Source organism: Hibiscus syriacus, unplaced genomic scaffold, assembly GCF_006381635.1.
Source record: "Hibiscus syriacus cultivar Baekdansim isolate YM2019G1 unplaced genomic scaffold, ASM638163v2 tig00111311_pilon, whole genome shotgun sequence".
In the NCBI taxonomy this organism is placed as follows: Eukaryota; Viridiplantae; Streptophyta; class Magnoliopsida; order Malvales; family Malvaceae; genus Hibiscus; species Hibiscus syriacus.
This window is the reverse complement of record NW_024063054.1, coordinates 1820241-1892329: the sequence shown is the minus strand read 5'-3', so window position 1 is coordinate 1892329 and position 72089 is coordinate 1820241. Positions and strand designations below refer to the sequence as shown.

The window sequence follows — 72089 nt, the reverse complement described above, 5'->3', positions numbered from 1 at the left end:
TACCTTGAGACGATCCTCGAAGAAGCTCTACTAATTCCCGACACAACCGAGAAGATGACTTCCACCTCCGGCTTGTTCCACATGGAAGACTCCCTACCAACGGACAAGCCTCCATACTTCAATGGAGTCAACTATCATCATTGGAAGAAATTAATGAAGGTATTCATACAATCCAATGATCTTGATGGATGAGAGATAATCGAGAACGAATACTCTTCTCCAAAGAAGAAGGAGAAGAAGTGGAGTAACAAAGAACGGAAGAAAACTCAACTTAATGCTAAGGCCATGCACATGGTGTTGTGTGCATTTGGTCCTGAAATCTATGAAGGAGTTTCTTCATGTTCAAGTGCCAAGGAGATTTGGAATAAGCTCGAGGAAATCCATGGAAGCAAGAAAGAAGAACCAACAAAGGTGGTGTCTCTAATAGCTTGTGAAGAGCCCGAGGTATCTTCTAACTCAATTGAATTTAATTCATATACGTTTGATGAGTTACAAGATGCTTTTAATATGTTATATTCGGAGTTTCAGACCATGAACTCCAAATATAAGAAAATGATTTCAAAATTTAAAATCGAAAATGATTTTCTTTTGAAAACAAAAATAGATTTTGAAAGCCAAAATGAAATTTTGAAAAAGGATTTAGAGCTTTCAAAAATAAAAATTGAAAGTTTTGAAAAAGAAAATTTTGATTTAAAAGTTAATCTTGAATGCTTAACAAAAGAAAAAGAAATCATTTTTAAATAATTCATTTAGTTCAATAATGACAATATGCTCACATTGTCATTATCATGGTCACAAGGAACATACTTGTCCTTTGAAGAAAGAAAAACATTTTAAAATTAGGCAAGTATGGGTTCCAAAAGGAACAAGGGGCATTTAAACTAACGTTCAAGGATCCAAAGCAATTTGGATACCAAAAGCTACTTAAATGTCTCTTGTAGGTGTGTGGGAGCAATGGTGATGAAAGTGATGATATTCAAGATGCTCTAGACACACGTGAAAAAGGAATGTGTAACCTCTAAGCTTAATGCTTTTAATTTTGGTTATTTGGTTGCTCATTTATTTTTAAGCATGCATGAGTTTTGGATTTAAATGATTATGTTTTGTTTTAATCTCATGTATGTTAAAAACAATTGGTATGATAAACATTTTAATGATTTAATGATTTTACATAATTCTTAGTTCATCATAATGAAATTTTGGCCAAAATGGGTTTTAATGCAAATGATATCTCTCTAACAATTGATATCAATTTTTCAAAAATTTTGATTTTACTAATTTTAAATTTTTGACCTAAATTTAAATGTTTATGCATGTGATTTAAATGAAAATGACATCTCTCTAACAATTGATATCAAATTTTCAAATGCATAACATTTTTGGAAAACTTTATGCATATGCACTTAATTTCAATAATTAATATTGTATAAAGTATTTTTGACTTGGATGTATTGAATTTCATGAACTACTAACATGTTTGTTATTCTTTGTTGAAATTCAATTTTGTTTAAGTGTCAAGTTCTTAAAGCTAAATTTTGTTTGGAAAGCATTTATTGAGGGGGAGCTTTGATTTTTCAAATTATTTTTTAAAATGTCAAATTTAGTACTTACTCTCCAAAGTTATTTTGAACTTCAAAGATTGAATTATTTTTTATATAACAAAAAGGGGGAGAAGTTTGGTTTAAAAATTCAATTTCTTAATGAAAAATGGGAGGCTTAACATTTTCATATATTTTCAAACAATTGGTAACAATTGATATCATTTTGTTAACAATTTGTATCTTTTTCATTAAACATTTTATTAAGGGGGAGTTTTGCCAAAAACAATTTTTCAAATATTTTGTTATATCAAAAAGGGGGAGATTGTTGAATTATTTTTCGATATAACAAATTTAAGGCAAAATGTTTTTGGACTTGAATTGAATTTATTCAAAGTTTTAAAAAGGTTTCAAAAATAATTCAAAGTCCATTAAAATTCATATTTGAGCAAAAATGCTAAAGGGTGTCAAAGTGCATCCATGCACCCCTGCAGTGCATCCATGCACCCCTACAATGCATCCATGCACCTGCACTAGTGCATCGATGCACCATGCAGTGCATCCATGCACTCCATTTCGAATGCACTTAGTGCATCGATGCATCCTGATGTGCATCGATGCATCCTGTTGTGCATCCATGCACGAAGGCTGCAACTGCTAGTAACGGCTAGTTTATTTGAATTTAATGAAGGGGTATCGATGCACCATGATAGGGCACCGATGCACCATGTTATGGGAAGCCTTTTTGAGTAGAAAAATCATCCCCAAACGGCTCCAAAACATCCCCAATGGCTATATACAACATCAAACACATTCCAAGCTATAAATACAAGCTAATGACACTTGAAGAAGTAAGAGAACAACTATCCAAGCAATCAAACCCAAGAGAAGAGTTTTTCATTCTTATTTCATCTTTCTCTTGTACATATTTTGTTCTTGTGAGCTCAATCTTGTAAACACCTACCTTAGAGAGGTTTTCTTGTTTACATCTTTTATCCTTTTGTAAAGGGGAAAGGTTCTAGCTTATCCCGTGTAAAAGCTAGGGAAAGGTTCTAGTTTAGCCCGAAAAAACTAGGGAGTTGTAAGGTTATCTCTTTGTCCTCAAAAGAAAGAACAAATTAGTGAATTTGTTGGAAAATCCTTGGTGAGGAGCTAAGGTAATGGATGTAGACTTTGGTTGAGAAAGTCGAACCACTCTAAATCGTTGTGCAATTTTCTATCTTTCAATCTTCTTACTCCCTAAACACAAAATCATTCCGACCCCTCTTTGCAAACCGTTCCGGTTGTCGATTCGAGCTTCCGAAAATCCCAACATATATGTTATGAAATAAGTGATCATATGTGTACATGTGAAATATGAGATGTGGTTATATGAGGAATGATAGAAGAGATATGAAAATATAGAACGTATCAATATTTAAGCCCATGTTATGTGATATGAGAGCTGTAGGTATAATTGGTATGCCAAGAGTCGAGGGTTCTAAGTGGTCCTTCGGGATATATATGTAATCCTTTGGAACATATATGCAGTTCTTTGGGACATATATTTTGTCTTTTGGAATATATATGTGATCCTTAAGGAGTGGTCCTTCGGGACATTTATATGGTCCTTCGAGACAAAGTCTATGTGCCCCTAGTGGGAATTTATACGAGCTGTGGTGACAACATATGTGCACAACCTCAATGTACTCACGTACCTCAGGTTCTCAGTAATGTACATGGGCATACAAAAGATAAACCGAATTAAACACTTCATAAGATGATATGTATTATTTGTACATTCCATGATTTTGTATGTTACGGTGAGTAAGTATATGGATATTGTAATTTCATGTGGAATTATAGGATCGCATGTTTCATGAATTCATTATTGCATGTTATATTATGCCTCACTAAGTCTGTGACTTAGCGTGTGAGTTTTCACATGTAGGTACCAAGAAACAGGAAGACTAGAGTTGAAGTCTAGGAAGGCAGTATCTCTTTTAAAGACTATCAGATCAGAAGTGATTTAAAACAGTATGTCTCATTTTGTTATAGTAATTATGTTGGCATGTAATTACAGTTTAAATCATATATGCTCTGATCGATTTTTTAATTATTTTGATGGTATTTATGTAAATTATTTCACTGTTGTTTTATTAAAAGTTTAAATTTTATGAGATTTTGTAAAAGTAAACGTTTTAAAAGGTCAATGTGACACCTCAGATTCGTATCCGCGTCGGGTACGAGTTGGGGTGTTACAATAAGAATTGATCTAGTGCAGCTATCGACATCTGTAATGAGAGTTCCTTTGGCTTATGTTGAAGAGTATGGTACAAGGGTAATTAGGGGGCATGTAGGTCACATTTGATTATTTCATACTGAGTCTAAAACTTGTATGATTTTAATTCTGTTTGTAATACATGAATGATTTTCTGAACTTGTATATTAATTATAATTTGTTTTATGATTTTATGCGCTTTAACAAAAAAAATATTTTTTATGAATTTTTATTTTGGGTCGCTCCGATGGCCCTAATGTGACACCTCGAATCAGATCGGGTCACCTGCATCGATCTAAGGGTGTTACATTTTCCCAAAATTGTGTCTTCCACAATGGAATCTGATAAGTGAGATTTCGAGTAAGTGTTTACATCATTATTGTTGAACCCAATGCCTATATTGCATTTGTGGGTAAAAGTGTAATTGAGCAAACATTGAATAAAATAATACCTGAGGGTTCACGGGCGGCTGAATATTTATTCCATAAGGGTTTATTCGATCCAATCGAACCACGTAATCCTTTAAAAGGTGTTCTGAGTGAGTTAGTTTAGCTCCACGGGGTTTTTCCTTTGAATCAAAATTCAATCAAGTAGAGTCTTAAGTTAAATTATTTTCTTTGTAGTGAAAAGGCAATTAGTTAATTTATCAGAATCAAAGTCAAAGCCCGCGAACATAGGTCAAGCTCCACATGTTTAAGTTTGGCATGATGAACAGGATTGGCTGAGTGAGCAATCGCGTTGGTATTATCACACCAAATGATCGGTGTTGAGACAAGCTGGATGTTCAGTTCTGTTAACAGAGACTTGATCCACATGGCGTCACACATTACATATTTCCGAACTACGAAATTCAGCTTCAATGGAGGACCAAGATACAACACCTTGTTTCTTCGAACTCTAGGCAGCCTAATTCCCTCCAAAAAAACATACAACGTCTTGCTTTCAATCTTCTATCTTCAGAATTAGTACCCCAATCTAAATCTGAATTCTGAATATCCAACTAGAGTTGTATGAGCAGAATTCGAACTAAAGAATAAACCATGATCTAATGTCCCCTTTAGTTAACGAGCAATTCTTTTAACAACTTTCCAATGCTTATCAAGTGGAGATTACATAAATTGACTTACACAATTGACAGCAAATTGAATGTCTGATCTAGTGGTGCAGACATGTTGAAGAGTCCCCACAACTTGTCTATATAGCGTTGGATCATCGTTGGTATAATACAATAAAATAAACCTAACGCTTGACAGTAGTGTCAAATATACCCTTATCATTTTTTTGATATATTCGTCCACTCAATATTTAATTTTTGGTCAAAAATTACCCTCAGTGGATGAAAACCGTCAGCCAACCTACGGTCAACGCCTGATGGTGACCAAGCATATACACATGGATATGGATGCCAACGTGACATGTATGTTAGAGCTCATAATGATGTTGATACTAAAACTCGATATTTTAGAGAAAACAATATTCTTTCAACTATTAAAGCCACTTAATAGATATATAACTAAAATAATAATTAAATGACTTAAACATATTTTATCCTATATTTTAATGTCATGCCATGCTAGGATTTTTTTTCATTTCCATTATCGAGCGAGTCGGACGCGAATTGGGTAGTGCTCGACTAGTGCTCGTTAAAAAAATTTGCTGCTCGACTCATTGCTCATTAAACTCGTTAAAATTGTGCTAGACTCGTGCGTGTTAAAAAAATTTGCTACTCGACTCGACTCGTTGCTCGTAAGCTCACTAAAAAATTTACCTTATTTTTTTAACTAAAAATAAAATTTACTACTACTATATGAGGATATTAGGGTTGGTGTTTTTTGTATTAAAATAATATTATTAATTAATAATATTTTATTATTTATTAAAAATAATGGATTAGTTAATTTATTGTTTTTTATAATTTATTAATAAATTATTATTATTATTTAGATTTATTTTTTGAATGAAATAGTTTTGAAGTAATTACTAAAAATATATTTTAAAAATTAACGAGTTGTTCGCGAACTTATCGAGTCGAGTTAGACTTTGCTAGGCTAAGCTCGTTAAGGTCTCGACTCGAGTTCGAATTCAAGTCGAGTCAACTCGAGTTGAGCGTTTATCGAGTTTTGACCGAGTCGAGTTCGAACTGCTCAAGAGCTGCTCAACTCGTTAATCACCCCTATTTACATTTATTTCATGATTTTAAGTTATTATATATTGAAAAATTATGCTGAGACCTTGAGATGAATGGAGTCATAAAGTTGATTGCATTTCTTTGGGAATCAAATTTCTATCGTACTAAAATTGTAATAGAAATATAAAATATTATTTCTTCTTTAAATACGATCAAATAATTTTTATTTTCCTTTTTTATTAAATAGTTTTAATATGATCCGTTTTATAAGTAGACCTCCATATAAGTCTTTTTACAATCATTGGTTTGTGATATATTTAATAGATAAAATAAATTATGCCAATTAACTAAATTAAAGACTTTTATGAGTATGCAATAACGATTAAGACTTTTTTTAAATTATATAAGCCTAAAGTAAACCGACTGCCGATCTTAATATAATTTATTTGTTAATAAAAAATAATATTGTCCTTACGACTTAATGAGCAAAGAATCTTGAAAAATAATAATTTAAAGATTTTATTCATATGCGTTACAATTTTGTGAAAATTTTACCTTTAATTAATCAGATCGTTGTTCAAGGATTAGGAAATCCAAACAGAAAATTATAATGATTCAAAACAAGAAGCACGTGTCTAAATATTTATATTTAAAAATTCATTATTTATAGCAATTATAAATGATTCTAACGCGATGAGACATTAGTTTATTTTAAATAAAATTAAAATTTTATCATATAAATAAAAAATAATTCTAATAATATTTTTAATAATATTTAATTTAAATTAATAACTAATAAATTAAATATATATAATTAAACTAAAAATCTGGAATTAGATTTGACTTTTCTTTGATTGAGAATTCATCAACTTCCTTCCCATTTTTTTATTATCTTTTAATATCTAAAAATGATTTTAAGTAATGTGACCATTAATATAGTGGGTAGGTGCACCTAGTTTGGTGTAATGTCTGAGCGCTAACGTGACTCTTTTACCATTATTGATAACGTGCCCCTAAAATTAGTTAATTATTATATCTTCAAAATAATCGTTGAATTTGATATTTTAAAAGGTTATTATATGCTTAGATTAAAATTTGAGCACATGTGAAACAAATGTTTTTAAATAATAAAAGATGAAATGTTCCAATAATATAATGATGAAGTATCATTTTCGTTGTTTGTCTTCGCCCTTGATGGAAATTTGTCACGTAATTAGAGTCGTAAACGAGTCGAGTCTAGGGCAAAACCAAGGAAAGGAAAGGGAGCCTTGGTCTCCGTCAGTTATATTTTTAATTATTAATTAATATAGAAAAATATATATTTTTAAAAAATAAATAAAGAAAAATTTATCAGACTACCTCGATTAAAAGAAATTGTATTTATGAAAAAAAAAATATTTTAGCCCCCGCGATAATAAATTCCTAGTTTCGCTCCTAGCCGAGTCGAGCTCGAGTATTGCTGAGTTCGAGTCGACTCGAAAACTTTGAAACTAAGCTAGAATTGACTCGAAAACTTACGAGCCTAAAATTTTCAAGCTCGGCACGAACTCGAAATCATGAACTGAAGCTCATAAAAACTCGAAAATGCTCGAAATGAAAAAAATCTTGAACTGAACTCGATTAAAGCCTCAAAATCAAACTCGGATCTAAACCTTAAATACATGAAAATCTTATATTGTATTTTCTTGAAAAAATCAACACATAAATGTTAATATTATTAATAAATTATTTAAAAAATAAAATCTTAATATATTATATTTTCAAGCTGCTCACGAGCTTTTCGAGTCGTGTATCAAGTAGTTCATTTTGACTCGTTAAGAAATGAAGTCGAGCTTGAGTCAAATACATTTGAATTGAGCATTTATTAAGCTTTAACGTAGTCAATCTCGAGTAACTCATAAAATGTCTATTCTTATTTATAGCTCTACCCATAACTTATTAATATCTCTAAATTTGTGGCCCAAAACCCCAAGGTAGTAGGCCCCTTCTTTTATTCTTACCTGTTGGTCTTGGGTTTGAGATCGGAAGTGAGTTGGCTCAGTCATGTCATGAATGCTATGAGCTTTGTTTTTGTAATATTCCGCACTGTTCTGTTCCGAGGGTTAACAATAAGATTTTTTTTTATTAATTTGAGATAAGTACAAAGTAATATTTATTTAAATATAATTCTTAACTTTTTGATATTGAACATTTATACCCCTAAAATTTATGGTGCTCGAACTCGGGTCCTCAAGAAATAACAACAATTAATTTACCACGGAGTCCACTTAATTCGTGTTGAGTTAATGAATTTAAATTAATTGAGTTGATTAGTATATTTTAAGATTTAAATTTTATTTGAATTTTTTATCAAATCAAGTTTATAAAATTTAAGTAAAGTAGAGTTTTTAAATTTAAGTTCAAATTTACTTATAAAAATTAATTATAGTATAGTGTGGATTGATTCAATTTAAGGTCTCTCTAATTATAAAATATATTTATGATTTTACTTTTAAAAGAAAGTATTTTGTTCATATAAAATATTGATGAGAGTTTAAAATAATCAAAAAATAATTAACGAGAGAAAAAATTGCAAAACAATTACAATACAAAATAAAATACAAAATTTAGAGATTAAATTACAAAAAAATATATATTGTTAAAATAATAACTGAAATTACATATATATTCTATATCGTTAGATGTGATTTGAATTTGATAAAAAAATAGACGAATAGTGATAGAGAAATTAAGTATAGAAAGAATTAAAGATAAGTGTTCGAGTCAGTCGAGTTGAATATAATTAAAAAAATATCAATCAAACTTCATGTTTTTAATTGAATCAAATATATAAAATTTGAATTGAATTAAATCTATTTTTTTAATTGAATCGAGTTTTACTCATATTACATATTAGATTTTATTAAATTGCCTTGGAGTACTACCATGCATGCACCCAATAGAGGGAGTTATTACTTAGTGCCTTTCTCCCTCACATTTGATTAAGGGAACTCTATTTTTTAATGCTTTCCTTATGTTCAAAAATAGATACCGTTTACATTATTGTAGTGCAAGAAGCTTCTATTGACTGCAAGAACCAATTAGCAGTCAGTTTGGAATTGTTGATCATCAATTTATCAACGCAATTTGTGGTTATTGAGCAAAACCACTGTTCCATTTTCAGTTTCAAATGGACTCCGATGAGGATAATTAAGAGAAATCACATTGACTCCATCTTCTAAACACTTTGGTAACTTCGGTTCCCCCCCCCCCCTCTTTTGTCAGCACTCAGCACACCATTTGCAGAAAAGAAATATATAAATTTTGCGTCAAATTTCCACCACTTCTGCTTTCAATTCATCAGTGAAAAACAGTTAACGCATGTCACGATCCTCTACCAGCTACCAAATTGGTTTTCCTTGGCTTTGTGAAGACTAAAATTCTTCCTGCTTCACCTAACTCAGTACAGATTGCACAAGCAAACAAAAGTTCCTTTGCAAAGCCGTTTGTCATAAGAACAGGATGCAAAAGCTTGTAATTGGTTTCAAAGAGGCTCATCAATTGACACTTGGGATTTGGTTGGTTCAGTGGAAAGCAGATAGAAAAGATGGAAATATGAGAAGTAGAATATATATTATATTTATTGGTGGGTTTGGTAGTAATTACCCAAGTTTTCAATGAAATTTTGGGTTAATAGTAGGCTTGAGATTTTTTCTGGTACTCCAGTTACAAGGTTTCGTTTAAATTAATCTAGATTGACCTAGATAGTACATCTAATTTTAATGGGTGAATATTCCAACGGGGATTTTCTACGTACATGTTTTCAATGAAAGTTTTAATCTTATATGAGTTTTAATTCAAATTTTGTTAATTGTGATGTCAGATGCAACACTTTCAAAATGATAACTTCATCGAGAAAATGATTGATACTTTGAATTTTGAATTTGTGAAAACTCCTTTAAAATTGTATTTTTAAAGTTTTTAAAGTTATTTTTAACATATTTTACAAAATGATTCCTAAATTTTAAATTCGAAATTAAGCACGAATCCTAACACAAATCAAGCTAAGTTTTTTTAAGTATGATTGTTAATGGTTTTAATTTCATGACCGAGCTGAAAATTTAAAAAATGTGTCGACATCGTTTTCCGCCCGGGTGGGGAGAAAAACCAGTGCGACGATGGAGTTTTTCTTTTAAAAGGTTTTGAAAAGGTTTTATGAAATGTAGGCAGTCACCACTAATCATTTTAAGGTGCAATTGGAAGATCATAAAAATCGGATGATTTTAATAAAATATTTTTATTTTATCAAAATACCAAGTTTGAGGTATGCGAAAACCATAAAATAGGTTTGAGAGTTAGTTACGCGTGGTGAATGATTAACACGCCCATAGAGCCCATAAATTGGTACATAGTTGATTACCCTATATTTAAGAATTTGAAAATTTGGAGTTCAAAGTTTTATTTAATTTAGAAATCACTATGGATGCAAAGTTGAAAAAGGTGATCGTTTATTAATGCCAATAATATTCACCCCTAGCATGAATGTGGGAGATCAATTATTGTACCCAATAAACGGTCATCGCCTTGAGATTTTAAAGAAATGAAGGGTTTTAAAAAGGATGTACATCTACTTCGGGAATTACCAACGGTCACTCCCTGAGCATAATGCGGAGGATACGCTATTAACTCATTGGTAAATCAATATTGCCTTGTTATTTTAAATCCAAATGCAATCAAACAACTTTTTATTATACCTAATTATGCTAGATGAGTTGATTAAGGCTTTCCCTAACCTAAAGTGTCCAATTATGTAATTTAAAGAATCTAATGGACTAATGAAGTCTCTAATATTAATCTTACAGATTTTAGTCAATTATGAAATTGAATAATCGATTTGAGCAATCGAGCATCTTAATGTGAAAGCCGAAATCGAATTATTCTCTAATGTAAGGGACTAAGGTGAAATTAAACCTAGTATCAAGGCTCTAATTGAGGACCTAATTAATTATGTCAACTGGAAAGCCTAATTAAAGTCTAAGGACTAAAATGTGAAAAGATCTAACGTCAATGATCTAATTAATAACCCTAATTAATTTTAACCAATTATTGGATCGAATAATTGAAAATGGTCCCTTAGGCATTTAGGCAAGGGCCATTTTGAATTATTACCTAAATTAGAGACTAAAGTGAAAGGGTTTTAAAGTTTAGGGACTTGATATAAAAAAGTCTAAACCTAATAGGTTCAATCTAGGACTAGATAATAAAAAAAATGTAAAACAAGAGGCAAGATGTAATAGTTACAATGAGATGCATACAATGAACGTAAAAGACCAAAATTAAGAAAAATAAGATTCAAAGGACCAAATTTAATCATCGAACTAAAATGCAACAAAACAGCAGAGTGGGGATCAAATTTTAATTAGGACAGAAATACTTACTTAGTGACCAAATCAACATTAATCAAAATTAAACAACCAATTTTAAAAGTAAAAACATGGCATTAATGACTAAAATACCTAAACATATTGAACTGGCGAGGACTGGATCATAATATTCCATTTTTTTCAAAGTATAACACATGAATGGTCAAATCACCAAAGCATGCATCAAAATTGAATAAAAAAGTAAACAGACATTACAAGTGACTAAAATGTAAAAACATGGCTAATATTGAAGGAACTGAAAGGAAATAAACCAAAATATTAGTGTAAAAAATAAAATGAAAAATAACAATATAAGGACGAAAATTCAAATCAATTAAGTAATTAATGTGAAATCAGTGACCACATTGAGAAAAATAAAACTCGCAAGGACCGAGAAGAGGATTAGCCCCTCAAAACCTTAAACATGCAGTATTGGGGCAAAACGACATCGTCTGGTAAGCTATGTAAACCCTTATTTTCTTCATTTTTCTCATTTTTGCTTCTCCATTCTTTATCTTCCTTCTCAAATGCTCTCCACTCTCTCTATGAAAACCAGAGGCGGGTGGATGCACCGTTGCCGACCGCCGTGCAAGCCACCGTCAGTCGTCGTCACTGGTGGCCGTTCGGGTCCAAATTTCACCATTCGATTCATCTTAGCACCGTGAGCTTGAATTGGGGTTTTGTTTTACGAGAAAAGGCCCTCAACCCTATGAAACAAGGCCAATACCCTTTAGTTTCAATCGCATCGATCTCTGTCATCCACAGTAAGATTGAGGCGGATTTAAGAATGTTGTTTGCCTCTTTCATGTGCTTCTCCACACCATTCAAATTTGGCGATGGAGACCTCGAAAACCAATGAAACTCCGTCCGAGAGGTAAAACCCCAAAAGGTTTAAATAGTAGTCCACGACTGCGATAGCGCCCATGAAATAGCGATAGCGCTGCCTTCCGATATACTCACTATACCTGCAATAGTGTATGCTATGGTCGCGATAGCACCCACTATGGCCGTATTCACGGTAAATGAGACATGACCGAAAATACGACCACTACTGCAATTTGAAGCACTGAGTCCCATTCTTCTCTCTTTATTTTCTTTTCGTTTCTTTGGTTGCTTTGAAAAAATGAAAAGAATATGAAATAAAGAAAAAGAAAAAAATCAGAAAATGAATGTTATCTTTAGAAGTGTTTTCTCTTTCAAATGGGGAAAAATTGTTTGTATTGCTTTCTAAAAAAATCGGGGAAAGATCCCTTACAATGGTTCTCGAGAGACAAAATGGGGAGCTAGAACCCCTTTACAAACTGTGTTTTTCGAATAGGGAGAGGATCCTTAATATAATCAGTTTTGGGGGTTTTTATAACCCCATTTACATATTCGAAAATTGCAAAAAATGTAAAAAGAAAAATCTATCTAATTTTGTTTTTTTTTCTTCCTTGCATGTGACTCTAATTTAGAGAGAAAACCCCTCGTGAAGTGCTGCCAAAGGTCGTTGCCGGGGGGACCAGTGGTCCCAAAACGATTTTGATGAGGTTTTTGGCAGGCCTGTTTTTGTCAAGGTAGAGGGAGATTTGGCAGATGGAATATGCGATGAGGTCGTTGATGCACGAGCGTCTTTGGAGATGGACCAACTGCTGGCGTTGCATGGGGTGGCCAACGCGTGACCTGGCAGCTTGAAAGCATCTGGAATGGAGATGGGAAGAGGCGGCGCTTGGAGAATCTCACAAGGGTTTCAAAACCCTAACGCGTAGATTGATCCAGACCATGGATCTCAGTTGGCGGCTGGATTAGAGAACTATCTAGTTAGGGTTTCTGGTAACCCTAATCATTTGGGTCAAATGAATTTGAGACAGGGTTAATTTGGGTATATGTTGGGTCAATGTAATTAGGACATGGGTCTTTTAAGTTTTTGGGTTGTGAATGGACATTTCCTTGGGTTTGGTTCAATTTCGGTATTTGGGCTCTAAAAATGTTTCAACATCAATTTAACTTTAAATTCTCAATCGAGCATGTATGGCCACCGAGCCCGAGCAAGCACACATTTAAAATTACTCGAAATCCCTGAACTATTTTTACTCATGCCACCAATGTCACTTGAATTAGCACATGAATCACCATAAATTGATCTTCGAACACTTTTAATCATTTTTAACTCGTGTTGACAAAATCAGGCTATTACAACTGCTCCTATTAACTTATTGTTGTGGAAATAGGAACGAACCAAAGATAAAAGGTCGGCTAATTTTGTTTGATCTGATTGGAGCTTTCACTTTCCCAGCATTGACTTCCTTCTTTAATCTTCTATTGGTTTATCCTTCCATCTTTCAATCTAACGACTTGCCCCCTTTCGAATTTGAACATCTTCTTGCTTGATCTGTCCTAATATGCAAGTGATAGTCCTTTCAATCAGTTGATCTAGGCCTGTAAATGAACTGAACGTTCAACGAACCGTTCATGAACCGTGCGGCGGGAAGTTCGTTTATGTGCGTTTATTTATTAAATGAACGAACATGAACAAGATTTTGTGTTCGTTTAATTAAATGAACGAACATGAACATATGTCTCGTTCGTTCATTTACGTTCGTGAACGTTCGGTTATGTTCGTTCGGTTATGTTCGTTTATGTTCGTTCGGTTATGTTCGCTTATGTTCATTCATTTATGTTTAACCCAATATTCTTAAATCAATTTTGGTGACCAATTTGTAAGTATCTTAAAAATATTAATTAATCTGATATTCTGATGACCAATTTATGTTTCTATATTCATTTTTCCCCTTTTTTTCCAAACCCTAGTGTTCACTGGAGAGTAGAGACGATCGCTGGAAGCTTCAAAACAAGTTATATTATAGTGCAATATGAAGTTTTACAGGTCTGTTTTCATCTCTTTCTTTGTTTTATTTGGCTTAATAGTTGATATGTAAAGTTATTGTGGGTATATTCACATCTAAAACTCAAGAAAACATCATACTTCTTTCTAGAAATAGATGGGAAGATAAATGTAATAATCGGAAGTATATGAGCATCAGTAAAGAGAAAAATATATAGAATTTGCCATAAAACAAAATAAAGGTTTCTATGCAATTTCTGAAAAAGAGTGTAATAGCGGGAGTAAGGTTTTCCAAGAAGAACCCATTAATAAGTAGAAAATACATTTTGACAATGAACTTTTGTTTTCATAGTTCTTGTGTGACCTTTAGTTGTGGAGTAGACTTTAGGTACGTTAAAATTTTGAATGGTGGTTTAGCAATAATATCAGTTACAATATGTAGCATCGAAGGAATTTCGGATCTATGTTATTGCCTTGTAGTCCAATTTGTACCGTTCGAAATCTTTATGTTGTTAAATTTTCTACTCTGCCAACGGAAATGACCATTATTAACAAACCTCACTAAAGTCTGACATTGATGTCACAAAACTTTTAGCCAGCGAATTTATTAGAATAACGTAGTGGAAAATGATTGCTCATATGTAATCATGGACCACTAAGATAAATGTTATAGCGTTAAATTAAAGTCGTGTGAATCATTTAATATCTTTAAAAGATCGATCGAAATATTTGATATCTTCAAACATTTCATCACTGCTAATAAGCTCTTACGCTATTTATCACTGTAGATTTGGTTGATTTGCATTGTCAACTATTTTTCATGAAAGAACAATGGAAGGTAGGGTCTCCAACGTTTATGTTTGTGTTCATTTATGTTCGTGTTCGTTTATGTTCGTTTATTTATTAAATGAACGAACAAGAATAAGTTATATTCCTTAATAAACAAACATGAACAAAAAAAATTTGTTCGTTTATGTTTGTGTTCGTTTATGTTCGTTTATTTATTAAATGAACGAACATGAACATACCTCCGTTCGTGTGCGTTCGGTTCGTTTACAGGCCTAAGTTGATCTGCTCCTCTATATCTGAAAGTCCTCTCCCTTGATTTGCCTGAATCTCACGTGTATTAGACCTAAAAAAGACAACATTACCTTAAATCAAAACATTTGAGGGTTTATTTTATTATTATTTTTCATTTATTTCTTTTTTTTCATTTTTTCGTTTTTTTTCTCTTCATTTTCTTATCATTTTCAATATTTTTTATTAAATGAGAAACTTTGGAAACCGCTTTCTCATTTTTCAAACATTATGCTCTAAGGTCAAAAGACTTACAGAGGACCCGAAGGATTTATTCAACATGCTCGAAAACCTTACTAATGGCCCAAAGAACTTATCATCGAGAAGCCTTTGAAAATAAAACTTGGCGTGTTTGAAAATTCATTTGAAGTAATCATCAAGAAACCCCTGGGCTTAGCTTCTTTAAAAATTCATTTGAAGTAATTATCAATAAACCCTTGAAAATCAGGTTTAGCTTTTTTAAAAATTCATTTGAAAACATCACGTTAATCAAGTAATCATCAAGAAACCTCTGAAAATCAAACTTAGCTTCTTTAAAAATTCATTTGAAAATATCATGTTAATCAAGTAATCATCAAGAAACCTCTGAAAATCAGACTTAGCTTCTTTAAAAAATCATTTAAAAATATCATATTGTTTGGGTAACATGCCCCACATCAAAGTAATGATTCTTCTTGATTGGGCTCCTTAATCCTTGAGGCATAGCCACTCTGCACAAAATTCCCTCTATTTGAGGCTTGAATTCTGTTATTTCTTCGCTCTTTTCTTTTTCTTTGAAAGATCTGCAAAAAATATGCATTAATGTATGAAATGCGAATATAATTGTAATGCATGAGTTTCTTATATGCAGAAATGTTGATAATCAATTCTTTTTCTGGTTTCAAAGTGGATAACTCAATCTTCCTTCACTTGATCACTCTTGAATGAGTCATGCCTCAATATCAATGTGGCAACTTGTCAGCTTAAGCTCGTATCTTTTGAGGAATGATTTGATCATGTTGTATAATCATGTATTTTCTGTCTTCTATCTTTTGGTTTCTTATTTACAGTCTTACAAGTAGTGCTCTCTTTTAATTCTCCCTATAGTCAGGCATATGGTCTCAACACCTTTTCTGTCCCTGATTTAATGGCTCTATCAAAATTGCTTATTTTACAAGGTAAACACTTCTTGTCTTCATATTCTGCCCCTAACACTCCAAGTGGTGAGGCTCCTTCACAATGTATTCTTGATCGAAATCTTGGCTTTTAAGTCTGACAAGCCTTTTCTAGACACCATTCTAGGGAAATTATCTTGCTTGAAAATATTTTTCTTCTTTTGAAAAGTTTGTTAATAGAAACAAAATGATGCCACTTCTTAGGCTCACAATTGAAGCAAATCACAAAAAATGAGTTCAATAAATATCAAAACAATCAACTACTCTTTGAATTTTCAAAGTTATAACCCTTTGACAAATGTCAGGATTGTTTGGTTGGTTTCATGTTAGCTTCCTATTTTTCTACGGTTTCAGCTATCGAGATGTCATTTCTTTCTCATTCCTTATGAACATTATAACATGCCCCTCTTTCTCGGCTTGACATTTTAATCGGAGGCAAACAAAATGACACAACTAGCATAATCAATTAATAGACCTTTTAGAATAATTTTATTTCAATTATCTAAGATCTTCCATTTGTTCAAGCTTCGTAAACTCTTTCAGCAAAGGCAATGCGGAAATATCGGTCTAAAAACAAAATTATTGGGTGCTTGTGTAAGGTTGACTATAACAAGTGTTTCTCAACTCCCTTAGTCCATCTTCCACCTAAACTCAATCTTAATCATTATTTCTTTTCTTTTATTTTGCTCTTCTTTTTTTCCTCTTTTTCTTTTTTCTTTTTTACTTCGTCTTTCTTCAGTCTTTTGTTTTTTTCCCTTACCTCGGGAAATTCATCACGTTACAATTAATGTCATGATTTGAATATAACCACTTCATGAAACATATATTTACCTTAATAGATGTTTGAAATTACCTTCAATTTATCAGCTTAATGCTTTTAGCGGAGTGGCCCATTTTATTACACTCATTTTACTGCATTATTCTCGCTTATTTCTCTTACCTCGGGAAATTCATCGTGTCACAATTAATGCCACAGTTTAAATATAACCACTTCATGAAGCTTAGACTTACCTCAATAACTGTTTGAAATTACCTTTAATTTATTAGCTTACTATTTTCAGCGGAGTGGTCCCGTTTCATTACACTCATTTTACCTCAACCTTTTGAGTATTCAACTTCAAAATTTCTTAAGCTTATCAAGAAGAACCTGTTATAGTCTACGTGTCATTGAAAGTCAGAAAATTTTATTTTTAGAGTTCAATTCCCAAGTAACTGACCAAAACTAAATTCGTGTACTACACTATCCCATTTGTGAAGATTAGAATCATCACTGAGCGTCCTCAATAAAAGCATAATCCAATCAGCTTTGCAACATCTTATGTCGTAGATGCTCCATCTTGTCTATTCCTATACATACATGAATGTCAAGCCCTTTGATTGTCTCTTTATGAGAGGAGAAGGCTATCTTGATCCCTGCAAGAGAAGGGTATAATGTTTAAGTATAACCTCTGGAGTAGGACAAGGGTCTTTGTTTTGTAAGGATTTAATCTTGTCATTCGCCAAAGAGGCTATAACTTTGATTCTCAAGAGAACATTTAATTTAGTTGACATTTAAAGAATTTTAAGATTGAAATTTACTCATTGCTCATAACCTCAAAAAGTAGCATTTTATTTAATATGTTCGGTAGTCAAGCGACTTACATACCATAAAAAGAAACAAATAAAAACAAGTTTAAACAAGATAATATGCTTGCAAGTGAAACAAATGTTCCTTGTATATACAATGGTTTCTTCTCGGTTTGCATTAGAATGTCCCATCACTCATTAAAGGTTCATTCCCCTGAATCAATCAAATTCTGAACTTGGCTCTTCGGTGCCCTACACTCCTCAGTAGTGTGCCCTAAGCTTCCTATACATGGCTCTCAATTCTTCTCTAGGTATAGACGGGGTGGCTTCAATTTACCTTCAAGATTTTTGTTACGAAATCCTCCGCAAATTACTCTCATACTCTAGGATTGATGCATATGGAAATATATAATGTAGAGATGTGAATGCGAATGTTAAATGCAAAGATACGAATGTAAGTGCAAAATGAAAAGATGCAAATGTAAAATGCAAATATGCAAATGTAGAATGCAGAATGCGAATGAAACAAATGTATTGATCCAAAAAATAATTGTTCCTCAAACAAATCTTGAAGAACTGACAATGTCCCGTTACTATGAGAAAGCGAAAATCAAAGATTATCTGGCTCTATCTCCTAGATGTTCAACTCATAAGAGTGGCTAGATGCATCATCCTTCGTTAGAATTGGGCACTTCAAAAATCTTCATAGCTCCTCATCATCTCTTATAGTGACTATTTGTTAAGTTAGTATGTGACCTCTAGCTACTATCTTTAATGTTGAATTTTCTTGAGTTCAGCTTGTTACCTCAATAGGTGGACTGTCACATTACTTTGTTTTATCTAGGAATGAATCTTTGAAATTCTATCAAACCCAATGAAAGGCATTGTCATTTCAAGAACCTTCTAAATGACCAGTTATTTCAGGGATCAATACCTAAGATGAGATGTCATGTTCATGCAAAAAATACAAATACAACAAGGCAAAAGAAAAAAATATAAACTTAATAGTAATGATAATCAAAGTAATGTGAACAGGTAAAATAAAAAATAAAAAAAATACAGCTCACAAATAAGGCTACAAACAAAGCATGCAAAAGAAAGTAAAGTCCTAACTACATGCGTTCTAGTTCTCTTAAGTTATCCATATGGCTGTAGTGGGGTGGGCTTGCAAAATTCTCTATATGAAGGGTTGGTTCTAACAAGAGTTCCCAAACTATCCTTACAACCTGCTAAGGTTAATAAGGACTTCGATTTTGGCCCATTACAGACTTGCGAATCAAATTCAGTCTAGGGGATCACACCACTAAATGAGTGCATTGGAACTGATATCAAGACAAACACTTAGGATGCTTTCCAAAGGTACTTTGTCAAACCCACACAAGGAAACTCAATGCTCATGTGAGGTGTGACGTTTCCCCAACTTAGGTAAAACGGGAAAAAACTTGGGTATATAGCTATGACATGCAATAATTCTAAATATATTCATAGAAGTGTAAGCATTAACCAGAGAGAAAATATTTTCCAAGTTTTAAAAGAACAAAATGAAATTTAAATTAAATAAATTCGAACTCAAAATTTCTAATTTCCAAATTCCAAATATAAGGTAATAATCTCATGGCTCGACTCTCAATTTATTTTAGAAAACAAAATATCCCTAGCGGAGTCGCAAAGTTGTCGACATCGTTTTCCTCCCGGGTGGGGGGAAAAAACAGTGCGATGATGGGGGTTTTCTTTGAAAAGGTTTTATGAAATGTAGGGAGTCACCACCAATCATTTTAAGGTGCGATTGAAACACCATAAAATCGGGTGATTTTAATAAAACATTTTTATTTTATCAAATACCAAATTTAGGGTATACGAAAACCAGAAAATAGGTTCAGGAGTCAGTTACGTTTGGGGAAGGATTAGCATCCCCACAACACCCAAAAATTGGTACCTAGTTGATTAGCCTATATTTAAGAATTTGGAAATTTGGAGTTCGAGGTTTATTTAACTTTGAAATCACTATGGATGTAAAGTTGAAGAGGGTGTTCTTTTATTAAAGACAATAATATTCACCACCTAGCATGAATGTGGGAGATCAATTATTGTGCCCAATAACCAGTCATTGCCTCAAGATTTTGAAGAAATGAAGGGTTTTGAAAAGGATGACCATATACTTTGGGAATTACCAACGGTCACCCCTTGAGCATAATGTGGAGGATATGTTATTAACTCCTTGGTAAATCAACATTGCCTTGTTATTTTAAATCCGAATGCAATCAAACGACTTTTTATTATACCTAATTATGCTAGATGTGTAACACCCATAACCCGTATATGTCTCAAAGTACGAGCTAAAGATGTCACATCAACTTTACAAACATTCATTGATCATAAATGCTTAAAATTTTGTTCCATTATAAAACATTCTATTATTAACTTTACAATTATTCCATTAATCGTGTAAAATCATAAATAATAATTATCATATAAATCAAGCTTAATTTTAGGCAGAAGTTTAGTAGTTCAATAGTAAACAATATTGCTTAAAACTGCCTAATTTTAAAACATTTCTTTGTTCTCGTAAAATATAATTTTTATCTAAAATATAAAACTTCGATTCATATTTATAACCCTAATAATATATCTTAGACATTTCTTATTCGTATACATGTCATCTAGAAAATTTAAAATATTAGGATGTCATTACAGATACATGTAGTTGTTCTTTGATGATTAATGCCAACTCGGCTCCTTACTTCACTTGCTCTTCTTTACCTACGCGTGAAAATCATCACACGCCAAATATTCACTTAGTGAGGTATTATAAACAAACTAAGGTGATAGAAGATATTAAACAACTTAACAACATCATAACATTATTTTTCTTTATATAAAACTTAAAATATCATAACAATTCAAAACATTAAACTTAAATTCAAATAAAATCATTAAATTCAAAATAAAATCGTTTTTCCTCATCAGAGACCTGAAAATCATCAGGTCATGATTTTGTCAAAACCATGATAATCAATAATAAACATAACAATCATGTCATACTCTCTTTCATTCAAATACTTTTTAGAACTTTCTTATTTTATTCGCATTCTCCACTTTCATATTCATTCACATATTCATTTTCATATTCCATGTTCATAATAAATACTATCACATTTCATAATTTATTTTCTGAATCAGAACTTATTTCCAAATTCATAACTTATTTTCTGACTCATAGCTTATTGTTAGATTCATAACTTATTTTCAAATTCATAACCCAATGCATATTTATAAGAATGCAAGGTACGTGAGTAGAACATAAGGTGCGCACAGGGCACATCACGGTTCCAATCTTAACTGAAACATATAATACACTCCAAGTGTAATCATAACATGAGCACCAACGGTGCATATCATAATGTACACGAATTTACTATAACTTAACTGGAAAGTACTCAACTTAATGGCATGCCAAATGTACCTATGACTCTCAATTCAACATACAATGGGTTTTTCCATTAATTATTATATATTATTCAATTATCCAACTCTTCATATCATAACATAATGGACAGTTCATACCTTAAACATTTCATTTCCACATAACATTTATATATCATAATAATAGTCAATTATCTTTCTTTAACATATAAACATGATATTCATCATGTAATGAATATCATAACTGTCATACCAATTTTAATAAAGTTGACTTATTTTGAGCATTTATAATATCCTATAACATAGGAATAAAATGAAAACATAATTTATGACAAGTTTCATATTCTGGCAGTATGCACTACTTGCAAAGAAATATTATTCTGTATTAATCTACATACTTCAAAAATTATTCCGTCTATACCACTAGAAACTATACTCAAATAAGAATCTAACTATATAAGGAACTTTTTCTAGTGCATCTTATACAATTTATAGTGAATTTTCGAAGTTGACCTACAGAAGTTGTTTTGAGCAGAATCTGTTGCCATGCTTTTTTATCTAAAAATTCATATCTTTTTGTATACCTATCGAAATAAGTATCTGTTTATTTTAAACTAAAATATACTGACATACGAATCCAATGGTATAAAAATTGTTCTCTAATCATTTCTGTATAATTTATGATGATTTTATAAACTTACTGTTCAAAACACAAATCTGGGCAGATTTTATTAACTTATATTTTCAGCTTATTCGCTAATTATATTAGCATATTAACTGAACATATATATATGAATCACAATTTACATACTAGCTAGAAGTTACTTCTTACCATAGTAATTTCATCACTGACTCATCGCAAGCCAATGTTTGCTCGATAACACAAATACTAATTAAATATACACTCACCTGGTGTCCTTAGCTTGTAAACCTTCCTATAACTTCATATTATGTCCTTAAGCTTCTCCTTAGCTTTAACATTGCTTGATCTTGATTTCAATCATAATCTAAATGAACACCGTTTACATAAATATACATTTCAAACCATATGTTAGAATCTTACTAACATATGCACACAATAGAAAATAAATTCCTAAAAACATTTCGATGCTTATTCAATATAAATTTCATATCACATCATCAATATTGAACTTAATACTTCAAATTGACCAATAAATCCCTTTTTATCCAAACTTCACATAACATTTTTTCAACTTTCCATTTTAACTACCATTTGTGAATTCTAAAAGAATTCATATAAACTTTCAATTTCATTCAAAATAGTCCTTTGCCTTTTAGCTTCAATTCAAGTTTCAAACAGCTTAATTAAATTTCCAGCATCTAATTTTCAGCTCAATGCCTCAACAACTCCACCATTACCACGTAAGTCACTAACTTTCTCAATATTTGTCATTTAGTAATCAAACTTTGCCAACTTTCCAAAATAGTCAAATTTCACATTCTAACATCAAATTCAGTATTCTAACTTTCAATTCCAGCATAGTACGTCATCTTTCTAGCATTTTCACATAAACCCATAATTTTCCATAATTGCTGAATGTCTCCAACTTTCATAAAATTACAAAATGTCCCAAATAACTTTTTAAAGCTTGTAGAACCTTTTAAACATCATTTCGAAGCCTAGGGATTTTTTCACAATTTTTCCATAATTAATTCCTTAGGGTCAAATATCATAGTGGTTAGGGTTCTTGATTTTCACTTGATTCAAGCCTGGATTCCACTTCTAAACAACATTTCAAAGCATCTACAATCAAATCCCTAATATAATTTAACCAAATCACAATTTTCTCAAAACCCTAGGTCATGGCCAAATGAAATTTCACCCAATTTCAAGTAGTTGTAATCATCATACAAGCTTTAGAATTAATCTCCAACATCAAAAACATAAAAATCATTCATCAAATCCTACATAAACCCTTGTCATAACCATTTTTTTTGTAAAACAATTAAATATTATTTTTAAAAACAATTATGACTTTAATTTGGAAAATTTGGTGATTTTGGAATTGATTTGAATAAAATAGAAAAGAGTCGCCATCGACCTTTAGGTTAGGTGGGTCGAATACCTAAAAATATCTTTTAAAAACAATTTTAAGAAAAATAGTTTTTTAAGACAAAGATGGTCTGCGTTTACCAAAGATTCAATTTAATGGATTCGGGAGTCGGTTACGTGTGAGGAAGGGTAAACACCCCACAGCGCCCAAAATTGGTACTGTGTCACTTACGCATTGTCGTAATGGTGGAAATTACGAATCGAATATAAAATTAAAATATGATCCATTTATTGAAATATAATTAATTTGCTTGGAATCAATTAATTAGAGAAAATTCTTTAATTCGAAAAGAAATCTCGAAATTAGCAATCCTCCATTGGGAAAGCTAACTCGTCTATTTCTTATCAATAAAAGAATATTCCCTCATCGATAAAATACGAGTCAAATATAAAATGAATATTGACAGTACGAAAAATAAAATACATAACTTGCATTGATCAATATAAAATAAAAATGAACAAACTAAGATTGATTTATTTCAAGTTCCATTTAGTTTGAACGTCGTATTAGATTGTACCACTTCGATCAAGTGATACTTTCTACGCCCGTTCTACAAATTCGCGCTCTAAAAAATACTTGAATAACATATTACTAAATAAGAAGATAATATGAGAATAAATACAATTGTAAATGTAAAATAAAATATTTACAACACATAAGTCAAATAATATTTATTTAATGTACTACATGCAAATACATAACATCTGAAATATATATATATATGTATATATACCTAAGGGACTAAAACAAAATAATAAAACATTACACATCGAAATATAAATAATCACATAAACACATTTGAAAATCTAAAGGACCAAACTTGCAATAATATAAATTTGAAGGTCTAAATAATAAAAAATAAACATATCTATAATTGAATACAATAAATAATATAGGTACCAGAAACATGAATAACCCGAAATTAATGTTAAGGACTGAAATAAATTAAAGCAAAAGCCTAGAGGAACAAATGATAAATTTATCTAAAAGGCGTTCATAAAACAAAAATAACCAAAACGGAAGAATCATAAACCATAGGGTCAAGTTCAAAAATAAGCAAACATAACTCAAAGTATGAAATGGTGACTTAAATGAATACATGATAAAACATATGGTTCAAAGAATAAACTTCACAATTTTATATACTAATAAATATAAAGGACCAAAACGTATGCAATGAAAAATTAACAACCAGAAGTCTAAGAGTATAAACAAGCATAATAACTATCTTACAAGGACTAAAAATAAAAAACAACTAAATAAAGATCTTGAAACAGCAAAAATGAAGATTTCATTAAAGGACTAAAATATAATGAAAATAAAATAAACATACATTAATCGATATTTAACCCAATATATGAGAGTAGTGATCAAAATAAAAGTTTCATAAATAAAGAGTACAATGTCTAAACTTTACAAAATATTAACAATAACCAGTCCAGTGACCAATATGTAAACTTCACAAAATATAGGGTTTGAAGTACAAGAAAATAAAATACACTAAGCCCTTAAACAAACTTACAAAACACGGGGACCCTTACAATGTAATTAAACCAACCATTAAACAGTGACTAAAATACAAAATTTATAATTTTCAGAGCCAAATTCGAATATTAACAAAAATACACCATACATAAAATCAATGACTAAATTGAAATAAACACAAATATTGATACCAAAGTCATACATAAACAAACAAGGTAAAATAAACATATTAGTGACTTAAATGCAAAGTTTACAAATGTAGAGAATAAAGTAAGAAGTATATAAATTACAATCGGTGGCTAAAATAAAAGTTACAAAAATTTGAAACCCCATAACATAGTTTACCCATTCCCTAAACACGGAAATCCCCCTCCCTAAACGACAGCGTTTGGGTTGGGGATATAAGCCCAAAATCGGGCTCCTTTCCTCTCCACTTTCTCATTTCTCTCCTTTCAGCCGAAGCAGAGAAGAGGGAGATATTTAGAAATCTCTCAACCTCTCCTCGTCGGGGAGGGGAGCCACGACAGAGCTCGCGGTGGTGAGCGGCGGCGCACGACGACGCCGGTGGCCGGAGGAAGTCAAAAGAACCCCAAAATGTTCCTCTCCTTCCTCCATACTCGAAAAAACACCCCACTCGACCTAAAGCCAACCCTAAATCCCTAGATCTAGGTGGTTACCTTCGAAAGAAAGAAAGAGCACGACGAATTTCAGGCTTCTACGGCCTCGAACCACGGTGAGATACCTCTCTCTATCTCTATTTTCTTGTTTGCTTCTCACGGTTCAATTGGGTTTTTTCGTTTTTGTCTAGGGTTCGAACCCTTTTTTTTTCTCTGTGGTTTTCCTCTCTTTTTCTTCTGTTCTTTTCTGGAAAACCCCCCGAATGAATCCCCCCCTCCTCTGTCCGGTTGCATGCTTGATTTATTAGGGGTTTTGAATGAAATCATGAAGCCTACGGGGTATGGGAATTGTTTCTCTGATTTGGTACGATTGAATCCCGAAAAAATCGGGATTTAGAATGATATTTTAATGGGTTCACTGTTGATGACATTTTCGGATTGATTTGGGTATTTTAAATTCAGGGTTTTGATTTGGAACTGATGGGGTTACTGTGGTTTACTGTAGATGACGGTGGGGCGACGGCGAGATGTCCGGCGGTAGCTTACGCGTGTCGAAGGAAGCTGGAAAGCCAGAGGTGGAGGCTGGAGCTAGTGACATTTAGGGTTTCAAACCCTAATTGCTTTGGGCCAGATCTTGTAAACGGGTTGGGCTAGCTTGTACTAGGCTTGGGGATTGTATCTGATGGGCTTCGGGTTTGAGCCTGCAAAAATTTGTAATATATTAATAACAATAAATAAGCATATATAATAATAATAATAATAATAATAATAATAATAATAATAATAATAATAATTACAATTAGATAGAAAAGACCCGGACAAAAACGGGTGTCTACAGCTGCCCCTCTTTGCACATTCTTGTGTTGACAAGAATAGGGCAAAGACGACAAGACATCACGTTTTTGTCTGGTTCTCTCCCTTTTGAACTTAGAAATTGGATAATGTTGGTTGTTGGGGACGACACTGCTCATACGTGATGAAGAGTTCGGGTCGTCTAAGGGTGACATGGTTCATACGTGATGAGGAAATCTGGTCGAGGGTTGACACTGCTCATACGTGATGAAGAGTTCTTGTCGAGGGATGACACGGTTCCTACGTGTTGAGGACGGCTGGCCATCTTTAGGAATGGTGATAACTCGGTTCCTACGCAATGAGGACGGCTAGTTATCTAGGGGTGACACGGCTCCTACGTGATGAAGAGATCTGGTCGAGGGATGACACGGTTCCTACGTGTTGAGGACGGCTGGCCATCTTTAGGAATCATGGTTTCAAGAGAAATCGATTCAAAGATTTGTTTCAAAAGAAACAGACTCAAAGATTTGTTTCAAGAAAAACAAGCTCAAAGATAATGTGTTTCAAAAGCAACTGTCTCGAAAGAGACAAAATTCGTTTCAAAGGAAACAACTCAAATATAGCGTTTAAAGGGAATTGTCTCAAGCGAGACAAAATTTATTTTTAAGGGAAACATTCTCAAAGATTGGTGTTTCATGGGAAACTGTCTCAAATGAGACAAAATTCATTTCAAGGGAAACGATCTCAAAGATGTTTGTTTGTTTCAAGGGAAACAGATTCAAAGATGATAAATTTTGTTTCCAAAGAAACAAACTCAAAGATTTTTCTCAAAAGAAATTATCTCGAGAGAAACAAAATTTCGTTTCCAAAGAAAGAGATTCAATGATTTTTTTTAAAAGACATTGTCATAAGAAACAAAACTTTGTTTTTCAGAAAATTATATCTTAGTGAGACAAAATTTTGTTTCCAAAGAAACAGACTCAAAGATTTTTCTTCAAAAGAAATTGTTTTAAGGGATAAAACCTTGTTTCCAGAGAAACAAACTAAAAGATGATCTTGTTTTAAGAGAAAATGTTTCAAGAGACAAAATTCGTTTCAAGGGAAACGACTCAAAGATGGTTTTATTTTAAGAGAAACAAACTCAAAGATTTTGTATTTCTAGAGAAACTGCCTCAGGGAGTCAAAATTTGTTTTAATAGAAACGATCTCAAAGGTGGATATTTTCAAAAGAAGTGGTCTCGAGAGTCAAAATTTTGTTTCAAAGGAAACAAACTCAAATGTTTTTTTAAAAGAAATTGCCTTTAAGAAATAAAATTTTGTTTCAAAAGAAACAGACTCAAAGATGGGTTACGTCTTAAGTGAGACGAATTTTTTTCCAAAGGAGACAATCTCAAAGGTTGGTTTTTCGTTAGAAACTGTCTCAAGAGAGACAAAATTTGTTTTTAAAGAAATAAACTAAAAGATGATTTTGTTAGTAGAAACAAACTCAAAGATTTTTTCAAAAGGAATAGACTCCAAGATTTTTTCAAGAGAAACTGTCTCAAGAGAGACAAAATATGTTTTAAGAGAAACATACTCAAAGATTTTTTCTCAAAAGAAATAACTCAAAGATTTTTATTCAAAATGAACAAACTCAAAGATTTGTTTCAAAAGAAACTGTCTCAAGAGAGACAAAAATCGTTTTAAAATATTCAAAGATTGTCGATTTTGTTTCTAAGGAAACAATATCAAAGGTGTTTGTTTTATTTCAAAGGAAACAATTTCAGGATTTGTGTTTAAAGAGGAAACTGTCTCACGCGAGACGAATCATCTTTGAAAATCTCAAGTGATATTAATTTTGTTTTAAACGAAGCAAATTCAAAATTTGTATCTCAAAGGAAAAATGTCTCAAGCGAGACGAAGTTTGTTTTAAGAGAATTTGTCTTAAGTGATACAAACTTTGTTTTTAAAGAAATTGTCTCAAGCAAAACAAAATTTGAGAAAACGATCTCAAGTGAGATCAAAAATTTGTTTTAAAATTCTCAAAATTTGTGGAAAAATATCTCAAGTGAGACAAAAATTTTGTTTCAAGAAAAACACCCTCAAAGGCGATAAAAAGTCTGTTTGTTCATGCATGTTGAGGAAATGTCTTGATTGTTGACTTCAGGAAGCCCAAATCATTGTTTTTGCAAGTTAGACATCTGGTCATTTCCGAGCTTTGATTTCCTGAGAGATCAAAATGATGCATTTTTGACTGACTATATTGGATGTTATGATGGATGTCAAGATGAAATTTATTTGATTTTTTTGTCAAATTTGTCCTCAAGTGAGGAGAAAAATGTATTTAATATATATGATGATAAATGTTTGATGCAAATTTTATGTATTATGTATGTATGTGTATATATGTATGTATGTATGTATGTATGTATATGTATGTATGTATGTATGTATGTATGTATGTATGTATGTATGTATGTATGTATGTATGTATGTTTTCTCGATCTGGAAGGAGAATAGTTGCGAGAGTATTCTTCACTCTATCATTGATTCAGCTTGTCTGCATTTCCACTAGGGTGTACTCTTGCAAACTTAGACCTGAGACAATTTGTTTTCCTTGCCCCATCAAATTTTGCCCCAAAAATTTGGCTTTCTCTTGCCCCAGCTTCGATTCTGAGCTTTGGAGAGATATTTATTGAATTCCAAGATATTCCTCCAGAGAGATTATCTTGTTTGAAAATGTTTTTCTTCTTTTGAAAACCACTTGACGAAGAAAAAATATGTGAATTTTCATTGTCAAATGAACTAAAATAATGCCCCTTTTTCGGCCTCCCAGTTGGAGCAAATCACAAAATATGAATTCATTGAATATCAAAAATCAACTACTCTTTTAATCTTTGATAGCTGCAAATCTTTGAAAAATATCAAGATCGACAGGTTGATTTTGAGGTAGGCTACCTAAATTCTAAGGTTTGTTTCATTGATTCGGTCATCGTGAAGATCGTGACATGTCTTTTTCGTGATTTGGCATTTTAATCGGGGGCGGACAAAATGACGCAACTAGCATAGTCACTTGCTAAACTCTTTAGAACACTTTTGTTTCAGTTCTCTGAAATCTTCCATTTGTTCAGGCTTCGTAGGTTCACCTAGTCAAGGTAGTGCAAAAATATCGGTCTAAAAATGAGATTTCTGAGTGTTCGTGTGAGTTCGACTATAACAGGTGTTCCTCAACTCCCTTAGTCCATATTCACCGAAACTCCTTATTTTAGTAAATTTGATTTGATTTGCCATTGCTTGGCTAGCTGAATTCAGCTTTATTGTACATATATATTTTATAATTGCCTTTGTTCGGCTAGCTGAATTATTCATGTCGTCACAAAGTCTTCGACTTGACAACCACAGTGGAGCATACACCGGATTGCCAAGTACCCGATCAATGTCATGGTTTGAATGTAATCTATTCATAAAGCCAGGGTTTTCGAGTTTCCTCTATAACCAATTGCTTTGGTGGAATAGCTCAGCTTTATTGTATACATATATATGTTTTTTTTTGTTTGTTTACGGATTCCATTTCTTAAGCTCACTGAGGAAAACCTGTTATAGTCTCGGTGTTTGTTGAAGGTCAGAAAATCTCATCGTTAGAGTTCAATTCCCAATCAACTGACCTAAACTAGATTCACCTACTTGACCATTCCATCTGATAAGATCATGATCATCATTGAACGTCACTAACAGAAGTAAAAACTAATTTGCTTTGCAATTTCATGTGCTAGTTACCCCATTTTGTCCGCTCCTAACACATACCTGAATGCCAAGATCATTGATTGTTCATGCGAGGAGATGGTTAGATTGGTTCCTTCAAGGGAAGGGTATATAGTCTGGTATAATTTTCTAGATTAGGATCAAGGGGTCCTTGTTTTGCTGGGATTTCAATCTTGTCATTTGTCATAGATTTACAACCTCAATTATTAAAAAGCTTTTAATTAAAATGATATTCCAAGAATTCAGGATTAAAATTTGCTCATCGTCATTTTTCAAAAGGAAGTATTTTATTTAAAATGTTCGAAAGTCAAGTGATTTACAATCATTTAAATATAAGAAGAACAAAATAAAAACAAATTCAAACAAGATGTCAGGCATGTGAATGCAACAAAATCTCCTAATGGATGCCCCGGCCGACTTCCGATCAGAATGCCCCATCACACATTGAACGTTAATGCCCCTGAATTGATCAAATCTTGGACCTTGAACCTTAATGCCCTACAATTCTCAGTGGTATGCCCTGAGATCCCAATGTGATAGCTGCATATGGCATTAATATCATGGCCTTCAGGATATGGGTCAGTTCTTGGTTTGGATTGAACTGGAATCACCAGGTTGTTCTCAATTAGCACTGGGAGCAATTCCTCATATGTCATCGGAATTGGATTGATGCATGTCTTTTTACGAAAAACATTATGAGACACGATCCCCAGACTAGCTAAATCCACTAGACTGACCTCAGCTCTTTCCTCAATGTCAGTATGGCTAGTACCACATATCTGGCCATTCTTGATAGCTCTTTCAATCATTTCTCCACACATGACGATGTCAGAGAAACTCTTAGTGGCAACCCCTATCATGTAGTCGATATAAGGAGACTGTAATGTATCTATGAATAGAGTGATGAACTCTCTTTCAGTCATTGGTGGATGCACTTGAGATGCGACATCCCTCCATCGTTGAGCATATTGTCGGAAACTCTCATCACTCCTCATCTCCATATTCTGCAGCGTTATTCGATCAGGGATCATATCAATCATGTGCTTGTATTGGTTCAGAAAGGCACTAGCCAAATCTTTCCAAGAGCGGACTTGAGAACGACTCAGTTGGTTATACCACCTAGAAGCGGGCCCAATTAAACTGGCTTGGAAGCAGTGGACCAACATCTGATCATTGTTTGTGTACCCAGTCATTCTTCGAACAAACATCGTGAGATGGACATTAGGGCAACTGATTCCACTGTACTGCTCAAAGTCGGGCATCTTGAATTTGGGCGGAAGCACCAGGTCAGGAACTAGCACTAGTTCTGTTGCATCCATCTCGTTGTGAGAGCTTTGTCCTCTCATTCCATGGAATGTCTCTCTGCACCACTGTTTCAAATTATCTGGGATCTCGTTCTTGGCTCTTCTCGTTGCTAGGTGACTAGGAATCCCGTTGGGCGAGATAATTGGTTGCGAACTAGCCTGTGCTTTCACACATTTAACTGTTTCACGGGTCAAGGAAATCTTCTCTTTGCCTTTTCCTTGGTTAAGATCAGTCAATTTTATTACCATTTGATCCACCAGGTCACTTTGATTTTGCAAGATACGATCCACGGTAGTCTTTTGCATCTGCTCCATTTTAACCTCCCACTCAGCTTGTATCTTTTGCAAACTCTCGTTCAACTCTTTCTTCAATACCTCAAATTTTGCATCCATTCTCAGTACTGTGTGAATGCAGTTGCACAGTTAGAAATGCTTCCTCAAAGTTTCCCGCAAGGTATGAGTAATGTATGTAAACATGTTTAAATGAATGTTGTGCAAAATGCAACGATGCAAATGTAAATACAGAAATGTTGATCCCCACGATGAATATTTTAGAACAATTTTCACCATAGATAAAAGTTTTCACATTACAAGACAGTCCACTTTACAGACATGTCTTCGTTTAGATGTTTGAGTATGGAGTGGATCATTTCTTCGTCTCAGATCTTCTTCCTCAAAAATTATGCCCCTCAAGCGTTCTGTAACCTGACTCCATTAATGCCCCGGCGGTGCTGAAGTCATTACGTCACTCCTTGATGATTAGAGTTGGAATGATCATAAAAAAGAATCTACTACAGGATTCTTCTTCAAATCAATGGATCATCATTTCAGTATCGAATATTGCACGATGTTCGAGATCACTGCTCCGTCTTGGATCTTCGTATTTGGAACTAATGCCCCTCAATGTTCTATAAACTAACTCTGTTAATGCATCGGCGGTATTGAAGCCAGTACGTCGATCTTTGATGACTAGTGATGACATGATTGTAGATAAAACTCCCCTGCAAGATTACTCCTTGAATTAGTGGATCATCATTTTAGTCTCGAATAATGCACGATCTTCAAGCAAACCTCATTCTTGTATTTTGAGCTTCTTTGAACCCTCAGTGCATGTCTGTATACGAGACTGCTAGATTGAAAACTTTCATATCTTCTTGTGAAAAATTTTCTCTCGAATATCTCCTTGCTGATCAACATTTTTTCATTATGTCATGATGATGCAATGCAATGCAATGCAAAGAATGGTGAAAAAAAATGACAAACAAATGAGAAAAAAATGAGTTAGTATACACAAACAAAAGAAAAGAAATTAGTCAGTACAAGTAAGATAATCAATAGAGTTAAAAGATGTTATCTACAGATAAATATAGCACCTACCCAATCATGATATCTACTCGAACATGCTTTAATTAAATAACATTCCTACCCGGACATGCTATCTACCCAAAATGACATTTTCAAGAAAATGATTCTAACCGCATGGTATCTATTTCGCATACTTTATTCAACATAATTTAAAGCAAAAAGAAAATGTTCAAAAATGCTCCTCCTTTGTGTACACCTATTTTGGGTATCTACTGACGGACAGAGGTTCGATATACCTATACCTAGGGCGACCGTTCTACAGCTCACTATATGCATGGAATCGGCTCTAACAGGAATGACGAATTGTCCTTGATGTTGGTGCCCCCTTGGGCTGCCAGACCCTCGATCCTCACCCATTAGGTTTCAACGGAACGAGTTCAATTTGAGGGATTCACTGTCTTATACCCATACGAGGAATAAATCCCTACGAAGGTATAAGGTATGTATCCCATGGGTTATTTGCTAAAACTCATAAGAATAAATTCTTACGAGAGTAAAGCATTCACCCCGACTAATTTGGATCGAAGCTCATGTCTAGAGCTCATGTTATACGAATGCACGTGATGTGTGTGAGGAAGAACATACCTACCTTTGACTCAAAACAGAAAAGAAGAAAAAAAACACGACAAAAATTGGGACCGATCTGAAAAAAAAAATAAAAAAAAAATAAAAAAAAATCAAATGTTAGTATTTTAAATAAAAAATAAAGCAATTATAAACTTCAATAAACATATCATAAATTAACTAAACACTCGAAATCATAATTTCCACAAAGACGACAAAGTGTAAGCAACCTACAGCTTGACTCTCTAAAAAAGGTCCCCAGCAGAGTCGCCAAGCTGTCATAACCATTTTTTTGTAAAACAATTAAATATTATTTTTAAAAACAATTATGACTTTAATTTGGAAAATTTGGTGATTTTGGAATTGATTTGAATAAAATAGAAAAGAGTCGCCATCGACCTTTAGGTTAGGTGGGTCGAATACCTAAAAATATCTTTTAAAAACAATTTTAAGAAATAGTTTTTTTAAGACAAAGATGGTATGCGTTTACCAAAGATTCAATTTAATGGATTCGGGAGTCGGTTACGTGTGAGGAAGGGTAAACACCCCACAGCGCCCAAAATTGGTACTGTGTCACTTACGCATTGTCGTAATGGTGGAAATTACGAAATCGAATATAAATTAAAATATGATCCATTTATTGAAATATAATTAATTTGCTTGGAATCAATTAATTAGAGAAAATTCTTTAATTCGAAAAGAAATCTCGAAATTAGCAATCCTCCATTGGGAAAGCTAACTCGTCTATTTCTTATCAAAAAAGAATATTCCCTCATCGATAAAATACGAGTCAAATATAAATGAATATTGACAGTACGAAAAATAAAATACATAACTTGCATTGATCAATATAAAATAAAAATGAACAAACTAAGATTGATTTATTTCAAGTTCCATTTAGTTTGAACGTCGTATTAGATTGTACCACTTCGATCAAGTGATACTTTCTACGCCCGTTCTACAAATTCGCGCTCTAAAAAATATTTGAATAACATATTACTAAATAAGAAGATAATATGAGAATAAATACAATTGTAAATGTAAAATAAAATATTTACAACACATAAGTCAAATAATATTTATTTAATGTACTACATGCAAATACATAACATCTGAAATATATATATATATGTATATATATACCTAAGGGACTAAAACAAAATAATAAAACATTACACATCAAAATATAAATAATCACATAAACACATTTGAAAATCTAAAGGACCAACTTGCAATAATATAAATTTGAAGGTCTAAATAATAAAATAAACATATCTATAATAATACATAAATAATATAGGTACCAGAAACATGAATAACCCGAAATTAATGTTAAGGACTGAAATAAATTAAAGCAAAAGCCTAGAGTAACAATGATAATTTATCTAAAGGGTTCATAAAAAAAAATAACCAAACGGAAGAATCATAAACCATAGGGTCAAGTTCAAAAATAAGCAAACATAACTCAAAGTATGAAATGGTGACTTAAATGATACATGATAAAACATGGTTCAAAGAATAACTTCACAATTTATATACTAAATAAAGGACCAAAAGTATGCAATGAAAAATTACAACCAGAAGTCTAAGAGTAAACAAGCATAATAACTATCTTACAAGGACAAAAATAAAAACAACTAAATAAAGATCTTGAAACAGCAAAATGAAGATTTCATTAAGGACTAAAATATAATGAAATAAATAAACATACATTAATCGATTTTAACCCCATATATGAGAGTAGTGATCAAAATAAAAGTTTCATAAATAAAGAGTACAATGTCTAAACTTTACAAAATATTAACAATAACCAGTCCAGTGACCAATATGTAAACTTCACAAAATAGGGTTTGAAGTACAAAAATAAAACACTAAGCCCTTAAACAAACTTACAAAACACGGGGACCCTTACAATGTAATTAAACCAACCATTAACAGTGACTAAAATACAAAATTTATAATTTTCAGAGCCAAATTCGAATATTAACAAAAATACACACATAAAATCAATGACTAAATTGAATAAACACAAATATGATACCAAAGTCTACATAAACAAACAAGGTAAAATAAACATTAGTGACTTAAATGCAAAGTTTACAAATGTAGAATAAAGTAAGAAGTATATAAATTACAATCGGTGGCTAAAATAAAAGTTACAAAATTTGAAACCCCATAACATAGTTTACCCATTCCCTAAACACGGAAATCCCCCCCTAAACGACAGCGTTTGGGTTGGGATATAAGCCCAAAATCGGGCTCCTTTCCTCTCCACTTTCTCATTTCTCTCCTTCAGCCGAAGCAGAGAAGAGGGAGAGATTTAGAAATCTCAACCTCTCCTCGTCGGGGAGGGAGCCACGACAGAGCTCGCGGTGGGAGCGGCGGCGCACGACGACGCCGGTGGCCGGAGGAAGTCGAAAGAACCCCAAAATGTTCCTCTCCTTCCTCCATACTCGAAAAAATACCCCACTCGACCTAAAGCCAACCCTAAATCCCTAGATCTAGGTGGTACCTTCGAAAGAAAGAAAGAGCACGACGAATTTCAGGCTTCTACGGCTCGAACCACGGTGAGATACCTCTCTCTATCTCTATTTTCTTGTTTGCTTCTCACGGTTCAAGTGGGTTTTTTCGTTTTTGTCTAGGTTCGAACCCTTTTTTTCTCTGTGGTTTTCCTCTCTTTTTCTTCTGTTCTTTTCTGGAAAACCCCCCGAATGAATCCCCCCTCCTCTGTCCGTTGCATGCTTGATTTATTAGGGGTTTTGAATGAAATCATGAAGCCTACGGGTATGGGAATGTTTCTCTGATTTGGTACGATTGAATCCGAAAATCGGGATTAGAATGATTTTTAATGGGTTCACTGTGATGACATTTTCGGATTGATTTGGGTATTTTAAATTCAGGGTTTTGATTTGGAACTGATGGTTACTGTGGTTTACTGTAGACGGTGGGGGCGACGGCGGGATGTCCGGCGGTAGCTTACGCGTGTCGAAGGAAGATGGAAAGCCAGAGGTGGAGGCTGGAGCTAGTGACATTTAGGGTTTCAAACCCTAATTGCTTTGGGCTAGATCTGTAAACGGGTTGGGCGCTGTACTAGGCTTGGGGATTGATCTGATGGGCTTCGGGTTGAGCCTGCAAAAATTTGTAATATATTAATAACAAAATAAGATAATATATAATAATAATAATAATAATAATAATAATAATAATAATAATAATTACAATTAGATAGAAAAGACCCGGACAAAAACGGGTGTCTACAACCCTAATTTCCAAACTCATCATATAAGCATGATCTCCATGTAATATTTATACCAAATGATAGAGAATTTCAAGGAGATTAATTCTCTATCTAATAGCTTAATCCAAAAATCAATTGAATAAGCTTAAAAAAATTCTTACTTTGTAGCTATGGTGGTGCACGTTTTGGGGCTGGAAGAAACAAAAAAATTCTGATTTTTCTTCAATTAAAACATAATACACTTGGTTTAATCTAATATAAATAAATTTAAAATTCATTTAATGTGAAATTATCATTTTACCCTTAATGGAACATGATAATTTCAACTTGCCATTTCATTATCATCCCTTTTAATATTCCAAAATCAAATATGAACAAATAAAGATCCATTTTCCACCTTTTCCCTTGTAAATTTTCAAAAATTGTAATTTAGTCACTAAATTTTCCAATTTCAGCTAAATATGTAAAATTGACTTCAATTCTATTTATCCACATTAAATTTCATTGTTACAAAATTTGGAAATAATATTTGCAACCTTTATCTATCATCTTTCAAATTTTCGTAAAATTTTGGTTCGATCTGATTATTCGATTTTCTTTCAGAATTTACTACTTTATAGCTTTTAACACAAATTCCGGATCAAAATTCTGATTCCCACGAAAACTTCATTCTTGCGGTTGAACTATTCATTACGACTTGTTTAACCCTTTTAGTCCCTAAACTTTCCAACTTTCTACTTTGGCCACTAAACTTTTAAAATTTATGTTTTGGACACTAACCAAAATTTGGGGTATTACAAGATGAGTTAATTAATGCTTTCCCTAACCTAAAGTGTTCAATTATATAATTTAAAGAATCTAATGGACTAATGAAGTCTCTAATTTAATCTTACAGATCTTAGTCAATTGTGAAATTGAATAATCGATTTGTGCAATCGAGCATCTTAATGCAAAAGCCCAAATTGAATTATTCTCTAATGTTAGGGGACTAAGGTGAAATTAAACATAGTGTCAAGGATCTAATTGAGGGCCTACTTAATTATGTCAATTGGAAAACCTAATTAAACTATAACGTCTAAAATCTAAAAAGATCTAAGGTCAAAGATCTAATTAATAACCCTAATTAATTTTAACCAATGATTGGATCGAATAATCTAAAAATGGTCCCTTGGGCATTTAGGCGAGGGTCATTTCAAATTATTCCCTAAATTAAAGACTAAAGTGAAAGGGCTCTAAAGTTTAGGGACTTGATCTATAGATGTCTAAACCTAATATGTTCAATCTAGGATTAAATAATAAAAAAATGCAAAACAAGAGGCAAGATGAAATCGTTACAATGAGATGTATACAATCAACTTAAAGGAATAAAATTAAGAAAAATAAGATTCAGAGGACCAAAATTAATCATCGGATTAAAATGCAACTAAATATCAGAGTAGCGATCAAATTTTAATTAGGACAGATATACTTACTCAGTGATCAAATCAACATTAATCAAAATTAAACAACCAATTTTAAAAAGTAAAAACATGACATTAATGACTAAAATACATAAACATACTGAACTGGCGAGGACTAGATCATAATATTCCATTTTTTCAAAGTGTAAGGTCAAATCACCAAAGCATGCCTCAAAATTGAATAAAAAAGCAAAAAATCATTACAGGTGACTAAAATGTAAAAACACGGCTAATGTTTAAAGACCTTGAAAGGAAATAAACGAAAAATATTAGTATTAAAAAATAAAATGAAAAATAACAGTATAATGACGAAAATTCAAATCAATTAAGTAATTAATGCTAAATTAGTGACCAAATTGAGAAAATTAAAACCCATAAAGACTGAGGAGAGGGTTAGCCCCTCAAAACCTTAAACACGTAGTATTGGGGGGAAACGACGTTGTCTGATAAACTTTATAAAACCCCTATTTTCTTTATTTTTTTTCTCATTTTTGCTTCTCCACTCTCCCTCTTCCTTCTCAAATGCTATTCACACTCTCGATGAAAACCAGAGGCTGGTGGATGCACCGTCGTTGACTGTTGTACTAGCCACCGTCGGTTGTTGTCACTGGTGATCGTTTTGGCCCAAATTTCACCAGTCGACTCGTATTGGCACCGTGAGCTCGAATCGGGGCTCTGTTTTGCTAGAAAAGACCCTCAACGCCGTGAAATAAGGCCGAGACCCTTCAGTTTCAATTGCGTTGATCTCCGTCGTCCACCTTCAGATCGAGGCGGATTTAAGATATGTTGTTTGCCTCTTTCGTTCGCTTCTCCTCACCTTTAAGATTTGGTGATGGAAACCCTGAATGCGACGAGACTCCGATCGATAGTAAAACCCCTTCTTCTCTCTTTATTTTCTTTCGTTTCTTTGGTTGCTTCGGAAAAAATGAAACGAAGATGAAATAAAGTAAAAGAAAAAAATTAGAAAATGAATGTTATCTTTGGAAGTGTTTCCTCTGTTTCGAATGGGAAGAAATTGTTTGTATTGCTTTCTAAAAAAATCAGGGAAAGATCCCTTACAATGGTTCTCGAGAGAAAAAATGGGGAGCTAGAACCCCTTTACAAACTGTGTTTTTCGAATAGGGAGAGGATCCTTGATATAATCAGTTTTGGGGGTTTTTATAACCCCATTTACATATTCGAAAATTAAAAAAATGTAAAAAGAAAAATCTCTCTAATTTTGTTTTTTTCTTCCTTGCATGTGACTTTGATTTGGAGAGAAAACCCCTCGTGAAGTGATGACAAAGGTCGTTGTTGGGGGGACAAGTGGTTCCAATACGATTTTGATGAGGTCTCTGGCATGCCTGTTGTTATCGAGGTAGAGGGAATATGCGATGAGGCCGTTGATGCACGAGCGTCTTTGGCGAAGGACCAGCTGCTGACGTTGTATGGGGTGGCAAACACGTGAGCTGGCGGCTTGGAATCATTTGGAATGGAGATGGGCAGAGGCGGCGGTTGGAGAATCTCACTAGGGTTTCAAAACCCTAACGCCTAGAGTGATCTGGACCATGGATCTCAACTGGCGGCTAGATTAGATAACTCTCTAGTTAGGGTTTCTGGTAACCCTAATCATTTGGGTCAAATGAAGTTGGGACTATTTGGGTATCTGTTGGGTTAATGTAATTAGGACACGCGTCTTTTAAATTTTTGGGTTGTGAATGGACATTTCCTTGGGTTTAGTTCACTTTCGATATTTGGGCTCCAAAATGTTTCGACTTCAATTGAACTTTAAATTCTCAATCGAGCGTGTATGGCTACCGAGCCCGAGCAAGCACACATTTGAAATTACTTGAAACCCCCGAATTATTTTTACTCATGCCACCAATGTCACTTGAATTAGCACACGAATCACTATAAATTGATCTTCGAACATTTTTAATCGGATTTAATTCGTGTGGACAAAATTAAGGTATTACAATATGTATTAATCCTAAATTTAATTAATAGATTATAATTTAGTCCTTAAAATATTTTGTTTGTGTAATTGAAGCCTAAAACGAACCTTTAAGCTAAGATTTTGTATGTCACCTATAAGCATGTTGAATTGAAGCCTGATAGTGAAATGTTTTAGTTTTAATATATTTTCTTATGATGTATATGAAAAGATGAAAATACTCGTAAATATGTAATCATATGATATCTCAAATCATTTTGTAGTTTAATGTAATATTTGGTTTTATTTATGCATCAAATAAAATATTTAATAGTGAAATTTGTACTGAATCATTCAATGACTAATTGGTTAGCCATTTTTTTAATAAAAAAGAGTGAAATCCTTTTACTGAAGTTCCCATGAAAAGCTATTGACAATATCACCATTTTCAAACTAAACCCAAGCATTACAATTGATTGGTTAGCCATTTGTTTAATAAAAAGAGAGAGAGAGAAAAGAGGTTTTAAGGAAAGCAGTGACATGTTGCAAAACCGTATCAGAACAGCAAATAATAAACAAACGCAACTCGCCCGATATGGAACCCCTTTTTCTTTATTTTATTTCGAGGCCTGTTGCTTTGGTCTTCATAGTTCACGTTCAAATATTTTTGTCCAATTGTGCGCGTGAATGAAGCCAGACAGTCAAAAACCAAATTAAAAAACTCACAAATTGGTTCAATAAAATAGCAGTTTTTCTGTTATTAAGCTTAATCAGTTTGGAATACTATGACTAATCTCGTGGTTCGTTCTTCTACCTCTTTTGTCAAATATTGCCTTCTTTTTCTCCTTCACTATAAGAAAAAATAATAATAATAATTGTTTAGTTTTAAAGTTAGTCTTAATCTCATCTTTGCCGCTCTCTATATAATCCCCGTAAGCTCGTGTATTTTCTTCAAAACACCAACTTAAATCCCAAATCAACTCTCTTTCTCTCTATCTCTGGCTCTTGAAAAATGGATGTTTACAATTACAAGAGATGTTTCATATCAAAAAGTGAAGAAGAGATGGACGTGAAGAAAGGTCCGTGGACAGAAGAAGAGGACTCCATGCTTAAGGCGTATGTCAAGATCCATGGCGAAGGTCGCTGGAACTCTGTTGCTCGCTTATCAGGTTAATATATACTTTCGTAGAACCTCAAAAATTTCTATCTTTGTATTTGTAATTTGGCACATTGTGATGTGAGATGGGTTTGCAGGATTGAGAAGAACGGGAAAAAGCTGCAGATTGAGATGGTTGAACTATATGCGACCAGAAATCAAACGAGGAAACATCAGCCTGGAAGAGCAGCTATTGATTCTTGAACTCCATTCTCGCTGGGGCAACAGGTTTTTTTTTTCCTTTGTTTTTGGAATTTAATAAACGTGTGAAATCATGAATGGTTTAGCTCATTTTGATCTTTCAAGGTGGTCGAAAATTGCTCAACACTTGCCCGGAAGGACAGACAATGAAATAAAGAACTACTGGAGAACAAGGGTCCAGAAGCAGGCGAAGCAGATGAAATGCGACGTTAACAGCAAACAATTCAAGGACGCCATGCGTTACGTTTGGATCCCTCGTCTGATCGAACGGATTCGTGCTTCATCCCAGTCAACCACGGGTCAACCTTCCACCATCACCGGTATAATGACTGAGTCTGGGTCGGTCCAGGTTGACTCGAGTCTCCTGTCCGAATCATCGGGCGCTTCATCGGACTCCCAAGTCTCTTCCGTGTCGGACCCAACGGATTGTTACAATCCACAAAGCGTTTCGAACTACGTGACAGCGGGAACTTGGGGCGGAGATGATGCGGTGCTTGAACTCCAGGCGACGGATGAGCATAGCAATGGTTGGTCGGTTGGTGGTGGTGGGGAGTCGTCGATGGAGACGGTGTGGAATGAAGAGAATATTTGGTTTTTACAGCAGCAGCTTCATGATAAGGACTCATCACTAATGACATGAATTCAACTACGTGACTGTTATCTGATTTAAATTTCAGCTAACACCACAATATTGGGATGTAAATGATTCACGCATCACAGTCAGAGTTTACAGGGATATGTAGCACTAATTAGAGGGTGCTATGCTCTTCGGTTTTTCCTGTTCCAACTTTCACAGTTTAATTTTTATTAAATTATAAACATACACAATTTCTTGATGGAGCCAATATCATCAGAAGACATTTAAAATAGTTGATAGAAACAAATGGGTTAGATTGATACAAGTGATTAATGTATTTTTGATTTAAATTAAGAATCGTAGTTGGTAATTGAATGTTAACTAATTTGTGTGATGAGAGCTTAATTTAGTTATCATTTTATTGATAATTACTCTTTTTTTCATCGGTTTATGTTACCAAATTGGGCGTTTTATATTATTTTCTGTGTAGAACATTAGATTTCAGAAACTATGCTAAAAAAAACAAATTCTGCAAGTTTTTATTTTTCTGGAATCATGGTTGGACAAATGGGCATGACTTGGGGAGTGAATTCGTTGATGTGGTGACGAGTCAGCATCTTCTAGAAGGTTCAGTCAGCATTTTCGTGAAGATGAAACTCTCAGCCACAAATCCAAACGTGAATTTAAGATTTATCTTTATTTTTGAAATTTATTTCAAACAATGATGGGAATTATCTTTTGTGATTTTTAGGAATTATCTTTGGAAATTTATTAGGAATTATCTCATAGGAATTTTAGAGTTTTTGAGGACTATAAATACCCTTGCATTACTTTATTCTTGTTTTCTTTTTTTATAAAAGTTTTTACTTTTCTCTTTAATTTTTATTTTTAAGCTTTTATTTTATTTTCTTTTAAAATGTTAAGTATGATTTCTATCATACTTAGCTAAATTTTTTATAGTTAAAGGCTGAAGCGATGACTCAATTCCGATCATGAGAATTGAAAAACGTGTAATACCCTTCGGGTTACATTATCAGTTTTGTGGAATCAAGGATGGGTAATTGACCATCATTTTAAAATCAAAAATATTTTCTTTTTAAAAAGTGCACGTTGGATTGATAGTGTTTTCGATTAATAGTTGGGAGGAAGAATCGACTTGTAGTATGTTCGACTTCTTAGGAACACACTTAGCGGCATTAAGTTATATGGAACTGAGATTGGATTCGATTCTCAGTGAGACACTATTCGAGTCGGGTTTTTCCAAAGCTTTAAAATCGAGTGGCGCTCATAACGATAATCATGATTAGTCCACATAAGGACTTAGAATCAAAGATTGTTTTGGATTGTCAGTTCAATTGATAGAAAAACAAGTTATAGGGGTTGTGCCCTATAGACTGTAACCGACATGAATCCGAAGTGAAAAATCTATTTCGATTATCGACGGAATTTGAGGTAAAGCGAAAACCGAGGCTGATTTTTATAATTAGAATTTTAATTCAACTCTACTTCCCTTCAATTTTATTTTCTTTATTTACAATTAAGAAACCCCGTACTTTCATTTGCAGTTCACGCCTAGTCCAAGGATAAGAATCAACTTATCAACAATTTCGTATTCCCTGCGGATTGACCTTTACTCTCAGTATTCTAATTATTTTTATTATTTCTATTTTGAGATTAAGGTTAATTATTTGATAATTAAAACGACACGTTGTGGTGTTAGGATATTATGTCTCCGCTAGAGAAATGGATGAAAAACTCCCTCGCAAGGTGGGAACAGAATCAGTGGAGACATACCGTGAATCCTCTTGTTTTTTCCCCCACTTTTTCTTAACGTTTATCCGAGCAAAGAATTACATCTCCCGACTGCTGCAACTTGGAGATTCTAGAAAACGTACCTTTGTCGTCGATCAATGATGGAATTTAAAACTATATTTTTTTTTTCAAAAAATAAATGCCTAACCTTAATATTCCTTTCCTATGCTGCCTTCCACATTTCATTTTCAAAGTTAGCTGTAAGTTTCCGAGCACCAACTGCCGAAACCCTTGAAACCATGTCCAGTTCCAAAAGAATCAATCCATTCTATTAGTGCTGGACTTAGACTCTTGTCGGATTAAAGCATAATTATAGGATTATATATGCAATAGATTTAGTATTAAATTTTTTTACTAGTCTAAGATAATTATAAGATAATATACCTGTATCGTGTTAAATCGTTGAATCTTTTGTTTTTATTTTTCTAGATGCAGCACGTTGTTATTTCCTTCCAAGTATAAAACGTGGTAGTGGAATTGAAAAATTGAACCGTGGGCTGAAAAATGTTCAGTTTCTATCAAAATGTTGTCACCCCTTACGTAAGCTCGATGGCCGGTCCTTTGATTTGCAACACAAACCTTACCAAATTTTTAAGGGTACACTACTTCTTTTGTCACTTAACTTTGTTACTGTTCTCATTTTAGTCAGTTAATCTTTAAAAAAACAATTTCATCACTTAATTGTCAAATTTCACTTCTTTTAATCATTTCACTGTTAAGTTTTAATATCAGCGTCAAAACATTGCATTTTGGACTTTTTATTTTTGAAATTGACCTAAACTTTTAATATTCTTCTCTTTTATGGCTGACATTTTTTATACTGTTGTTTAACCTCCATCAATAAACATTTACGATGTAATCGGTACCAAAATACTCACTTTTTTCATTCATTTTTGTTTATCAATTTTTTTCATTAAAATTGATAAAATTCATTTTGATCTTATTTTGATTTGATTTATGGTATTATTTTGATTAGCATGAAATCAAGATATAATTTTTTTTCAATGATAGATTCAGAAATATTTTGGACACACATATTTAACTATATAAAATTTGTTTGAAGTCAGGCACAAATAAAAAATTTAGAGTGGGTTTAATCAATAAAATAGATAATTAAACGAATAAAATTTGAAATTTAGGGTGGCCACTTGACCACCTTCACTTCTACTTGCATCTGCCATTGTTTTTCTCTCCCTTCTCAATCTCTCTACTATTCAGATTTTAGCCCCATCCATTCACACACAAAAAAAAACGTGAACATAAATCATAAATATTTTCTTTCTCTTATTCCCGGTCAATATTTTTTTTCTAATAGTTTAGTGTGATTACAAGATAATATATATTCAGAATTTTTTAAATTAATCGACAATGCACACATATGTTACTAATACAGTTGCTTAAATCCAAAACTTCTTGAAAGAATAATATCTTTTTACCACTGAGGTCACTTGATGTATTTCACTATAACTCTTTCGTTAAAATGATATAACATGACAATAAAAAAACACACAATATGATAAAAAAATATAATGGGGTAATTTATTAAATTAAAAATTATTAAAAATAAACATAATTTTAATTTATATATACAATAAAATAATTGAAAATATATATATTGTAACTTTGAATAGCTTAAAAATTAAAAAATTTCAACCAAATAATTTTCACCACATCGTCTTAACAATAATAAATAATAATGGATTAATAATGTATATATTTTTTGCAATTTTAAGAGTAATTTTTTTAGGTAATGTAGGCAGTTATTCCTAAAAAGAAAGTTAAAACGGTGTTATCCCGTCAAAAGTAAAAAAAGAAATACTTCTTTTCTCAAAGTTGTTTTTATGAGATGTCGGGTCTTAGACTTAATGCCGGAAAATGTGAATTGTTCTCTGCTGGCGTTCCTGCTGAGGAATTGAGTTCCATGTTAGCTAGTTCGGAGTTTAAGTCGGGCACATTCTCGGTGTTTTATCTTGGGGTGTCGTTAGTAACAAGGAAGCTGACAGAACATGATTGTCAGCCGTTAATTAGTAGACGGTTAGAGCAATGATCCAGCAAGCAGCTGATTTTAGCTGGCAGATTGCAGCCGGTGCGCTCGGTTTTGTTTGGGGTTGTGAATTTTTGGTGCAGGCAGTTTGTTCTTCCCAAGGCTGTGGTGAAGAGAGTGGGTCAGGAGTCAGGACATTCCTGCTTCGGGTGCGAAAGTTAGATGGAGTAGAGTTTGTTTGCAGAAGTCAGAAGGGGGCTTGGTTTGAAGAACATCCATTATTGGAATAAAGTTTGCTTTCTTCGTTTGGTGAGAAGCATTCTTGCGGATGAGGGTTCCTTGTGGGTGGCATGGGTGAAAGCATGCGTTGTTAAAAGGGCTGATTTTTGGTCCTTGGAGTGAAGAACAATTTTAGCTGGAGCCTTAGAAAGGTTTTTGCGTTGAGAAGTATGGCTTCACCTTCGAGTGGTCTGTTGCCTCGCACGAATCCTGTTTCTACAAGAGAGTTATGGATTGAGTTTCGGAGTAGGGAGAATAGGGAGTTGTGGCATAAACTTGTCTGGTTTCTATTACATGTTCCTAAGCAAGCGGGATCGTTTGGCTTGCTCTTCTTGACAGGTTGGCTACCAAGTACCGCTTGCGTAGGATGGGTTTGATGGTTGACGATAAGTGCATTCTTTGTGGTGTGGCTGCTGAGTCGAGGTCTTATATTTTCTTTGAGTGTCAATTTTATGCAGGTATTTAGCGTAGGATTTTGGATTTGTGTAATTGCAGGAGAAATGTAGGTTCGTGGGATTTTGAACTTGCGTGGGCGATTTCTTCTCTCAAAGGGCGTTCTCTCCGTACGCTTGTTCTTAAGCTTGCGTGGAGTTCGCTAGTGTATCTTGTTTGGGAGGAACGGAACAGAAGGGTTTTCAGGAATGTGAATCGGAGTGTGGAGGATGTTACGCATTTGATTAAAAACACTGTTCAGCTCACGCTTCATGGTAGGAAGGTGAACAGGAATGGTTATGTGAATTCTTTTTTTTTTTGTTGAGCTTGGGGTTTATTGGATTGATTCTTTTGTTGTTTGGGATGAGTATCGCGTTTTATTAGATGCTCTAGTTTTTTGTATGTAGCTTTCCTTGGATAATAAATTAGATTTATCCAAAACAAAAAAAAAAAAAAGTTGTCAACCTGCAAAGATCGAAAACACCCCTTAGGGTTTTCATCCCGAAAGATACCGTACCACTTGCTCCAGTCTTGAGCGAAAATGGGGAATCTTTCTCCTAAATCCGACATACTCCGACAGCAGCCCACCAAACAACAGGTATATGCTATTCATATTTGCGAGTTGAATTTTTGTGTTTCGCATGTGTAATTTGTGGGATAATCATCTCTAACCCTAAGTTTCTTTTGTTACGTTTTCTTTGTTTTAGCTCTCATAATTCTTTTACGGTATCTATTTTTTGCTATAAATCAAGCAAATGTTAATTGCTAAATGAAATTATAGCCACTCAAACTTTTAATTTTCTTTTATAACCTAAATCATGCATGCTTTGTTTTTCTAATGTGTCGGTAAAATATTATATTTGTTTTTAATTGGATAACAGTCGGTTTTGACAAAAGATTTAATGCACGTAAACACTAGTGTTGATGGACGTTTGTTTCACCGTTCATTCGTTAGCTTTATAAAAGAGGTTAGATAGTTCAATGTTAGAGCTGATTGAACATCCCACATGCCCATCTCTAGCACCATGATAAGCCTTTACGCAATACCTTATTTCCATGATCATTATTAAACGGTCTAGTCCTGGGCTGGAGGCAGGCAGTAGGCCCTTCCCTTGGAATAGATTATGTATTGTTGACTAATAGCAGGAGGCACTTCATTTTCCAATTTCCCTTGTGCAATTTTCTTTCCCAATAATCAACCTGCCACTCTTTAGCAGTGCCGAGTATTCACATGGCCTCTATTTACAACCACAAATAAACTGTGGATTGCGACCCATGATGTAATTAGAATAAAAGAATCATGGCTCCATATAATATAAACATAGTGCATGCGTGAATAGGCAGATGTCTTCAATTTCCCTCTAACACATCAATACACTGAATCCCCCATCTTACCATTCAGTGAACCAAATCTTTGAGATGTAGACCCAAGGCCAAGAAAAGGATATGTTTTATTTCCATCATTCTCTTTCCTACTAAACTCTTAACAAGTTTTTTGCAGGGAAATCCGCATTAATGGTTCTCTGATGAACCCCTATAGCCCTCAAGCAATAGTTACTTTCATATGGGAATCAAAGCATATTCGTTTTGTAATACCAAAAACAAAAGGTATAGGACAAAGAATTAAAGAAGAAATAACCAAATTTCCCCTGGATGCATAATCTCTACATATCCAAAGCCACCAAATGAGAAAAAAAACCAAGTCCAGGTTATATATAGAACTAATGACGGATCTCGAAATTTAAGAATGAGTCCAAAATTTTAATTTTCTTTTCTTAAAAATAATGAGTATGAAAAAGAAGTTAATTTTTTTCTTTTTTTCTTAAAACATTAAGTTAAATTTAACCACTTTTCACAAATAATGGATGTACTTGACCCTATGAGGATTAGTGCATCCGGCACTGTATAGTAATATGGATCGAGGTTTGTTTAAATTGGAATTGGCACCTGTCAGCAAGAAAAATACATATATCAGTGTACTGATCTTTTCTAAGCTACTCTTCTTTTAGCATATGGGATGGTAGAATGTCCTGTAGAAGGCCATGGTCTTCAAGCAAAGACGGTCCTGTTCCCGGGGTGCAAATACGCTTCTCATGAAGAATACTGTTAATGGAACCAATGTTATGGCCAAAGTTAGAAGGAGACAAGCTATCGGTAAATGGCTGTTGACGGTGGTGCTGGTGATAGTTAGGCGGAGTCCTTTGCATTGGCATGTCCAAAGCTGCGGCAGACATGGCTGTACTCAAATGAGAACCGCCGAGATTTGGAGGAGGCACGATTGGGCTGGGGTGAGTGTGTTGGCCTTCATAAGTGGTAATCACATTGCTTGGATCACTGAAAGATCTCTCCACTCTTTTCTTCACATTACATGAGGCGGTGGTGCATCGATAGTAACTCCTAGGGGAATTAAACAGTGTAAACTTTGCCTAAATTGGTGAAAAGAAGTAAAATAGGTTAAAAGTTTGAAGATCGAGGTTTAGTACCTAGGAAAGGGACTGTTTTTTACAGCTTTCTGGCCGTACTTTCTCCATCTGTACCCATCTTCCAAATGATCAACCTCGCTCTTTGTCATGAACGCGAATCTCGGCTCTCTCTGTCTCTTCTGGTTCGTCTTCTTGGGTTTCAACCTAAACGCCAAATCCAAAAAATCTTCATCTGCTTCTAGTCACTTTGATGGAAAACAAAACCCTCGTTTTTTTCCCAAATTAGTTTAAAAATTGCGATTTTGTTTAACTGTAAAGTGTAAACATAACTACAGACTCAAGCATACTCATAAAAGGATCCATCTTTGTCTCTTTAGTGGAAGAATGATAAATAGTAAGAAAAAGGTTATATTAAAGAGAAAGAGTTGAACTCACTGTTTCTTGATTTTTTGCTGGTTTTCTTCTTGGTCATCTACTTTAGCAGGTTCATTAAAAGCCTCACTTGATGCAGATGAAATCGAGGAAGAATTAGGAGTGGCAGGCTGATTAATAGCCTGAGGAGAGTCGATATTCTTTGAAGGTGGTGGCGTGGGAGGTACTTGGCTTGAAATAAGAGAGGGTACCTGTTGTGCAGCTGTCATGATCTCCAAGAAAGGAGGACTGATCAAGTCTTGAACTCCCTGCAAGTCCATAAACCCTAAAGAGACGATCTTCTCGTCTTCATTGCTACTCAAATCGAATATACTTTCTAATGGGAAATTATTCACCGTGAATTGTGAACACGCTGAGTTTCCCAGTACATCTTCCATCTTTATTCCCTCTTTTCTCTCCATGTATCAATAAAAAAACTCCAGTTTTTGTTCATCAAAACCACTTACACCCACCAGAGAAAGAGAAAGCTTTTGTTTAGTGAGAGAGAGAAGAAATGGAAGAGAGTTTTAGAAGAAAGTGAGCTTTCTGGCTATGAAGAAATGGAAAAAAGAGATAGAACAATAAATAGAGGATCGACGGGCAACTGTAGGTCAACTACTTGTACGGAAATTGAACAGTGCCGGTTGCGTTCAGCATGAGGCATGAGCGATCCATGGTCGGAGTGTGGTGGAGGCTTTAATAACTGGTTCGCAGTGTGAACGGAGTTCCCTTTCATGTGATATTCATACGGCCAAAACCATAATAATGCAGCCCTTCCCTTGGGTTTGGGTGTGTAAATAATTAAACCACAGCTATTTTTATCATGCATGTGAGTCAAACGCCACCTCAAATAGTAAATGAAGAGATAAGATCCAGAAGTACAAATTCCATTTAAGTTTTGTATGTATTAGCATGTAACCTTCTAGGCTAGATCAGTTATGTGTTTTAATGTAATACCTAGATAATTAATTAAATTAGTGATCGAGGGACTTCAATTTATCCCTCATAGATATAATGTAGAGACAATGTATATGGCGGGGGAAAGTACCCTTCTTCCCGGCGAAATCCCTACAGAAAAAGGGAGGAGAAGATCGGATTCTGTTTAGTTGGGGTCTATTAGGATTAGGTTATCGGATTGGGGTGGAAACTAGAAAGAAATATGACGAGAATAATAAATTTATGATTTAATTCTTTTAAAAGTATAATATTTTGAATTAATACAATAATAAAATTATATTACGACCTCAAAAATTCATTCAACTCCATCCTCTCTATGATTCTTTTTGACCTTGTCGTTGCGAGGATTAATAATAAAATCTGATGTAACCAATTTAATGATTATTGCTTTTCTAAATGATTAATGAAAAAACGGTTATTGTTTAGTTTAAGATCAAAATTTTAAAAGTAAAAGTAATTAGAATAAAAAAATCAACCGATTAAATATAGAAACTGTTTTCACAGCTTACGTATAAAATAAGGAGTAATGATAGAATTTAGTTACAATTAATTATAATTGCAGAAGGGTTCCAAATGGATATGTGGATGAGTTATGAAAAATGGCAGCGTGTGTGGATAAAATGGTATGATACACATACAAATTAGCCCGTAAACTGGACTTACCTTCGCATGCTTCCATGGTGAACTCTTTTGGGTAAGGAAATTAAGGATTTCATTTCAATGCTTCTTTTCACACATCATTCCTTTCTCTTTGCCCTTTTTATGAGCAATCAATTCTCTACTGTTACATAAACACACCTTAAAGATCACCAACACCCCATCATTACATTTTGCTCTGATTTTCATCCCCCACACGTTTTCTTTGAATATAAATCGAGTGCATCTTTTATTATGATCATTTGATACATAAAATATTTAAATTTTTTTCCTATTTGGTTCAATTTCAACGACTCTCCACCTACTATCTGCCGAGGGGTATAAGGCGTGTAGCTTGGCCAATGAGGGATGTACAAATAAGACCATAGAATTGTGCTTGGGGAACGCAAACGAGACAAATGAGTGTCTTTTATCTAAATATAAAATTGACTAAATTGTCACATGAAATTCTCCGTCTTACACCTTAAACAGCAGTCTTATCCGCTAGTAGCTTTCACAGGAGATACGCCATTAATTCTCATCAACTACAACAAATGCCGTATTATAATCAACTTAATTTTGAGATTATTTTAATATCTCAATCCAACGTGACAGGATATAATATTTGTCATGTAAAATCCAAAAGGAAATCCCTTTTATCCAACTCTTTTTTGTTTGTTTTTATTGCGTGGAATTTAAAACCAAAGCATCAGGCGGCTTTGGCTGGTCTGTCCCCATTTTTAGGCACAAACTCCGATGGTCGGTCGACCGTTGAACCCTTTAGCCACCTTTCTCAATTGCACACGTGGTGCTCGGATACGGAGTTGGGTTTTAAGGAACCAAGCCTCTGTATTTTAGTTTTTCTTTTATTTTTCGGTGATATCCACGGGGTGGATCCAACGGGTGGAATTTGATGACACCAGGAAGCATGAGCACTTGATAGTGCCGCGAGCACTATAGATATCAATAGTAAAGGAATTGTTGTTATTTCTAAGGATCCAAATTCGAGCACCATAAATGTCATGGGCGTGAATGATCAATGTCAAAAAATTTAAAATTTATCTTTAAACAGATATCGGTTTGTACTTACCTCAGATTAATAAAAGAACTGTTACATTTCACGCCTATCTATGATTCCGAATCCGATCATGTTTCAAGATTTGGGATCATCATTTTAATTGCAAAATTCAAAAGCTTTATTTTGGCCATTTTTTTTTATTTCTCTTATATTAACACCGAGGGTATATGATAGCCCACCCAAAAATGGTATTATCATGAGAAAGAAATTGATCTAATAACAAAACTAACCCATGCAGCTGATTTCTTTCTCTTAAAAGTAAAAATGTTACTGTCCATAACAGACTAAAAGTATTTGCCTTCGAAATTGGTGAATTTAGGAAGACTACTTTGGGACACCTTAAATATCAAAGCTCAATTCAAGTTTTCATGGCTATCTGAAAATATGAAGGGAATCTGAACTTACCTTTTCTATACGCAATTATTCACATTCTAGGTGATGAATATAATATCAGGGAATCATTATTTGGCGAGGATTTAAAATATAATTTGTAAAATGTAACATGATTTAGAAGAGTAAATGAAATTATGGCCTTATTGTGATTATTAATGTTACCTACACTTACCGATACATGTTAGATGCAAATTTTTTTTTAATATAGTTAATTTTATTCGTTTTTTAAAAATAATATTATTAAAAAGATAACCTTAAATACAATTCGAAAAACGTTAAAGAAAGATGAGATATTAAAAAGGGATTCACGCATCTGCTCAAACTCCTGATTCTTGGATAACACGTAAAAGAATTTGACAATATAATTATTCTACTATTTTCCTTCTTTTGTCAAAAGAAAGAAAATTACAGTTTTGGAAATACAAGTAGAGCGGACCATTACAGAAATGGAAGGGCAAGGGAGGTCAAAGTTATACGCGGCATTGGAATATTCCTTGGAAGGGAAGGTGCTTTATTTTGTTTTTCCATACCCTGGTCCAGAAATAAAGAACACTGCTTATTAAATTTGGGTAAACGATTTGAATAGTCACTTAATTACCGATATGTTATTTAGGTCTTTAAACTATAAATTTTATTAATAAGAACATTTAATTGAAATATTGGCACAATGGCTTTAATGAACTTTTAATAGTAGGATCTCTCAAACTTTATGATTAAAATTAAGTTCAAGAATTTCATATGAAAATTTATTAAAAGATTAAAGAATAAACGAAGAGAATGGTGGATTAATTTTGATCAAAGGTATAAAAAAAAGGGTTCTAAAGTTTCTAATAAGTTTATCCTCTCAAAAACAAGTCCCCGAACGATCATTTCAAGAAATGTAGGTCATTTTTGCAAAACAAAATAGATTACGTGATAAAACATGCAGGGCAAATGATGTTGAAACATTGGTTCTTCTATACTACATAAAATGGGTACCTATATTAGTCGATGGGCTCTTCAACTGCTTCTGCCTTCTATAATGCTGGTTACTACATCAACCGGCAGTATTGAACGCATAGCTCAGAGGTTGATGGCAAGAGAGACGAACATATAGGCCAATTCTTTGATAATTTGTACAACTTACAGGGCGAAACATCAGGGAAAACCAAAAAGCTTTAAATAAAGGGTATTTATGCATACTAGCAAATGGAACTATCTGTAAATTTATGATTTGTTCAAACCTTTTGTTTTCAGGGTGACATCTATCATCATGAAGAACTATCAACTTTTTGGTGCCAGATTTTCTTAACCAGGCCGTAACTACAGGACCTGTTGATTCGAATCTACCTAAGTTACACTTAGCAAGCTGAAAGGGTGCACCCATGCTAGAGAGGAGTGCTTCAACATCTCGCCTTAGTGCACCCTCACCGACTCTTTTGCTGTGTTTTCCCCAACCTGTTAAAATGCTGGACAAACATGGAAACAAACTTATTTTTGAAACAAAACGGTGCAAGTACCCTGTTAATGAGCCCATTAACTGCAAAACCACTTTGATTACCTTACTAGCTTTGGCAACTCATGACCTTCAAAAACAACAGCGTATGTTTAGCAACCAAGAATGCACCATTACTTGAGCAGCACCAGAGGACATAAGATGCAAATCTAAACAATAATTAGACCATACATTCTCCCACACTTGCCGCCGTCTTCCTTCAAGCACAACCAGTTGAGCTCCCCGTTTCTGTAAGGTAACATTGTAAAAGTGTAGATATGTTAATCTATACAAGGTCCTAAAATCATAAAAATATCAAGGGATAAGCATCATAGTGGAATGCTACTGAGATAGAAGTGCATCAAACTAGAGAAGCAACAGCATTACAAAGAGCTAACCTGACCAAAGTGCCAAAGCACATCACTCAGCATTATAAAAGGCAGACGCAGTTGAAGAGTCCATCAACTTCACTTCATCAAATAGGGATTGAGCTTGGACCCAAACATTTTCCCTATAGCCCATAGGCAACACCATAGACCTCATTATCAAATAACCAGAGCTCTTCCAACAACATTGAAGCCTCCTTAAAGGAATCACAGCGCCTACAGCAGTACAGCCAAAGCTATAATTCACAATTAGCATCCATATTTTTCAGATAAAGATTATTCAATTTGTAAAATAATGGAAAAGGGAAGATTCACAAGTAAACTCCCACTATTTACAAATCAGATAAACCTGCAATATGAAGTAAATCTCGAAGCCTGTTATATTGTGTGCCTGATTTGTTCAACTGCAAGCGGATAACGAGTAAGCTAGTGGAATGCAAATTGAAAGTTCTAGACAATGTCATTTTTCTTGAACATCTATATCATAGTTATCATAGTGCAACTATAAAACCATTCATGGATTAGGCAACAACAACTCTGGCTCTAGACTTCAACAGATCAAATGAAGGCTACTGATTCATAGTTAAGAAACATTTTGGCATAAATATGAACAAAAAAATGAACCTTTACTATCTAGTTCCAAATCATTGAATTAGATAAATTTAAACATACAAATGAAATTTTCATAAGACTCAGCGGACTTAGAAAGCAATAGGACTCTGAACTGTTGTGCCAAGTCCACATTTTTCATTGAACAATATATGAGAAGGAACCAATTAATTGACAAGCATATGAAAAAGCAAACTATAATACCTGCAGGCATTTAAGATGGGTGAGAAGGTGACAACATTTGGTTTAATTTCTAACTCGTGCATCTTCTGAAAAACTCCTAAGACGCACAAGATTTCCTGCTTGCCACCACTATCTTTCTTTACTTAACCTCTCTCAGCAGCCAGCTGCCCAAAATTTTTTATGAACTGGTTACAATCCCTATTGCCTGCCTTGCCTTGAATACATTGATCAATGTCCAATGAAGAAGAGTCAGCTACCGATTCACAGATCCCACCAGCATCAAATACATGTTCTGAAGTTCCAGACCGACCAAAAGCATCAGTGATAGAATTGTATGTAACAACATTAGGTCTAATCCCCACATTTGTCATCTCATTGAGCAAGGATACAGCCGATTCCACCAATCCATTCTTGCACAAAGCATCAATTAATGCACTATAGAGTACAACATCAGCTTTCAATCCTGCCCGCTTAAACTCCCTAAAAACATCCATGGCCTCCTCATACAAGCCACCCTTTGAATACACATCAATCACTGTCGAGTAAGTCAATAAATTAGGTGACACCTTTTGTGATTTTATCTCATCAAACAGTCCCTTAACTTCATCATACTTGCCTTGTTTCCCATATCCACCCAACAGTGCACTGTAAGTCACAATATCCTTCCTCATGCCTGAATCCTCCATCTCCCTGCAAATATCTAAAGCCTCCTCAAACCTACCAAGCTTTGCATAAACAGAAAGCAAAGTATTATATGAAACTCTATCCAAATCAATATCCAAAAATTTCATTTCATTAAACAAATTGTGCGCCTCATCAAATCTACCAGCCTTTGCATACCCATCAACCAAAGTACTGTAAGTTACAACATTATGCAAAATACTTTTTGCAGGCATTTCTTCCATAATCTCAAAAGCCAAATCCATTTGCTCCCCTTTACAAACAGCATCCAAAAGTGTATTATATATATATATATATATATATATATATATATATATATATATATATATATTTATAGAAGATTGGCCTCATTAAAAACCCCCTTTATATCCTACATGTTATATCAGTAACATGAAGGACATATGAAGGAGGAAAAGGGCACCTCTGAATTTTATTACTCTGAATCATAACGTACAACCAACTCCTAATCATAGACTGCTTGACATAAGACTTAAAAACATAAAACAAATTGCAGTAGTAAAACCAGAAACCTAGAAATTGACTAAGCACAACAACTTAAGAACCTCAACACAATACCACTTGATCAACCAATACCAACTTTTGCTAACTCAGCTTCCCAATTAACAACTCTCAAAATATGTCTTGAAATGATGCCCTTTCCTTACACATTAGTAGCTACACCTATAACCAAGGTCTGAAATAAAGGGGTACATAGGTCTGGATTTTTAATCCACTTCAGAGCTGTGGTGGAGTCTGATTCCAAGATAATCCTTTGTCTTGGAGAAGAGCCTACTTCTTCAATGAGATTCAAACTTCTGTTGATCGCCATTAACTCAACAAGAATAGTAGGACCATCTCCAATTTTTTCTGAGAATGAACCAAGTAACAAACCCCTGTCATCCCTAATCAAACCACCTATTCCACCTTTGTCCCATCCCTTAGCCATTGCCCAATCAAAATTAAGTTTAAGGAAATCTTCTAGAGGAGGTACCCACTTAGTATGAAGAGAACACCCTTTTTTCTGTCTTCTATTCGAATCTGCCAGTTTTAGATCCCCAATTAGAGAATCTAAAAGAACTTTAACATTCTTAAATCTCACCCCGAACCAAGTAGCAGTTCTGAACCTAGTAAGAAAGAACAACATTGCAGAATCCACCTTTATTTTCTGGAAAGTAATCTCGTTTCCGCATTTCCAAACCGACCACAGCACCGCCCTTGGAATGAATTTCCAAATAGTTGATCCTGGAACTAAATCATCCCACGAAATTAAAAAGTCAATCATCTTCTTAAGAACCACAAAAGAAACATTACATACCCTCAAAAATCTAAACCACAGAAACCAAACCACCTCACAATGCAAAAACATATGTGAAATTGACTCCTCACACTTCCCACACATCGGACATAAAAGATGATCAATCCCAGTGACACTTCTCTTCAATAACTCATCCTTCACTGCTACTCTTTGATGTGCAACTTGCCAAACAAAAACTTCTACACGAGGAGGTACAACCCCTGCCCAAACGTGCCTATCCCAAATACCCTCTTCTCCATCATTGCCCTCCTGATCATAAAATTTTGTGATGCACGATTTAGCTGAAAAACAACCCTCCCCATTACCTAGCCATATCCAACAATTTTCCTCCAATAATGAAAGATTTGTGTTGTTCAATAAGGAAATAAGTTGCAACCATTGCTCAACCTCCCAATCCACCAAATTCCTTCTCATTTGTATATCCCAAACCCAACCGGAATTACTGTTCATCCTGAATTCTGCCACCTTACCCCTTTTGTTATTCGATAAAGCAAAAAGTCTCGGAAACCTCTCATTCAAAGGAACCATACCCAACCAAATATCATTTCAAAACTCCACTGATTCCCCATTTCCAACTCTTAAACACATATTTTTCCTTATACAATCCCCAAAATCATCAGAAAAAAAGAAATTATTTACCACACCTCTCCATATCCAAGAAGCTCTAGCTGAGCAATTATTCCCAATCAACAAAGAGTTCGGATCCAAGTTATTCACATTGCACATCACTTCCTTCCACCATGATCTCTTCTCCGATGCAAATTTCCAAACCCATTTCCCCAATAAAGCCCTATTCAAAAGCACCAAACAAATCTCAATCAATCCTTCTATTAACCATCTCATTAAACAAATTCCTAACGACCTCCCATTGACCCCCTCCACTACAAATTGCAAGCAAGGAATTAAAAGTGATTCGATCTTACTGCACTCCACGCCTTAACATCTTATCAAATATCTCCACAACCCTTTTAAAATCCACACCTCCTTTCGTACAAGCATCAATCACAACATTATAAGTAACTAAGTTTGGCCTTAACCCATAGTTTTTCATGGAATCGAAAACCTTTATGGCCTCATCACAATACCCACTTCTCCCAAAAGCACTAATTAAAGCAGAAAAAGCATAAACATTATTTCCATAACCCTTATTTATCACTGTCTGGAAAATTCCCTTGGCAAGTTCAACTTTACCTAATCAACCCAGAATACTAATCATCGTTGTAGCTAATTTTCCTTGTTCAGTTTTTCTTCTCTCCATTCTAACCGCAAAGTTAAAATATTTAAGGGCTTTTTCATACTCACTTCTGTTTCCAAGCTCACGAAGCAAGAAAGTATAGTCATCAGAGCTACAAAGCTTAGATTCGAAGTAAAGGAGAATGCTTTCAAGGCCAGCTTGGCCATTGTGTAAGGCGAGTTGAAGGACCTCTTCAGCTACAGAGGTGCGTCGGGTGTTGATAATTGTTTTGGGGTGGCCAAAGTGCATATTTGAAACAAAATGAGTCGATCGGTGGCCAGAGAAATCGGGGTCGAGGGAAGGAAAAGGGAGGGGGCACAGGTGGCTGAGGCAGATGCGGCGACGGCAGTGGTGGTGTGTTTCGCAGCATTGCAAGGTGGGTGAGGGGTACTCGAGAGTGAAAACTTCTGGGGACGAGAATGATTCTGTTGGTTTTTTATTTGATTTTTTTTGGGTATTGCTAGGTCTTTTTTTTACATAAAAGTTTAAGTCACGGTGGCTCCCCTAATCGAGGGCCAGAGGTATTGCTAGGTCTGGTAGGACTTTGTTGCAGCTGTGACTGAACAGTGCGGTTGCGTTGACGCCATTCAATGATTTCTCGATTTCAATAGAGATTAGAGTGATCAGCTACGAGAGTTTTAATATGGTTTGGGAAGACGAAATGATAGAATAGCGAAGGATAAAGTTGGGGTGTTTCCCCTTTGCACTATAAGTAGCTGAGTTGAGTTGGGTGAGTTAAGACATTGATAACTACGCCCACTCGTGTCAGCATTGTTTTGGTGCCACTCCAGAGTCGTTTTGTTTCGAGCTTTAGGCTTTGCGATTATTTATGGCCAAAAGTTCCCTCTGAATATGTATTCTAGATTTAGTGGGACCATATACTGATGTGTCAAAATCAGAGCGAACTTTGACTCAATGGCTAAGGTTAGGTTGGGTTAAAGCCGAATCCAGCTAACGAGTCGAGAGGATTAAGTGGAGTGGGGAGCACACACATTCAAAAATTAATTGAACGCGGCTAGCATGCCAATATTAAATTCAATGTAAATTTGTAACGTTGTTATTATTTTATTATGACTTAATATTTTTTAGTGTTAAACTATATCTCAATATATGATTTGGTGTTAAAAGATTTTTTTACTAACAATAAGTTTTAACATTTTTTTCCGTAACAATTTTAGTTAACTATTATTATTATTTTTAATTTTTTAAAAATAAAAACATTTTAAAAAATGATAAAATCAAACTCTACCCCGTGTCGTCTCTTTCCCTCTCATCCCCCACCACTGATGGTGAAGGTTCATTGTTAGTCAAATTTTATTCAAAGCATGACGAGGAATTTAATAGTGATGACTGTGTAACGTACAGATAGTTGTAGTAATAGAAATCGTCGAAAAAGTAGAAACGAAAAACCTAGAAATTCGTCAACCTTTCACGACATTTTTCACAACAATCAACACAGTTTCACGGTGGATGAGAAACTGAGTTTTTGTAACACCCACCGACTGATGAGGGTGACTCGATTTGATCTGAGGTGTCACATTAAGGCCACCGGAGCGACCCACAGTAAAAATTCGGGGAAAATTAAAATTTTGTTAAAAGTGCGTAAAATTGTAAAACAATTTATAATTAAAATACAAATTCAGAAAAGCATTCATATATTACAAACGCAATTAAAACCATACAAGTATCAAACTTATTATAAAAATCAAATGTGACCTATATGCCCCTTGATTACACTTATATCGTTCTATGCAAGCAAAGCCGAATGAAACTCCCTATATTGAAGTTGATAGTTGCGCTGGATCGATTCTTTTAACTTGAAATGAAGAGTAAAAGAGTAAGCTTTGGGAAGCTTAATAATACATAACTACCAAGTGATGCTGAAGGACATGCAGATAAATAGAAAGCAATAAAATTTCCTTGTTGATTCAGACATCTACAGGTTTTCGGTGAAGTTCCACTGATATTTCTTCAAGTAAAAAAAATATGAAGATTTCAGTTCAGAGGACCAAGTTCATGAGATCATAATAGGATGTATAATGTGTTCCAACAAAACAGAGTAACGTATATAAATCCTTTAAAAATGTTTTTAGTTTAAAAAATATTTTAAAAACACAGTAATACCCTCCAACCGAACACCGTTTGCAGTTCCTCAGAACTGCATCCATAAGGACTTACCCTAAGCACACATCAAATGAGCCACCCTAAGGGAGTACCTTGGGGCCTATGGGCCCACTCAAGGGTCTCCTTAGGTCCGTAAGGAATTACCAGCTTGAGCAGAGCTGAACCTCCATACTTCAAAATCCTACCTATACAGTATCCAGTAGAAATCAGATTTAACATTAAATTGTAATATCAGGATCGTGATCTAGTAAAATCTCGTAAGAGTGATAATAAATAAACCACATAATTGCCCTCCACTCGTACACCATAAACGGTCACATGATTTACCCAAGGGAGTTCTTTAGGGTCTAAGAGCCTACCCAAGAAAGTTTCTCGGGGCCTCAAAGCCTACCCAAGGGTCACCTTAGGCCCGTAAGGAATTACCAGCTTGATAATGTCTAAATAAAACAGTTCAAGTAGTAACCAATAGATCCCATGATCCATGAATCAGGAACAATTATATATTTCAGTGAAAATGGTAATCAGAGAACACATACCATGTAGTCATTGTTCATAAGCTAGTAAATTAGTAAATCATAAATTTCGGTGAAACGTATTTCAAAACAGATAAAACAATCATGTAGTATATAGGGAACACACTATAGGGTCCAGTTATTTTCTGGAGGTACTTAGCAATTATAAAGTGGGGACCATGAAACTTCTGTAATTTAATAGGATTTCATAATCAATAACTCTATAAAAAGGGGTTTGATAGCTAATAGAGTCATCAGTCATTCAGGAAGTGATTTATCAAGATAATATAAAATTTAAATATTTTTCAAATGCACTAAGCTATCAGGAAAGTACTCAGAATCTTTTGCATCAGAGTTACTTAAGATTTCAAATATAACGGGAGTGATTCCATTATTCATAAAATTAGGGGCATTTTGGATATTTGGTTCTTAGAGAATTATTAGTAATTTGATCTAATAAGGGTGAAATGATGATTCATGGTATTTAAGATTCGTGTCAATTTATCAGGATATCGAGTTAACTCAAACTGAACAAATCTCAACACTATGATACATGTCAACCGGTTAAATCGATGCATTTCAAAGGTATTCACACTTTAATAATGACAACTCTTGTCGAACTGATCATCTTATGAATCATCGTTGAATGGAAACAAATATTCCAATGATATTTATTTTATTTTTGTATTACAATAATATCAAGAAATGTCGACATGCTTGATTTGTAGTTCAAAACACTTATGGATGGTACAACATATAGGTTCATCAGTGTTTCCAGACTTATCTAAGTCATTCGCTTAATTATAGGTCTTTGAGGGTACTTAGGTCATTTAGTAGTTAAGTTTATCTTGGTCACTTCGAAGTTACAGAGTAATTTGATCATTTTCAAAATTCATATACATACAATACTTCCATTCAGTTCAACTTGGTCATATAATATAGTCATTTCGAGAAATTCAAACGTGCAAAGTACCTTCAGTAATTTAGTCTCCGGGTGATTACTCAGGAAATAGAAATTCTACGTTATTTTGGTATTCAATGTTGATTTATTCATTTCAAAGCTTGATGGTATGTAGTTATTCCAAGGCTTGGACGTACTTTGGGTTATTTTACACTTCAGGGGCATTTCAAATAGATCACGAATTTAATCGGCGATTTCAAGGTTCAAGTGGATCAAAATATGAGTTCTTAGGCCGTCTCCATTATCCTAGCCATCCATAGTCATTTTTACACTTTAAGGGTATTATTGTCATTTTATTCAATTCTGTCAGTGGCATTACTTCTGATAAATTAGGCTTCAAGTGTTTTTTCAAGAATCAAAGTTTATAGGCCTTGTGTTTTCTTTGAGGGTTAAAATTGATTATAAGATATTTTTAAAATAAATTAGGAGTTAACATGTGCGTAATAAATTTTACCGGGTAAAAAAATAGATTTTCGGTGTAACTCCACTATCAGGATCAATACATACCATATTTACAACTTAAGGGTATTTTCATAATGTTTTAATCAAGCAGTCCCCACATTTAACCTTTAAAGAAATTAATCAGAATTTTGGATTCTGAAATCAATTTATTACTACATAATCCATGATCTTAGAACTATTTCTGACTGGTCTACCCATTTTTTTGTGAGCAATCTGAGTCTTCTACAGTGTTCTTCCTTTATTCCATATTCAGTTTAAGTCCAACGATAATTAAATACACCTAATTGATCAATCATTTCCATTCACGCATTTACCAATTATCAATGTGTTCTGAAAAGCATATAAAAGGTAGTAGAGTATTACCTCGATTTATGAGCCATATCGATCGACCATTTAAACTCTATTTGATCACTCTTGAACTTTAATTCCACGTCCCATAATGTCTCGGATACATAGCAAACGAATTTACGTCAGAAACTAAACTTAATCAAAAACCCAAATTTGATTCCGAAGATAAAACACTGAAAAACGGCTTACCGAGTGTGAATTTGGCAAAACATATTTCAAATTCGGACTCAAGTTGTCGAAAAACATAACATATGACTTTTTAGAAAATTTAATTTTTTTGGTCAAAGTCAACAGTCAGAATGGTCAATGGTCAACGGGTCAGATCAAAGTCAACTGGTCGGGTCGGGTTGACCTGGTTCGGGTCAAACATACATGGTTCAGACTAGGTTGTTGGTTTAGGCTGGTCCAGACCTACTGGAGCGGTTCTAGAATGTTTCTAGGGTAGGGAAAGAAGCTCAAGCGCACGTGGAGGCGCGTGACAGTGCGTGGTGGTGGCGACGAGCTTGGGGTAATCGGTCTATTGCTCTACGAGCATTCAAACATTAACATCAAGCCATAACAACACCTAATTTTAGCTAAAACCACCAGAAACAAAAGAAGAAAAAAGTTGAAACACTTACCCACGTTGGTGACAACTCAACCCACCGGTCGAGTTTTTTACTGGAGTGACGCGGGGAACACCGTGGCGGTGAGACAAAAAAGTGGTTGGACCGATTGGAATCAAGGCAAAAATGAGGGGAAAATTAGGTTTTTTGATTGAATTTTCGAACGGTATTCCACGACGAACGACACGAGGTTTCGGTAATTGGGACCCCGGGCTATGATTGGATTGAGGCGACGCTTCCAATGGTATCGACGGTGCACCATGACGTCGACCGGCGCAGAGTAAATTAGTGAAGGGGAGTGGCGGTTAGAGTGGAAAATTATGGACTTTTGGGTTTAGGGATTTTAATTTAATTTGGTGGCTTTATTTTTCACTGACTATAAAAAATGGGATAATTCCAACTTTAAGCCATGAACTACTTAAAAGTTTAAATCTAGGCTTCAAGGTTCTGAAACTTTCAATTTAGTCCCTAATTTCATTAAATTTGGGGTGTTACAGTTTTGGTTCTAGCAACAAGATGATTTTGATGGTGTCAACAGTGAAGGTCACGGACCGACGACGGTCGATCAGCGATGGAAAATGTAAAATTTAAGATTTTTTATTTTTTTAAATTATAATTTTAACTTTTTAAATAAAATAATTTTTTGAAATTTTTTATGCGTGACATGTTTCAAATAACTATCGAATTTAACAGCCGTTATTGTCCTGAACCTAAAAGTGTAACATTGAAAATATTAGGCACTAACTGTTAACAAAAAATTCTTTAGACACCAAATTATATTTTGAGGTATAGTTTAAGCAATAAAAGGTATATTAAGCCTTTTATTATTGGCTTAAATCAATGTCTTTTCAAGTTTTTTTTTCTTTTAAGTTTAAAATATATGTTGGAACGGTCCTTAAGCTTTTTGGGGAGCTAGAATGGGGATAGAACCAACTTGATTTAAAAAGATCGGGGTTTGAGTAAACAAATTATTTGGAGTCACCATCGACCTTCAGGTTATATTGGCCGAATACCTAAAAATACCTTTTAAAATAATTTTTAAAGAAAAATTAAATTAAAAGATAAAACTAGCATGCGCTTAACCAGAAATTCATTTTGAAAAGGGTTTGGGAGTTGATTACACATGTGGAATGATAAGCACCCCAGTATGCCTGAAATCGATACCTATTCGATTATACATCATCTTTATATTCGAAAATTGTAAATTCGAATGATATTTAAGATATGACTCAAAAATAAAATAAAAGGACTTCCTTTTATACGAACAATCCTTGGAAACCCGCTTCCCTTGTAGTTTGGAGACTTTTTCCATAGATTCCCTATATAAAAGAATGCCTTTTTATGAAAAATCCTCGAAAACACACTTCCATTATAGTTGCGAGACTTTTCTATAGATTCCCCATACAAAAGGCACTGCCTTGAATTTATTGAATGTATACTAAGTAGATTACATGCACTATAAATGAAAACAAAGCTAAAAAAAATAAAGTGCCAAAATGGAATAAAGTATTAGGCTCGAATTAAGAAACGAACATAAACACTGAAATTTTAAAAGAATAGAAATATAAATATGTGTGCAATGTTATGAACTTAAATCTAATTTTTACATTTTATTTCTACCCTAACAAATTTAAGGGAAAAATGGCAAATAACAAAATTAGTGCTCCATTTCAGAACAAAATAACATGAAACCTAAAAAATTGATGACTAAAATAGATTAAAAGCAAAACAATGCATGAATAATCGAAAATAAAAAAATAAGCAGGATCAATTGATGAAAACACGTGCAAATACGAGGGACTTAAGCGTGAATAACCTAGAAAACAACCCAAGCTAAATAATGGACAGAAAACAAAAAAATAGAAGGATTAGTACATACAAATTGGATGAAGATGTGATGAAGATATAAATAACAGGATTAGTAAATACAAAAAAGATCATTACATATGATGAAGATGTAAATACGCGGTTAAAGTGTAATAGCCTAAGCGCAAATAATCCAAAAAGTAAACATTAAAACATAAAAATGGAAAATAGCAACACAAGGAAATGTAAGTTTAAGGTAAATTCAAAAAATAGCATTAATTAGTGACTGGAATATAAAAACACACATGAATTTGAGGGACCTAAACGTTATTTTACCCGAAAGATTGGCTATAAAACCCATTTTTTTGGTTTAAACTCATTTTGAACTTAAGCACTAAAAAAACTCTCCCCTCCTCTATTTTTCTCTCTAGACCATAACCCAAAACCCGCTAACTCGTCCATCGACCATTGCTTACAGACTCCGTCTCAACCTCCGACCGCCACCCACGACGATCCGATGACCTAAACCAAGAACCAAACTCACCTATGACCTTCTTCTTACTCTCTATAACTCAGTTATGGGGTTAAAAACCTAAAAACGAGCCTTCAAAGACCCCAAAACCCCTTTAACATTTTAACTTCCAACTCTAATAACCCTCTAAATGATACTCACAACCCTATTTTAAACCCAAAAACCTCCTTACCTCTAAATAAAACCCTTAAAATATCAAGAGGCTCCCCTAAACACTTCGATCGCCTTTTTATCTCACAAGTCCCCAAAATGGAAAAATCCTCAACGATCATAGAGAAGACCGAAGAGATCTCCCATTAGGTTTCCCCCTTCTCATGTAAAAGTTTAGTCTATCACTTTCTTTCTTTTTTGTGTCAAAACTCATATGCACATACACATAAACATAAATAGAAAAAAAAAAAGATACATTCAAAATGCTAAAAAAACTCTAATTTTTTATTCCTTGTTGATAACTGTTTACATTTTCTCTCTCTCAAATTATATAGCCGAGATTTTTAAAACAATAAAAAATTCAAAATCTTTACATTTCTTATTTTTTGTTTGCATGTGAGGATCCCTCTGCCAAAATCATTTTCTCGCCTCTGCCATTGTCGAGGATTTCATTGTATGCACGAGCGAGTCGAAAATGACCCATATTCACATGTTATGGTGGCTCTCGTGGCATCAGGAGAGGTTTTGGGACATCGATGGGTGAGGAGGATGAGAGAGAGAGAGACCGCAGTTGCTGCTCACGTAGAATGAAGGGGTACGTGAAGGGAGATGATGGGACATGCGTACTCTCCACTCGCGCCAACTGTAAGCAACCTCCCTTAATGTAAAATGTTTATTTGGGATTTGGCCTTTGAATATTTTAATGGGTTAGGGTTTTGGGTGTTTAATTTTGTTTGTAAAATATGAACTTAACATTTATTTTGGGTATTTATTTTTGAATGGTTTACATATATATTTGGGCTTGAATGAAAATAAAAATGGTGATAACAACTGCCCCTTTTTGCTAATTGCTATGAAATAAGAATGGAGCAAAGATAAAAACACTATTTTTATCTGATTAACCACTTGAAATTCTCGGGCTATAAGTTTTTTTCATTATGAACTCTTCGCTCCTCATTGGACGAGTTCTTCTCATTATGGACCCTTCCATTGGAAATGTCGATCCACCTCCTTCTATGATGGAATTGAAAAAAAGAGTGATGCTAATCCAACTCCTTATGTGATGGATAAGCCAAGGTTGAATAAGTTCTCATTAGGAACTTCTTCTCCCTCATTGGATGAGTTCTTCTCATTACGAACCCTTCCACTAGAAATGCTGATCCAAATCCTTATGTGATATATGAGCCATGGTTGAACAAGTTCTTCTCATTAGGAACTTCTTATGTAACACCCCCAACCCGTATCCAACCCGGATACGAGTCCGAAGTGTCGCATTGACTTTTCAAACCTTTATTCGTATAAAATAGTGAGTAATTTTAAAAACTTTTATAACATTTAACTTATTCAAAACATTTACAAAACTATTCAGAGCTTATTCAATATATTCTTTTGATTACATGCCAACTAGAACTTTATATAAAAAAATATACATATTATTCACCTCTCTTCTGATCTAACATTCGGTAAGGAGAACTGACCTGCCTTGTTCCTCTTTACTTCTCTTTTCGCTTTCCAAACCTACGTTTGAAACAATCACACGCTAAGTTGATGACTTAGTGAGGCATATAAAACATATAATATTTCATATAACATAAAGCATACATAAACATATACCATCATTATCATAATCTCTATCATTATCATTAAGAAACACATATAATATCATATGGTTCATGTAACACATTTCAAACCACTTACTTTTGATAACCATTTATAAACCCATCGTATACATATCACATTCAGTATGTTTGTTTAATCTCTTTATTAGCCCATGTACACTAGTGAGAACTTAAGGTATGTGAGTACATTGAGGTTGTGCACACATATGTTGTCACCACAACTCATATAAATATCCCGAAGAACCATATATCATTCCTTAAGAATCATATACATATGCCAAGGATCAAGTATGTCTCTCACCAGACTTCACACATGTTCCAAAGAATACATATATGTCCCGAAGGACCTATCCAGAGGTCATAAAGATCCTTGGTAACTATCCAGAGGTCATAAAGATCCTTGGCAACTGTCCATAGGTTCCGAAGAACCTAGGTAAACTATCCATATGTTCCTTAGAACATAGGTATATTGTCTATATGTCTCGAAAGACATAGGTAATTATGTCCATATGTTCCGTAGAACATAGGTATACCCTCGACTCTTGGCATGCCAACTATACCCCTAGCTCTCATATCACATACTTATATCAATTCACACTTAGTCACATGGGTCATTTCTCATAACATTTATCACATCACATATGTTCATGGTTATATCCCATAGCATATAAAATAACATATAAACTTATATATTTATTCATGTGTATACTTTCATTTAGCTTATATATCAATTTCATATAACTTATTTGATATTCATATATATTCTCATCTTATAACTTATATTACCTATGCATATAACCTTATGACTTATTATCAAGTACTCAACTAATGTTCCTATATGGTTCCATCTTTATCATATAACCTATGAGCTATTCTTATATTACCCTATATCAACCATACTTTGTTTATCTCACTTTTCATATCATTCATTTATCACATATATGTCACTTTTCACTTATCACATAGTTTACATCCTATGATCATAGAATCATATCAATAACACATATACTCATGCACACATATAAATCATAACAAAGACATACCTCTATGAATTCATGCATTTTACTATTGGAAATAGACTTATCATAAGTCTTATTTTCCATTTAACATCATATACTAAATAATGTGCACTCACCTTAGCTTTGCTTTGATTCGATTCTAATCCTTCAATTAATTCAGAACGGGATCACGTTCTATATCTACATAATCATACATAGATCTATATTAGTATTATAACTAATATACTCTAATGGTTCACTATTTAGATTAAGATAAATGTCATTTTCTTCTTTCAATAAGGGTATGCATCGATGCACTACTGATGCATCGGTGCATAAAATAAATTCGATGTTGTATTATTATTGGGATGCATCGATGCATGCCTTATGCATCGATGCACTAATTGCATTCGATGTTTCTATTTTAAAAGAGTGCATCGATGCACTACCTGTGCATCGATACACCTTCAAACAAATTTCTGGGTTTTAACCTTGATGCATCGATGCACAATGAATATGCATCGATGCACTCTGCCCAGAATCCTCTTTTTGAACCCTAAAATCATTCATTTTGGCTTAAATCCTTCATGTTTCATCCCCTTTTTCATTCTTAACTCTAGTACACATACTTAAACCAATCTATACTCATTTATTTCATCTTAAACCTCAAAATCCTATATTCCATATGTAATTCAATAATTACATCAATTTTGAAACATGTTTCAAATCCAATTATATTACTTCATATCTCTTACTTAGATTGATGACAAGTCAAATCCAACTTTCAATTCTTATTATAAACTCTATTTCAAGATTTCATTCAAGAACCACTAATCTTTAATCTTCTCTATCTCCTTTATCTTTTGATTTTAGGACAACATAAGCTTTCCATAAGCTTAGTTATCATCCAATGATCAAAATCCAATCTTAAACTTAACAAATAATTAACTAAGTAGAAGACTCACCTTTGAGCTTGGAGATACGGGAGGAGAGGAAGAAGAAGAAGAAAAGAGAGTTTCTGGAGAAATCTCTCAATCTTATCCCATATATATCATTATCTTATCCTTTCCAAATCAAATGACCACTTTGCCCTTAAAATCCTTTAATAATTACTAACAACTTTTAGGATTTATTTTCAGATAAATCATTGAACTAATTCATTCTTCTACTTTAATCATCAAATTCTGAAACTTTACAATTAAGTCACTAACCCATAGTTTGGGATGTTACATCTTATCCCTCATCGGACGAGCTATTCTCCTTACGAACCCATCCATTGGAAATGTTGATCCAACTCTTTTGTGATAGATGAGCCGAGGTTGAACAAGTTCTTTTCCTTGAGAACTTTTTTTCCCTCATAAGATAAGTTTTTCTCATTATGAACTCTTTCACTTGAAATGTTTGGTCTATATTCTCTTCAAATAATTTTAATCCTACAAAAAAGAGTATCACACGTCACTAATGTGTACTTAAAGTGCCCGAAGGTAGTGACCTGATGGTCTTTAATTCTTTGACGAGACACACTTCTTTCAATGATGAAAAGGTGGACTGATTATTTGCTAAAATTATCTTATTTCTCACGAAGTCATGAAATAAGATCTTTTTGACCTTTTAAATATCAAGACCTTGATGAAAGAATGCACATGTATGCTCTTATTGTGTAAATGCTTAAATATGCATGCATGATAATATTTTAGTATTACAAATTCCACTATATTTGCTTTTTCTTCTTTGTTGAGTCTTCATCTTTGTTGAGCTTCCATCTTGTGATGAATTGTTCCATCTTTCCCCAAACAATATTGTTCTTCATCGTTCAATTTCTTTTCCCCAGTTTCTGATTCTGAACTTCTAAGTCCAAGGGACCTTTCTAAGAAACCATTCTAGGAAAATTATCTTGTTTGGAAATATTTTTTCTTTCTTCTTTTTTATCTTTTGAAATGTTTATTAAAGAAACAAAATAATGCCCCTTCTTAGGCTCACAATTGAGGCAAATCACAAAACGTGAGTTCAACGAATATCGAAAGAATCAACCGCTCTTTAAATTTTCAAAGTTATCACCCTTTGACAAGTGTTAGGATTGATAGGTGAGTTTCAGGTTGGCTTCCTATTTTCTAAGGTTTCAATCATCAAGTCCTCGTTCATTTCTCTGTTCGAGTGACCATCGTAGTATGCCCCTCATTCTCAGCTTGGTATTTTAATTGGATACAGACAAAATGTAACAATTATCGTATTCAATTGCTAGACTTTTTAAAATGCTTCTATTTCGGTTCTCTAAAATCGTCAATTTGTTCAAGCTTCGTAGAATCCTTCAGTAGAGGTAGTGTAGAAATATTGGTCTAAAAACAAAATTCCTAAGTGCTTATGTGAAGTTAACCATAACAAGTATTTCTCAACTCCCTTAGTCTAATTTCACTAATACTCCTTATTTAATTAAATTTAATTAAATTTGCCTTTGTTTGGCTAGCTGAAAATCTATCCATAAAGCCAGGGTTTTCAACCAATTGCTTTAGAGGAATAACTCATCTTTATTGTAACACCCCAACCCGTACCCGACCCGGATATGAGTCCGAGATGTCATATTGATATTACAAAACCTTTATTCTTGCAAAATAACAGAACATTTGGACTTATATTAAGAAAATACGATCATATACGATTAAATTGTGTTTCATTATAAAAATTTAAGTCAAAAACGTTTTTATGAACAATAATATACGGTATGAACAATACTATACTGTATGAACAGTACTGTGAACAGTAATGAACAGTGCCCAATGAACAGTATAAAATTCATAAAATACTAAGCTTTCATCAGTATAAAATTTCCATTTTCATATATACGTTTAAAACATTACAACAATCAATCATATGATTTGACAAAACATATTTAGAACATATCGGAGTCAAATCTTTATATACATGCCAACCACTATAAGTATTACAAAATACATACTATTAACTTCTTTTCTGATCTGATCTTTGGAAAAGAGAAACTGACCTGTCTTGCATAACTCTTATCAATCTTCCTCTTCTCAGAACCTACACGTGAAACAATCACACGCTAAGTCATTGACTTAGTGAGGCATATAAAACATATAATAGAAATCATAGAACATTTCACATAACAGAATGCATACATGTACATATACCATCATTATCATAATCTCTATTTATCATATGATTTTGTACTTATCATTTCTGTATATCATATAATACACATAAAATCATGTAATTCATATAATACATTTCATATCACCACAAGCATATACATCTCATATATTATATTTGTTATTGTATCTTTATTAGCCCTTGTACATTACTGAGAACTTAAGGTATTCGAGTACATTGAGGTTGTGCACTTATGCTGTCACCACAACTCGTATAAGTCCCACTGAGTGGTATATGAAATTTGTCCCGAAAGACCTATGTATATCCCGAAGGATCATTGTATTTGTCCCGAAGGACCGCGTAGACCCTCGACTCTTGGCATACCAACTATACCTATAGCTCTCGTATTATATACCATGGGCATTATTCTTATGTTTCATATGTTCATGTACTCATGTCATTTCTCTTGTGATCACATATACCTTTCTTCTGTCACATATCACATATATGTGTAAACATCTGTATCATTTCATATATCATGTATCACATAGGTTTATATCATGTAACATATATCATTTCTCATGGGTTCATATAAACATATATATCATATCTTATTCACACATGTTCATATATACTTCACATAGCACATAAAATAACATATAAACTTGTACATATATTCATGTATATACTTTCATCTAGTCCGTATATCAATGCCCTA

The 72089-nt window shown here is 33.8% G+C and overlaps 3 protein-coding genes and 1 pseudogene across 3 annotated transcripts; 2 read left to right on the top strand and 2 right to left on the bottom strand.

Annotated features, from left to right (window-relative positions):
- The first annotated feature begins 40919 nt into the window (after positions 1 to 40919).
- LOC120158350 (transcription factor MYB78-like) lies at positions 40920 to 41940 on the top strand. Its single transcript, XM_039169217.1, has 3 exons — positions 40920 to 41094; positions 41180 to 41309; positions 41388 to 41940. Exons 1-3 carry the CDS (start codon positions 40938 to 40940, stop codon positions 41920 to 41922), a joined length of 822 nt encoding a protein of 273 aa, XP_039025148.1. The 5' UTR covers positions 40920 to 40937; the 3' UTR covers positions 41923 to 41940.
- A 4164-nt stretch (positions 41941 to 46104) lies between these two features.
- Positions 46105 to 47882, top strand: LOC120158437. The gene is made up of 4 exons (XM_039169273.1): positions 46105 to 46217; positions 46274 to 46357; positions 46430 to 46649; positions 47868 to 47882. The coding sequence occupies exons 1-4, from the start codon at positions 46105 to 46107 to the stop codon at positions 47880 to 47882; spliced, it is 432 nt and encodes a 143-aa protein (XP_039025204.1).
- Positions 47883 to 48345: 463 nt separating this feature from the next.
- LOC120158380 (WRKY transcription factor 23-like) lies at positions 48346 to 49768 on the bottom strand. Its single transcript, XM_039169234.1, has 3 exons — positions 49225 to 49768; positions 48850 to 48993; positions 48346 to 48763 (listed from the first exon to the last, which is right to left on the bottom strand). The coding sequence occupies exons 1-3, from the start codon at positions 49620 to 49622 to the stop codon at positions 48361 to 48363; spliced, it is 945 nt and encodes a 314-aa protein (XP_039025165.1). The 5' UTR covers positions 49623 to 49768; the 3' UTR covers positions 48346 to 48360.
- Positions 49769 to 53300: 3532 nt separating this feature from the next.
- Positions 53301 to 58395, bottom strand: LOC120158436 (annotated as a pseudogene).
- Positions 58396 to 72089: the final 13694 nt, after the last annotated feature.

Excerpts from the sequence above, each read along its gene's own strand:
- LOC120158350 (XM_039169217.1), top strand. The coding sequence starts at position 40,938 with ATGGATGTTTACAATTACAAGAGATGTTTCATATCAAAAAGTGAAGAA. Across the intron at positions 41,095-41,179 it reads CTCTGTTGCTCGCTTATCAG|GATTGAGAAGAACGGGAAAA; the intron begins GTTAATATATAC and ends ATGGGTTTGCAG. Across the intron at positions 41,310-41,387 it reads CATTCTCGCTGGGGCAACAG|GTGGTCGAAAATTGCTCAAC; the intron begins GTTTTTTTTTTC and ends TGATCTTTCAAG.
- LOC120158380 (XM_039169234.1), bottom strand. The coding sequence starts at position 49,622 with ATGGAGAGAAAAGAGGGAATAAAGATGGAAGATGTACTGGGAAACTCA. Across the intron at positions 48,994-49,224 it reads CAGCAAAAAATCAAGAAACA|GTTGAAACCCAAGAAGACGA; the intron begins GTGAGTTCAACT and ends TTTGGCGTTTAG. Across the intron at positions 48,764-48,849 it reads AAAAACAGTCCCTTTCCTAG|GAGTTACTATCGATGCACCA; the intron begins GTACTAAACCTC and ends TAATTCCCCTAG.
- LOC120158437 (XM_039169273.1), top strand. The coding sequence starts at position 46,105 with ATGGCTTCACCTTCGAGTGGTCTGTTGCCTCGCACGAATCCTGTTTCT. Across the intron at positions 46,218-46,273 it reads TTGTGGCATAAACTTGTCTG|GTTGGCTACCAAGTACCGCT; the intron begins GTTTCTATTACA and ends TCTTCTTGACAG. Across the intron at positions 46,358-46,429 it reads GGTGTGGCTGCTGAGTCGAG|GAGAAATGTAGGTTCGTGGG; the intron begins GTCTTATATTTT and ends GTGTAATTGCAG.